The 72,089-nt window shown below is 34.3% G+C and overlaps 1 protein-coding gene and 1 long non-coding RNA gene across 2 annotated transcripts in view; both read right to left on the reverse strand.

Moving 5' to 3' along the window:
• Nucleotides 1-5,119, reverse strand: part of LOC149413266 (uncharacterized) — a 12,325-nt gene extending 7,206 nt beyond the window's left edge. The window contains exon 1 of the mRNA XM_089644857.1: nt 4,985-5,119. Within this exon, the coding sequence (XP_089500983.1) occupies nt 4,985-5,041 (57 nt within the window). The 5' untranslated portion in view covers nt 5,042-5,119. The remainder of the gene's footprint in view (nt 1-4,984) is intronic.
• Nucleotides 5,120-34,032: 28,913 nt separating this feature from the next.
• Nucleotides 34,033-44,974, reverse strand: LOC149413267 (uncharacterized). Its single transcript, XR_016304283.1, has 3 exons — nt 44,818-44,974; nt 39,874-39,972; nt 34,033-34,246 (listed from the first exon to the last, which is right to left on the reverse strand). It is a non-coding gene; the product is annotated as an uncharacterized LOC149413267 (long non-coding RNA).
• Between the last annotated feature and the right edge of the window lie 27,115 nt (nt 44,975-72,089).

Genomic DNA, 72,089 nt, shown 5'->3' on the forward strand with positions numbered 1-72,089 from the left:
AAAATTATGTTTAAAAGGTGATGGGTTAACAGTGTTCAAAGTCTTATTAAAAAACTACAAACGTAATTCAACATTATTTTTTAATTATAAACTAATGTTTATAATATAACGTTTTTTTATGCAAAGCACAAAGGATAGCAAATTATTATAAGCAATAATTAGTTACATGAAATATCCATACAAATCAAAATAAAGTTGGTTGTTTACAGGTGAAAAAAATATAATAAGCAGTATTTGTTGATTGAAGTACTGGTACATGTTGAATTATTTGGCGGGTTGGAAATAAGCCGACGTAGCTCAGTGGTCCAGAGTACCTGACCGGACATCAGAAGGTGCGGGTTCAATTCCCGTCGGCGGCATTTATTTTTACTCTGGAGATATTTTCAATTTGTTTGGATATTTCAGGCGACTAGTAATTCAACATGCAAATTAACATAATTCAATTCTTAAATTAGCTACAAACATAATTCAATCTTCAAATTAACTACAAATATAATTCAATACACACAATTTTAGAGAATTCGTTTTAAAACAATAGCCTTTTTTTAAATGCTAGATATTATAGATTGTATTAAGGGTACGATAATATGTAATTATCCAATTTCAGTGTGTTAATTTTCTTTTAAAATTGTTCATATTTCGATGTTTCTGTTCCCTTAATTCTGTTTTTAAACAAAAATATATTTGACAATTTCACACCTAAATATAAATAGTGGTGCTGAGTCGTGGTCGTTCTCAACAAAAGGTAATAATAATTACCTAATTATCGTTTTATTATCATCTGATTAGTGCAGGGTATCCTAGAATTTTAGGTCACTTCAATAGAAATCATTTATAAAACATAGCCCTTTTCCAATCCACAAAGATTTGTCAAGAATGAAAACTTTATACTTTTTTCAAACAGCGATAGACCAAAATGGCTCTATAATTATCTATATATTGGAGTGAAATGGTTTAACTACTTACCCATCAATATGAGATTGGAAAAAAATATACAATAAACACACTCTTTCAATACACAGTATTTCTAAATTAATATTCTTAATATAATATAATAAAATAAAATTAATTAATTCCCAATATAATATAATAAACATACTCTTTCTATACATAGTATTTCTAAAATTAGTATACTTGCTAATATATTTATTTATTTATACTGGGTTTTTACAGACGATCTCACTTACGTGAGAAGAATCCAGTTATAAAAACTCAGTTAACATACAAATAGGTACAACAATAACCAAAATCTACTCAGCCATAGGACACATTAATTTTCGTATACGTAAATATCTAATACCTACATTTTCAGAAACTAATATGATATAATAAACATACTCTTTCAATACATAGTATTTCTAAATTACTATACTTCCTAATATAATATAATAAACATTCTCTTTCGATACATAGTAATTTTAAATTAGTATGCTTTCTAATATAATATAATAAACATACTCTTTCAATACACAGTATTTCAAAATTATTATGCTTCCTAATATAATATAATAATTCTCAATAGTAAAATATAAATATCCCTTTTTACTCTTCTTCTTTTTTCAATACTCATTTACATTTATAATATAAGTAATAAGATCTCTTACTGAAAAGCTTCTGAAAAAGGTATGTTAAAACTTTATTTATCTATGTCTACTTTGCCTTTTTGGAAGGAGAATTTCTTCTAAAAAGGGTTTTATACGATTATTATTACGTAAAAATAATCAAATGAACCTCAAAAAACTTAAAATATATTATGTTATTTGTATCATTAAGATCAATAAAGAATAAAAATTAAACATATACATGAATTTATATTTATGTATTTATTTTGGTTCAACTTTATAATTACATCTGCATTCATTATTATTATTTGTGTAAAACGTCTAATTTAAAAAAATATATTGTTAAATAAACACACCATTTACTAATATACAGGGTGTCCTGGGGTAAAGTGCGCTAACTTCGGGAGATGGTTCTACATGATAAAAAAAGTTCAACAAGTAAAAAAGGGGAATAACTATTTTCAAAATTCCAACGTTTTAAAGTAGTTTTTAGGTAAAAAAAATTGAAATGTTAGAATGGAAAAGTTGGAATTTCGAAAAATGTTATGTTTCTTTTTTACTTCTACCATCATGTAGAATCACCCCCCTAAGTCAGCGCACTTTACCCCCGGAAACCCTGGATACGAGATCTGTCTTTAAAAATGAAATAATCATAACTAAGGAATTTTGCTCTGGCAAAAAATAATGGCATTTCTAAATACAGCAGTAAATGTTCCATACATAATAGTTTTAAAATAACTAACTTTCCAATGTACGTGATAAATAGTGCATACATAATATTAATACAAAACCAATGTCAAGGAGATTCCGAAAAAACAAGCGATTGATCCAAATCCAATGTTTAAAATAAAATGTACCAAATTGATTCGATCTGTTTGCTACTCACCCGTGGCTAATTTTTGCTTACAAATAATATAATTCGACAAGCTTTGGACGTTTGTTTTTTGTAGGTTAACTGAATGCTGTAATTGCTAGCTATGTAGTTACAGATTAGGATAATAATATCGAATATTCGGATAAATTGCTCAACGTAAAAAAAGACAGTCTGCACTAAATTGTTTTCTTTTGATTTTTTAAAATAATTATTTGACTTTGACCGTGAGATTTTATATTCAACGTATATTGAAAATAAGTTCCAAACATATAACAACGCTAATTTATTGTACACGGGAATACCAGTAAAGTCAAACAAAACATGAAGAAACGAGGAAATATCCCGTAAATATTAATACACTGACTAAATTATAAAATATCGTTAATATTTAAGGAATAAATATCAATATCCATAGTATTCTTGAAAGCTAAATATCTTCCTGACCTAGAAAAAGTGAATAAGTTGTGTACTAAAGGTTCATCCAGGAAATTTATTTAATTCGTGGAAATATAATGTTTTAAAAAATAGGAACGCAATCGAAAAAGAGTCGAATAAATGAAGCAAAAATGATGCGATTTGTTCGTGCACTAAAAGCACGTGTGATCCAATTAGGTGATCGGAACAGTAGGCATGCAATGGGTAAAGAGTAGATTGAATAAGAAGATCGAATAAAATAGTAAAATAGGCATTCAATCGGTAAAGAGTGAACTGAATAAGAAGATTGTAAAAATAGAATAGATTGTAAAAACTGCATAAGAACGTAATAATTGACATGGAATCGGTAAAGAGTGGTCTGAATAAGAAGATTTAAAAAAATGTGCATGCAATCGGAAAAGAGTAGACTGAATAAGAACGTAAAAATAGGCATGCAATCGGAAAAGAGTAGACCGAATAAGAACGTAAAAATAGGCATGCAATCGGTAAAGAGTGGACTTAATAATATGATTGTAAAAATATGCATGCAATCGGAAAAGAGTAGACTGAAAAATAACGTAAAAATAGGTATGCAATCGGTAAAGAGGGGACTGAATAAAACAATTGTAAAATATGCATGTAATCGGAAAAGAATAGACTGAATAAGAACATAAACATAGTTATGCGATCGGTAAAGAGTGGACTGAATAAAAAGATTATAAAATATGCATGCAATTGGAAAGAGTAGACTGAACTACATTAAGGACATCAAATCTTGGCTTAAGGAAATATCGGAAGAAGAAGTAGCTAATATATTTAAAACATCATCTTAGTTGCTGAAAACGTATACTAACATATATAGTCCCCCTCAGCACAGGATCTCATAGTGAGGAGGACTTCAATGATCTGTTTTAATGTTATATATATATTTTATTTCATGTGCCATACAAAAATGTACCTAATTATTTAAAAAAGTAACTAAATAAAAAAAAAATAAAAAAATAAAAATAAGAATGTCAAAATAAGCATGCAATCGCTAGAGAGTGGACATAAAATAATAGATCAGTAAAGAGTAGACTGAATTAGAACGGAAAAATAGGTATGCAATCGATAAAGAGTTGACTGAATAAGGAGGTTGGAAAATAATGCAAATACGATGTTACATGTATTATTATCGTAATGAAACAGATTAATGAAAGGAATGTTTAGTGCAAATGGAAGACAACCCAGGAAGATATGGCACGGGCAAATTAATGTAGTACCCATTATTAAAAGTTTTAAAACGACAGAAAGTTAGTTAAACCACGCATTGAATTGAATCACGAAAATGTTTGTATTTTATCTAAAACCGTATTTTTATTTGTTGATAAGTGTCATACAAGCGTGGCACGGAATCACCAGTTCATTGATAAGCAAACAAAAACCACGAGTGTCTGGTCACATGTCACGTATACCGTATATCGTGTATGGAACCAAACAAAAATGTGCGTTAAAATATGGGCCTATGGAACTATTGCTAAAATATAGGAGAAAGGTCGAATACTAATGACCAAATGTAGGAGATAGATCTAATACTAATAACCAAATAGAGGAGATAGGTCTAATACTAATGACCAAATATAGGAGATGAGTGTAGTAGGAAATAGTTCTAATAATAATGACAAGATATTGGAGACAGGCCTAATATTAGTGATAAAATGTAGGAGATAAGTACTAATACTAGTGGGGGTAATTTTATTCGATGAAAAACATATCTGAATAAGTTTTTTAGTACTTCGAAAAATTTGGTGAGGTTAGGTTAGATTTTTAAAATAATCACACAACTAAACCTAACCGTTCAATCTAACTAACCATCACGCCGTTTCTCCGCAGGGGCAGGCAGAGAGAAAATAACTCGGTCTTAGCACAGATTTCTTGCCTCATTCACATTCATACATACTCTTCTCTTATTCTCACTCTTGACATGGCCAGTCTCGAGTACTTATATGGTTCACTTGATGTGTTTCAAAATAACTTGTACAATGCAAATCACTGATAAACAACCATTGATGTAGGGTTTGTTGATCGGTTGTGTAAAATTTAAAACATGTTTATTAGTAAGAGGTATATTATTTATTATTATTATATGACTAACCTGCATACAGATGGTGGCCACAAGGGCGATTGTGAGAAAGGAAGATAGATTCGTCATAACGATAAGTATCGACTAATTGCGGCGGGTTATACAGGGAAAACAGCGTGCTGCCAACAAACTTGTTTCCAACAGAAATCTCTTGTACTGACTGTAGTGCTCATGTTATTATCTATGCTTCTCGATCGGTTATTTAGAAAGAAACTAATAGAAAGCAGAAGGATGCAACCAATAAGTAATATATATTTTAAAATAAAAGAAGTGATGAGAAGAAAAATGTACTTAATTAATGAAAGTCTCTCAAAGGACCTTTATATGTATATAACTGGTTATTTTTTTATTTCTTAAGACGACGCTACAAGCCAAAAATGTGTATATTCTTGGTATATATCGTAGGTAATAGGCATTAAAATCACTTGACAAACGGAGTCTAGAAACGTTCGATTTCAAGCAAATAACTGTTTTTTATTTATTTCGTAAATAATTTTATAAGAAAGCAAAAAAGTTTATCAAGTAAAACTGTCACAGATAATCTTAGCTAAAATACTGTATTTTTAAAAAGTTGTTTCCTTTATGCGTTCATACATTTCAATTGAAATTTTTTTTTTTTTTTGTGGTTTGTATTTTTATTTTTTATTGAGTAATTTATATATTTATTTGTATTCTACTCAAGCGAAGCGATAGGAAAATCTTCAATTTATCTAACGCATATTTTGTTGTATTTATAATGTATACCAATTCGTTATAAAGATGAATCGAAATTGTGATTTGGCACTAAGCTTCGCCTTAACATTATATCACTTAATATATTTTTATGTTCATAACGAGCATGCGAATCATGTGATTTTATGTGAATCCCAACTACTACTAACCGTCTGGAACCAGTGAGATTATGGCATTTCCAATTTGGATATGTTGTGAAGCTGAATGAAGAGGGGAGATGAAAGATGGGGAAGAGGAAGGCTAGGAAGTACCTGGCTATTCGGAACTGGTCACCAAACACTGCTAATACCATTTCAAGCAACGTTTGAAATCTGAAGGATGTTCTTTCACAGAGAATTTTCAATTTTTAGTATTATATTGAATTTTTTTTCATGTTCTTCCCTTTGTCCTTTTCGGATAGGAGATCAGTCGCACCAGTAAAGAGCCTCAAAACATTGAAGAGAATTAATTAATATACTTTTTTTTTATTCAACGGTGTCCGGATACTAGAGGCACAATCTACAGCACATAGAGAACCAAATATAACTTTTTTTCTGATCTGAAGAATCCGATTTTTTTATTATTTTTGAATTTTTGAAAAAACTACTACGGGTCTGCGCTTTGACGCATTTTAAAATTCAATAAACGTACGATAAGTCGTAGCGTATACACCATATATTTTGACCTTAAATATTCCAACCTCGCACTTGATTTACTCGAAAACGAAAGCTAAAATAAGAATAGTATATAGATGTCACCTGTGACAGGTAAACACACGATTTTTCAATAAACACCGCCATTTGTAGGACGTAAAAGCAACACGCTATTATTTTCTCTATCTATACAGACTGACAATCAAAGCTAGCTAGTACTAAATAAATAAATAACTTTAATGGAACTTTATTGGTCTAGAATACGAATATTGTTTATACTTAATATATTACTGTTTGTTTCCTAAACAAATATATATATTTTTTTTATTATTTTACGGAATTAAAAATTAATTATAAATAATAATTAATATCATTTGGGTTTACTGTACAGGCCAGCAATGTTTTGAATTGAATAAAGAACAAAACGTCGTCAGGGGCAGAAAGACATTTGACCTGTGCTCGCTTTGTCAGTGGTTTTGTGAGCTGATATAAGACTGATACTGATAGTATCGCCATGGCGCTCGGGTATATCCTAACCAGGGCTCAATTGGTTCATAAACAAAATAGAGTTTGAAAAGTCAAACAAATTATTCAACATCCCACACTCAAAAACTTATTACACACAACATTCATTTTTAATTTTTAAAATAATATAATATATTTTCAGACGCCGATATTTTCCATTTGTCCTTAGTTCAGTTTACTTAATATTGGAGAAAATTAAATCAAATTGTTAATTACCTACAATCTCCTCCTGCTGTGTGTAAGATATCTAAGATATCTCAGTTATTTTCATTTATTTTATGTTGTGTAAGATATCTAAGATATCTGTGTTATTTTCATTATGGTGTGTAAGATATCTAAGATATCTCAGTTATTTTCATTAAGGTGTGTAAAATATCTTAGATATCTCAGTTAATTGTTTTTAGTAAGGTTTTTAGGTAAGATATCTCAGTTATTTTCATTAGGTGTGTAAGATATCTAAGTTATTTTCATTAAGGTGTGTAAGATATTTAAGATATCTCAGTTATTTTAATTAAGGTTTGTAAAATATCTAAGATATCTCAGTTACTTTTAATAGGTGTGTAAGATATCTAAGATATCTCAGTTATTTTCGTTAAGGTGTGCAAGATATCTAAGATATCTCAGTTATTTTCGTTAAGGTGTGCAAGATATCTAAGATATCTCAGTTATTTTCGTTAAGGTGTGCAAGATATCTAAGATATCTCAGTTATTTTCGTTAAGGTGTGCAAGATATCTCAGTTATTTCCATTAGCAGGTTTTATGTGTTAAATAAGCAATAATTTTTTATTATTTTTTATTGTGAATTGGTCAGAATGTGAATTAGAATGTCAAATAAAACATATTTTAGAATGCTAGAATGGTTTGTAAGGTTAAAACTGCAATAAAAATTAAATTGATGGATTTCATTGCACACTAGGGGTAAAATCGTCCACCCATAGAGCTAAAATTAGAGGTGCTACTGCATACTAATATCTCGTCGAAACTTGTTCCACTTTTAGAACGCGATAAGCGGTGGGATTAGACAGTATTCGGTAGTTTTAGTTAGAACGTTGGGAGAGTTGGAGGTCGGTTGGAGGTCAAAAAGCTGAACCTATTTTTTCGCTTCATTTCTCAAATGGTATAAAATAAAGTCGCTATCCGCGTCTGTCTGTTTGTGCGCTTAGTTCTTCTAAACTACACAACGGATTTCGATTGGGTTTTCACTATCATTTAGAGAATTTCTCTCGAAAGGTTTATATATATAAAACATGCATATTATATTTATAGAAAGTAGATAAAAGTCGATGTTTCGTAAATCAGTCATTGTCAGTATACATTGCCAACGCTGGCTAAACCTTATGAGATTCATCAAAATAATGTACTACGGAATTGTATATCTTAAAAATACCTACAGAAAAATCCTTTACGTTATATACGAGGCGTATCCAGAAAGTAAGTGTACTGAGGCTCTCACGACCGAATGAATTTTATTTTCGATATGTTGGCTACACTTACGTGTAGCCTGACTCTTCCCCTCCGCAACGAGACCGGTTCAAGGTCAGTAAGTTGAGAAGTGTTGACGCGACAACACGTTTTGTGAAAAATGTCAATCCAATCTCCCGCCAAGTGCGAAATACGCGGCGTCATCCGTTATCTCGTTGGGAAGGGAAAACCTCCGTTTGAGGTTTATAATGAGGTGAAAACTGCACATGGTGATAAAGCTATGAATTGTACGAGTGTGTACAAGTGGTATCGCGAGTTTAAAAACGGTCGTACGTTTGTGCATGATGATCAGACGAGCGGAAGAACTATCTATCTCATGAGGATAACTCACAGCAACGCCGGGTACACATCAGCTAGTCTAAATATAGTACATCAATGTTTCCACCTCCGTAAGCTCCACTGTCGTAAACAAGCACTGCATAACGGTACTTTTACAATGTATTGTATTACAAGTATATCTGAAATGTTATAGTTTTATTCTGTGGCGTCGAGAAAAATCTAGATTAACTAATTAATAATAAACCGCTCGACCTACTTAGTACCTACTCCCGAATTATGTACCTGCAGTCGAAATCGCATCGTAAACAAAGCAGTCTACTTACTACAAGCACCTACTTGTCTACCAGGTGACAATACGTCACAGGCCGTCTTTCACATTACGAGAACTCGCCAGAAGGTTCGAGTCTATCGCCAAGGCATAATTGCCGCGCCGTCGAAACTTCGTGAAACACACAGACTGTGCGAGTGCCTAGGATTTAGTTGCCATCCATCTACCTACTGTTGCCGTCGGCCGTGTAGTATAAATATGCCCGGCGCAGCGAGTCAGTCAGTCAGTCATCAATTCAATTCAATTTTGTTTATTCATTTCAAAATAATTACAATATTGTTAATTTCAATGCGTTTTTTAAAATATTTTTGTAATAAGAATTCTTAGATTAATATTGACAGTGCGTATATCAACTATACCAGTAATAATAGAGCTTGCCTTTAAAAGGAAGCTTCATTGATGCTAAAAATGTAGATATCCGAATTGATTCTGTTCAACAGCAAGATTGCTCTCCCCACAGACATGACCATTGGCAAGTTAGTTCTGCAGGCCGGGAGATAGAACAGTCTATGTTGTCGGTGACGTAGATAACCATCGGGAACATAGAAATGAATGCTCTCCATGATGACCGAGTCTTCAAACCATCCACAAATCAGTCTAAATAAATGTGTAGCAATGAGCACATCCCTCCTGACCCGTAGATAGTTCATTCCGAGCATTCCCAAAAGAAAGTCAATGGAATAGAGCCACGGGTAGTAGCCATACTCCCTCATGTAGAGAAATCTCAAGAATTTCTTCTGAACTCTCTCCAACATGAGAGAATACTTTACCTGGTGTGGACTCCAAATCACCGACCCACTTTCAAGTCTACTACTTACTAAGGAATTAAATAAAACTATAAGCACCCGATTATCTCTAAAATTTCTTGCAGTGCGTAGAACAAAGCCCAGAATTCTAAGTGAAGTGCTACATGTCGCCTCAATATGCATGAAATGTCAGTCTACTATCAAACATTTTTTTTTATTTTTTTTTTTTTTTTTTTTTTTTTTTATTTCATATATATCCCGTTAAACTACAGTTAAGTAGTTTGTCAAACAGGATTTTTATTACAACTTTTTACAGATTACAACTTAGACCTTAATTTATACAATAACAATAAACTTACACATTAAATCGCCTAATACAAATTATTTCTACCTAGTAGCCACGTTTTCAGCAAATATCTGACTCTATTTGGAAATTCGCATTTCTTAATATTACCAGGTAGCATATTATATATTTTAGGCACATTATACTCAAGGGTTCGCTGTCCGTATTTATTATTATGTTTAGGTACAAGCATGCCTTCATTCTTTGTGAACCTAGTATTGTGCCCATGTTCAACTTTCCTCTTATACTCAGAGTCAGATATGTGCTGAATTAATATTTTATACCACAATAAGGCCTGCACCGGCAAAACTGTTAAATTTTGATACAAAAGTGAAATGTTTCGTCTTTGCGAAAAAATATTTTTTTTAACTAGTAATTTAACGATAGAATTTTGTATTGATTGTGCGTAATTTAAATTTGTTTTGCAAGAATGTCCCCAAGTGGTTATTCCATATCTTAAAGTTGATTCCGCGAGTGACATGTAAATAATTCTTAAGGTATTCACAGGAACGAAACACTTCAATTTGTATATTCTACCCACTATCGCCCGCAGCCGTTTACAAATTTTGTGTATTTGTATGTCCCATTTAAAGTAGCAATCAACAGTCACGCCCAAATAAACATATTCGTTTACTAGCTCAATCGTTTCGCATGAGCAGGGCTGCACAATATTTTGATGGATGCAGGTAAAGTTATGAGAAATTATTTCAGGCATGATGGAAACTTTTGCATGTGGAGATCTTATGTGCATGAGTTTAGTTTTTTTTGTATTTATAATTAATCCTACGTCATGACACCATTTAATCAGAGATATAAAGTCTTCTTGCATATATTTAATCGCAGTATATAATTGTTCATCCGATATGACCAGTGCCGTGTCGTCAGCATATACAAAGTGTTTAACATGTGAGAATAGTTTACTCATTATTGATACAAATATTATATAGAGGGTGGGTCCCAAAATTGACCCCTGCGGGACACCGGCGTACATTTTTTTTTTCCCACTCAGTTTTTCAAATATTTTTACACAGATATGTCTATTAGATAGATAATTTTTAAATAAATTTAGTAGATTTCCTCTGATTCCTATTGCTTCTAGAATATTTAATAATTTTTGCGGATTAATTGTGTCAAACGCCTTGGAATTATCGATAAATAATACTAAAACATGCATTTTTTTATTTAATTCATTATTTACATAATTCGAGAAATCCTGTAATAATATTTCAGTACTCTTTTTCTTTTGAAAGCCATATTGATTTTTGTATATAATGGAAAATTTCTGTAAGTATTTGTTTAATTTTAAAGAAATATATTTTTCAAAGATTTTTTCAAGTGCAGGCAAGATACTGATAGGTCGATAGTTTCCTATCTCTGAGTGTACTCCACCTTTGTAAATAGGTCTAATTATAGCACACTTTAGATCATCAGGTATTTCTGCTTGAGTAATAAGTCTATTTACTAAGTGCGTAATAATTGGGGCTAAAATATTTATATGTTTTTTTATGTCGTGCATTCTTATACTATCCATTGCAGCAGATTTTGAGTTTTTAATTTTTTTAACAATATTTGTTATCTCCGTGATAGTTGCTTTAGGTAGGTACATACTGTGAGGTAATTCTACTGTATCAATATTAGATGCTTTAAAATCACACTTGTGCAACATATGACATATAGTATCTGAAAAATAATTCACATATTGGTTAGTTACACTTTCCACTGTCTGATCTTTTATCACATATCGCGAGATGACTTCATCACAATTGCTTTTAGTTTTTCTTCCTAAAATTTTATTTATCTCATCCCACGTTTTTTTAGTATTATTGAAACATGTTTTAAATTTATCTTTAAAAAAATATGATTTTTGTTTAGTAATTAGTTTGTTAACATTATTTCGAAAGGCCTTGTATTCATTTTCGTAATTTTTATTGGTTGGTGAATTCTTCCACCTTCGAAATAGCAAATCTCTTTTTTTAATTTTCTCTAAAATATCAGTAGTTATCCAATTTTTGATCCTGTTTGGTCTTTTATTCGGTTTTTTCAGGAATGATACTGTGCATCTTTCGTATAGGTTAATAAAATTGTTTTTAATTTTTTGATACAGTGTAATACTGTCTTGTTCATCAAGTAAGGAATTCCAATTTATTTTATGTATTTGGCTGTCTATACGTTTTTGGGACAAAACAATAATCTCCTTCGCAATGTTTAAAGGTTCCTTTTGCTCGTCATATTTAATATTAACTGCGACCATGTAATGATCTGCTATAGCAATCTCGCATACGCACGCTGATAACGCGTCCACTTGTTTATGCCCGTTATTGTACCTAACATAAATGTGATCGATGCATGAGCGTGTAACGCGTCCGTCTACAATTGCTTCTCTAGTCACGCCGTCTATACACTTGATTAAGTAATTGCTAGCTAGAATATTTTCATATGAGATTACAGCAGGATCTTGGTAATTCATCAAATTTAGATTAACATCCCCAAAGAACAAAACATTATCGAGAGGATCTATGAAACTTGTCAAAACAGATGTTATTTCCCCAATAAATGATTGTTTGCTAAGATTCGGCGGTCGATATATTGCTAAAATACTAATATTTTCTTTATTTGGAAGAGTAATTACACCAAATACATTTTCAAAATAAAACGATTCTAGTTGTTTTTGTTTGAATACAATATTATTCCGAACATATAGTAGAATGCCCCCACCTGACTTGTTAGTGCGGCAATAGTTATAGCATGTGTAGCCCGGTATCTCATATAAATCAATAAGGTCAGTTTGTATGGAAGTTTCGCATAGCATTAAAATGTCTACAAACTCCCAGCAACTATTTAAGTATACATGTAATACATCCCAATATTTACATATTGATCTAATATTAACTTGGATGCAAATTAAATCTCCTATCTCACTTTTACGTTTCATTTTTACCCATTGATTCAAATTGTTTGTTCTTATAAAGTCCACTTCACAGTCATCTTCTATATAATTATTTAAAGCCATAGTCGATGGTTGCCAAGTCCCTGGATAGTGCTGCTTGATAAGCTGGGCATTCCTTGTCTCCCGTCGGGTGGTCCGCGGCCTTACCGAACCTCGTGCATGTTGCACATACCGGCTTGGCTTCAGCGCTTGGGCACGATTCACGTCCGTGTCCTTCCTTGGCGCAGTGAGCGCATCTTGGTTTTTCCTTACAAAATTTGAATGAATGTCCAGTCATCTGGCAATTAGAGCACACAGTAAGCCCTATAAAATCTCGTACACGGCACACCGTCCAATCCACGAATACCCGTTCCTGTTCTACTAACAGATGACGTAGCTTAGCCGGAACCTCATACACTCGATGACAGGTTGAGCCAGATCGAGCGCCAGCCAAATGGCTGAGTCGGCAATTCGAAATCATCTCTCCAGTGTCCATTTGCTCCATGTTTGGAATTCCAGCTAAAGCGCTATTCAGGAAGCTCTCATCGGATAACTCTCTAGGTACATTGAAAAATATTACCTTGGGATGTCTTTTTGCTGGTAGTCGTGCGCTTAAAGTACTTGAATTCGTATTAGTGAGCGCAATTAATAATTTTTGTTGGTCTTCAACACTGGCAGTATGAATCGCTACTCCCTTATTTCGTATGTTTCTCATGCCGGTTACTCGGACACCTAAAGCTGAGGGCTTTAAAGTTTTTCTTACATTTTGTTTTGTTTCCTCGCTGTCTTTAATGCTATCCAGCTTAGGAAAAACGCATATAGTAGGCTTTGTAGGTCCTACTGCTTGTCCTGTACGAGTGATCGGCAATGGAGTCGCATCTTTAGTTTTTATTTTGGTGATGTCCGCAAATGACATGGTCGCCTCAGTAGCTTCAGCGACACGTCGCATCACAGGTCCTAGGTCCGCCTCTAGCTGCTGAATTTTCTCCGCGAGGTGACGGTTGCAGTCCTCAACCGAACGTTTTTCCGCCTGGGCCACTTTCAAACCAGCCTGGGCAGTAGTCAGATCAGCTCTCAGTTTTTCTCTGTCCAATGTAAGTTGTGATACAGCACCAATTACGTAGGTTACGTTTCTGGCAATTTTTAGTTGCTGCTCCTTGCTTACCTTACATTGCTTTTCAGCTAAAGTGTCCTGCAATTCCTCCAGCGCCATCTGGACATCGCTTAGAGCTTCTTTCCCAGATCTAAAGTATTCTTCAGAATTGTCCGAATCCTCGTCCGAAATATCACCTAGTTCTAGCCTGGGACTGCTGCAGCTGGTGCCCGGGATCTCGGCGGCGGCGGTTGTGGGAGAGTGCGGGGGGGCGCCGCCTCTCTTCTTCCTTCGGCGTACGTTATCGTCCGGTTGATCCATAGATGATGGAAGGTAATTCTGGAGTGGTCTTCTCTGCGTTATTGTTCACTTTGTAAACATATAACTATTATCCTCTACTAAGCACAAGTTAATAATATTATAAACTTCACTCGGTACAGCCGCGAAAACAAACGTCAACTGTCAAAAACTACCGCAAACATAAACGTCAAAATTAACACAAAAAAAGGAATCTAAAAGTATGCTGAATTGACCGTGCCAGATTTCACTCGATGGGAAATGTTTTTTAACGTCTGGGTGGTCTCTTATTTACTAGATTAGAACTGACTTAAGTACTAAAACACTAACTTAAAGACCGGGTCCTTTGGACCGGGCCGAACTGTCACTTTCAAAAACACTAAACCATATAATTACGTTGATTTTAAGTTTTAATATTATGAAACTGATAAATTGGCGGAAAGCCCTTGACTTTCTACGTCGATTGAGCACTTATTTTCTTAATGAAAAACGCTATTTTGAATTTTAGAGTTGAGAATTGCACGGAGCAAGTGTTATTGTGGCCGGTTTTCGGTTAGAAATTGATTCCAAGATCCTTCATTGTCGAGACACGTTTTAAACTTCGGGCGTCCATTGTATACCGGTAATACCAGGTATGACAAAATTAAACATTAAACTCAATCCGATTTATTTTACTCCATTCAACAATTCTATCAATGTCAATGTCAATTATGATGTGGTTAAGAATTTTAAAAGAGTTAGATCTAATAATTATTGTTATATCTGCAAAATATATATAAATGGATTTATTTGTTTTTAGTTGATGCGAATGAACCACAAATGTTGAGATCCATCGTTTCAGCGAGAGTTTTTTTATCAAGTGATCTCTAAGGTTTTAAATTGGTTTCATTTATGAGTTTATTACACCCCTGTCAAATTTGATAAATAATTTAGTTAAAAATGAGAAGCGTGGCGTGTTTTAAGTACATGCTGATAGTGCTATCAAGAACAGAGATAGCAGACTAATGGTCAGATGATTACTGGACACTATTTTATTAATTCGTATTGACACTCGGCGAACACATGATATTTGTATGCGTCATTGTGTTATGCTGCGGGGTAGCAGGGGTTTCCAAAATAGGTTGCGCGGGGACGTTGCAAGTTTTCCGCGGAGGGGTCGCTAAGGTTACAAGTAGATGTCGCCAGGGTTCCGCGAAGATGTTTGTAGGATTTCGCTGAGGGGTCACAAGGGTTACAAGTAGATGTCGCCAGGGTTCCGAGAAGATGTTGGTAGGATTCCGCAGAGGGGTTGCAAGGGTTACAAGTAGATGTCGCCAGGGTTCCGCGAAGATGTTTGTAGGATTTCGCTGAGGGGTCACAAGGGTTACAAGTAGATGTCGCCAGGGTTCCGAGAAGATGTTGGTAGGATTCCGCAGAGGGGTTGCAAGGGTTACAAGTAGATGTCGCCAGGGTTCCGCGAAGATGTTTGTAGGATTTCGCTGAGGGGTCGCAAGGGTTACAAGTAGATGTCGCCAGGGTTCCAAGAAGATGTTGGTAGGATTCCGCAGAGGGGTTGCAAGGGTTACAAGTAGATGTCGCCAGGGTTCCGCGAAGATGTTTGTAGGATTTCGCAGAGGGGTCGCAAGGGTTACAAGTAGATGTCGCCAGGGTTCCGAGAAGATGTTGGTAGGATTCCGCAGAGGGGTTGCAAGGGTTACAAGTAGATATCGCCAGGGTTCCGAGAAGATGTAGGTAGGATTCCGCAGAGGGGTTGCAAGGGTTACAAGTAGATGTCGCCAGGGTTCCGAGAAGATGTTGGTAGGATTCCGCAGAGGGGTTGCAAGGGTTACAAGTAGATGTCGCCAGGGTTCCGCGAAGATGTTTGTAGGATTTCGCTGAGGGGTCGCAAGGGTTACAAGTAGATGTCGCCAGGGTTCCGAGAAGATGTTGGTAGGATTCCGCAGAGGGGTTGCAAGGGTTACAAGTAGATGTCGCCAGGGTTCCGCGAAGATGTTTGTAGGATTTCGCTGAGGGGTCGCAAGGGTTACAAGTAGATGTCGCCAGGGTTCCGGGAAGATGTTGGTAGGATTCCGCAGAGGGGTTGCAAGGGTTACAAGTAGATGTCGCCAGGGTTCCGCGAAGATGTTTGTAGGATTTCGCTGAGGGGTCGCAAGGGTTACAAGTAGATGTCGTCAGGGTTCCGAGAAGATGTTGGTAGGATTCCGCAGAGGGGTTGCAAGGGTTACAAGTAGATGTCGCCAGGGTTCCGAGAAGATGTTGGTAGGATTCCGCAGAGGGGTTGCAAGGGTTACAAGTAGATGTCGCCAGGGTTCCGCGAAGATGTTTGTAGGATTTCGCTGAGGTGTCGCAAGGGTTACAAGTAGATGTCGCCAGGGTTCCGAGAAGATGTTGGTAGGATTCCGCAGAGGGGTTGCAAGGGTTACAAGTAGATGTCGCCAGGGTTCCGAGAAGATGTTGGTAGGATTCCGCAGAGGGGTTGCAAGGGTTACAAGTAGATGTCGCCAGGGTTCCGCGAAGATGTTTGTAGGATTTCGCTGAGGGGTCGCAAGGGTTACAAGTAGATGTCGCCAGGGTTCCGAGAAGATGTTGGTAGGATTCCGCAGAGGGGTTGCAAGGGTTACAAGTAGATGTCGCCAGGGTTCCGAGAAGATGTTGGTAGGATTCCGCAGAGGGGTTGCAAGGGTTACAAGTAGATGTCGCCAGGGTTCCGCGAAGATGTTTGTAGGATTTCGCAGAGGGGTCGCAAGGGTTACAAGTAGATGTCGCCAGGGTTCCGAGAAGATGTTGGTAGGATTCCGCAGAGGGGTTGCAAGGGTTACAAGTAGATATCGCCAGGGTTCCGAGAAGATGTAGGTAGGATTCCGCAGAGGGGTTGCAAGGGTTACAAGTAGATGTCGCCAGGGTTCCGAGAAGATGTTGGTAGGATTCCGCAGAGGGGTTGCAAGGGTTACAAGTAGATGTCGCCAGGGTTCCGCGAAGATGTTTGTAGGACTTCGCTGAGGGGTCGCAAGGGTTACAAGTAGATGTCGCCAGGGTTCCGAGAAGATGTTGGTAGGATTCCGCAGAGGGGTTGCAAGGGTTACAAGTAGATGTCGCCAGGGTTCCGCGAAGATGTTTGTAGGATTTCGCTGAGGGGTCGCAAGGGTTACAAGTAGATGTCGCCAGGGTTCCGAGAAGATGTTGGTAGGATTCCGCAGAGGGGTTGCAAGGGTTACAAGTAGATGTCGCCAGGGTTCCGCGAAGATGTTTGTAGGATTTCGCTGAGGGGTCGCAAGGGTTACAAGTAGATGTCGTCAGGGTTCCGAGAAGATGTTGGTAGGATTCCGCAGAGGGGTTGCAAGGGTTACAAGTAGATGTCGCCAGGGTTCCGAGAAGATGTTGGTAGGATTCCCCAGAGGGGTTGCAAGGGTTACAAGTAGATGTCGCCAGGGTTCCGAGAAGATGTTTGTAGGATTTCGCTGAGGTGTCGCAAGGGTTACAAGTAGATGTCGCCAGGGTTCCGAGAAGATGTTGGTAGGATTCCGCAGAGGGGTTGCAAGGGTTACAAGTAGATGTCGCCAGGGTTCCGATAAGATGTTGGTAGGATTCCGCAGAGGGGTTGCAAGGGTTACAAGTAGATGTCGCCAGGGTTCCGCGAAGATGTTTGTAGGATTTCGCTAAGGGGTCGCAAGGGTTACAAGTAGATGTCGCCAGGGTTCCGAGAAGATGTTGGTAGGATTCCGCAGAGGGGTTGCAAGGGTTACAAGTAGATATCGCCAGGGTTCCGAGAAGATGTAGGTAGGATTCCGCAGAGGGGGTGCAAGGGTTACAAGTAGATGTCGCCAGGGTTCCGAGAAGATGTTGGTAGGATTCCGCAGAGGGGTTGCAAGGGTTACAAGTAGATGTCGCCAGGGTTCCGCGAAGATGTTTGTAGGATTTCGCTGAGGGGTCGCAAGGGTTACAAGTAGATGTCGCCAGGGTTCCGAGAAGATGTTGGTAGGATTCCGCAGAGGGGTTGCATGGGTTACAAGTAGATGTCGCCAGGGTTCCGCGAAGATGTTGAAAGAATTCCGCCGAGGGGTCGCTAAGGTTACAAGTAGATTTATTTATTTCTATACATACATTACAGTGTCTACCAAATATATACACTTGTATATAATACATAAATTTAGAATTGTTGTTAATATGGTGTTTTATTTTTTTTAAATTTTATTTTTATTTTTTTTATGCTGGGTGTGATGTAGGTTTGAGTAGGTGACACTGTGGTGGGTAGTGATATATGTTTCGCGAACACCTCACTGGGAGAACCTGTGCTGAGGTGTTTACGTGGTTATGATTAAATGGTACATGTATTTATGTGTATTGGTTAAATTTTCTTAAAGTAAGTTGGGATTTTAATTTTTTTTTTTAATGGTTATTGTACATTGTTATTTAAAGAAAAACGAAAAAATATTTATTTATTTGCACATATATACATACTCCCATGTATACACATACATACATAAATACACATATATGCATGCATACACACATATAAATAAACACATGTATACATACATACATTCACATTCAGTCATGATTATGTTTGGTTTGGTGTTATAATGTTTTGTATAAAGTGGATATCTTGTTTTTTGATCCAGGCTGTGATCAGTTTTTTGTGAATATTTGTGTTTGTATTTCCCGTTAGTAGTAGTTTCAGAGTGGTAGGCATACAATTAAAAAGTTTTGTAGCGTTATACTGGAAGTGTCTTTGTCCGTGTGTGGTGTATGTTATCGGTATGTTCAGGGTATTGTTTGTTGACGACCTTGTTTTTATTGTTGTTTGAGGTGGCATTGGAATGTGTAGTTTCTGATGGAGGAAATTTAGTAGTGCAGATTTGGCATAACGTTGTCTTATTGACATGACGTTTTATGATTTGAAAATTTCGCTTGAATTTGTGTAGAATGGTACTTGCAAGATGATTGTAATTATTGCCTTTTGAATTTTTTTTACTGTAGATGTATTGTAGATGTCGCCAGGGTTCCGCGGAGGGCTCCCAAGAGACCGCAACACGACAGGCGTGTGTTACTATCTAAAGGTATATTTCATGTAGAGATGGTCGATATTCCGATCCCAGTGTTTATTTGATTTGGGTAATTTCCACCAGACGTATTGTGAAACTTTATAGTTCCAAGATTGTATACAAAATGTCCCCAAATCAATCACCCAAGATGAACTTATACCCAGAGTTCCGCTATGATAATGCTGCTATGATCGTCAGCCGAATTTGATAATTTGAAACTGACCGATAATCGGCGCTGATCTTCAATTTGTTGGAGATGTTTGCGAAAGTATACGATTCTGCCGTGTTAAATAAAAACACACTGTATTCCTTTAGAGTCTTACGGAAGTCACTGTGTTTTTAGTTACCCCGGCAGAATTGTGATTCCGTGTTGGAGTCACAATTTTTATATTTATTAAAGAAATAAAGTAAATACCTACATATAAAATCGTATTAACATTGGGATTTTCCATATTAAGAGATTTGAATACTGCTCTTCCATGGAAGCTTTAGCTTGTGTTTGGAAGAGGAGTGGACAGTACATTATTGTAGTTATTTATAAGTAATTAATAATATGAAAGGTATTACGTGTTGTAGTAAGTACATTAAAGGGAGAAAGTAAAAATAATTACCTTCCATGTTTGGTAGATGTGATATAAGTGTAAGTAGTTAAAGTAGATAAGTAAAATACTTTATAAGGAAAATGGGTGACATAGGTTATTTTTAAGAGTAATTCACGTGAAAATAGTTTTTTTTTGATAAGTTTGTCTTTAAAATACAGGGTTTTCTAATAAGAGGTGTTATTTTTATATTCAATCGTAAAAGATCAATGGTTTCGTTGCTTGTGTGGCACGTAGCGCCGTCTTGTTGAAAGTAAACGCTGTCCAGATCAATACCATCTAATTCCGGCCATGAAAAATCATTAATCATCTCTGGATAGCGCAATCCATTCACCGTAACTGTTGCTCCAGCCTCATTTTCGAAAAAGTAAGGAAAAATGACTCCGCCGGACCATAAACCGCACCAAACAGTCACGCGTTGAAGATAGAGAGGTTTTTAACAATAACTCTTGGGTTTTCTGAGCCCCAGATGCGACAATTTTGCTTGTTGACGAAGCTACCGAGGTCGAAATGCGCCTCATCACTCAAGATGATTTGCATTTGATTCACTCAAGTGAATTTTAATAATTTCAATGCGTTGTTGAAGCGTGTATCGTTCCATTTTTATTAATGGCGTAGTTTCTACTTGTCAAATGTCAAAAAATGACAGCTTCAAAAGTAACATCTACCGAAATAGCGGGCTATTCAAAATAACACCTCTTATTGGAAAATCCTTTAGTTTTCATAGTGTTCAATGTTTGGATCTTGACATTAATGCGTCTTGTTTCGAATATAATGTCGATTTTGCCTCGATGTTGGTTTACGAGGTATGCGAGCCCTTGCAGAGTATTATGCTAACCTCAATTGCTATTATTACTGAGATATGTTATTATAGCCTTCTTGTAACTATATTCCGTGAATTTGAACACGTCTACAATTTGTGCGAAGTGTTGCCAACTGCATGCTATCTATTTTGTTACTATTTTTTGATACATTATAAGTAATTTTTTTATAAAATATAATGTGGCAATGTGAGCCCCACTGGGTGCTTTACCCGTACTGAGGCCGCATTTGACAAATGATGTATTTAAATAAAAATATAGTGTACTGAAATAATTTTAATTAAATTAAATATTAAGAATTAAAATAAAATAAAAGAAAGAAAATAAAACTAATTATACTAGTAAAAATACAATAAATAAGGCAGTTATAAAAGCTAAGCAATATGTACACAATTGTTGGTCTGGTTGTGTATAGTATGTGGGTAAATTGTTAATTATTTTAAGATAAATGTATTTTTATTTATCCAAAACTTAATTTTGTTTGTTGTTTCGCTTTTTTGGTGTAAGATTATTTAATGCTCGTATTTGTGGTGTCTTTGTCCAAAGCTTGTATTTATCGACGGAGTATTTATGTTTTGTATGTACACTGGTCTATTAATGATAGTTTGTGTTTGTTGAAATTTAGTTGTTTTTTAATAATTAACTATTTTATGTTCAGATAATTTTAAAATTGTATCCTTTGGATGAGCTATGAAGAGGACAATGAAATACCCCATAAGTTTTCTACCTTTTCTGTTATCTTTCGCGTCTAACCAAAACTAAAAACAAGAAACTTTTTAATAGATATCGTTAAGCAACTCTACTTTGCCTATGTACGAAGTCATTTGGAGTATGCATCAGTTGTTTGGTCTCCATTTTACAAAATCCATATAGACAAAATCGAAGCAATTCAAAACAAAATCCTAAAATATCTTTGTTACAAGTCGTTTGTAAGATTTAATAATTATGCAGAGGCAGCTTAATACTTTAAAATTCATTCACTGAGTGTACGGAGGCATCATAAGGATGCACTACTCCTGTATAAAGTAGTTAACAATAATATTCAATGCCCAGAGTTGCTTTCAATATTCCATTCAATGTAACTGCGCGTTCAACACGCTCTTGTGTCCTGTTCAGGGTTGATCAAAGCAAAACGAACTCTAAGCAGAATTCTTGCCTGAACAGACTTTGCAATAATTACAATAGCGTATTATCCAAGGTTGATATTTTCAGTTGCGAACTTACCAAATACAAGAGGTCCATAAAAAAATATTTCTCTGATGGTTTGTGAATAATGTTTATGTCTCTATTGTGATTTGATTTATATCTAAAACCTCTCTCCATGGCTATAAATGTATTGTTTTATATGATATTTTGTTTTGTATAATTTTTTTTAATTCATATTCCTTTCTCACAAATTTAATTTACTTATTCCATTTTATGCTGTCTCAGTAGAGGTAAAATCACAAGGAGGAAATCCATAATTGGTTTTATTTTAGCTTTACAATACTTATGTACAAACTGATTAAATGTAAACTGTCGATTTCCCGAAAATTAATAAATAAAACTCATTTACAGTTGATTACAAATTTCGTTGGATACAAAAATACGCTGTGTAAGCGTAGCAGCAATAAATGCCAGATATGCAATGTTTACATTACGTATTGAATTTAAACAAACATTTTATCAATAAAATAATCACCTTTATTGGCATTTATGTGCGCTGTAATAATTTGTTGTTGATAAACGGGAAAATAGGATATCCCAGGGGATTAATGGGAATTCCAATCAAATTGATAGTGAAATACAAAATAGACACAAAACAAATTGTCATAAAAAAGCTCCTCTTGGTGAATTCGCATCTTAAAATTAGAATAAAAATAAATATATGTAGCACTTATATGTAAATTATTAAAATTTACAAAAAATAAATTATTAAAATTTAAAACAAATAAATTATTAAAATTTACATCCGAACACGGAAAAAACTTACTGATACAAAATATTGCTAATTTATTAAGAATCTCTTAAAATTATTCGATATCCGGTTAAAAACGGGATTGCAGGCCCTTAACGAATGGATTGACAGGTTTCCTGATAAATTATTAGTAAAATACCAATGAATTGACACGATTATAGTTGCAACATTATTTTTATTTTAAATACATAAACGGCTATACTGCCTTTTATAAATAAACATATTACAGAGTACAAAGTAAAAAAAATAATATCATTTCATTATAGTAGTTTTAAACTTAAAAATAACATACAATTATGTGTATCACAACCAAAAATAACAAAAAAAGAACATGAGAAATATCATCATTTTATTTCAACATGTCCATATTGTGTATATAAAGTTACATTATGGAAAAATAATTTTTGAGTGCATGTTTATATTGCGCTAATTTTAAGAAATAAATGTCGCCGATGTTGGCATGTTCATTTCCCATAATGTGTAATCGACTGATTGGTGAGTAATAATGTGATAATGTATGTGTGTTATTATAGTAGAACGGTAGAGTCAGTCTATTGTTAGCGCGACCAGGGCAATGAAATCGTATTAGTTCTATTAAATCAGGGGTATCCAGGACCGAGTGAATTATTTTATATAATATTAATAGATCACCGATTTTTCTGCGATCTGATAAATTTACGAGATTAGTCCAGTTCAATAACAAATTATAGTCCACGGATTCTCTTGGAATACCTAATTTAAAATTAATATACCTAAGGAATCTATGCTGGACTTTTTCAATCGCTTGAATATGGATATTGTAATGTGGAGCCCAAATCGTACAGTTATATTCCAAAATGCTTCTCACTAGCGTTATGTATAAAATGCGAATAGTATCAATGTTACAAAATTGTTTGGTTATTCTAATAATAAATCCTAAAATCTTCATTGATCCATTAATAATATTAGTTATATGGCTAATAAATGTAAGTTTTGAGTTAAAAATAATACCTAGATCATTTATTGTTTCTACTGAGTTTAATATAATTTTGTCAAGATTGTATTCATAAATTGTCGGTTTCTTTATTTTATAAAATCTTATTATTTGACATTTACTAATGTTAAGTGCCAGTTTATTGCATATACACCAATTAAACAAGTTTTTTAATTTTTTTTTTGTAAAATTATGCAATCAGAAATATTTTTAATTTTTTTATATAATTTTAAATCATCAGCAAATAACAGGATATCAACATCGGAAAAAACGTCTACAATGTCATTAATAAATAAAATAAACAGTATTGGTCCTAAATGGGAGCCCTGTGGCACACCACTAGTGGCAGAAAAGGCATCCGATATTACGTCGTTTAACTTAACAAAAAGTTGCCTATTTGTTAAATAACTCTACCCATTTAAGAAAGTTCCCGGTTATACCCATACTCCTTAATTTATTTATCAATATTTTATGACAAACTTTATCAAACGCCTCGCTGAAGTCAGTATATATCGAATCTACATTTATCTGCAAAGGCATTCGCTATAAAGTTTTCATATATTAGTAGATTTGTCAGAGTTGATCTATTCTTCATGAAACCGTGTTGAAACCTTGTTATAATCCCATTTAATTTAAAACTAATTTTATCCAAAATAATTTTTTCAAATAGTTTTGGATTAGTTGACTGTATACACACAGGTCTATAGTTGCGTATATCGCATTTGTCACCTTTTTTAAATATGGATGTGATGTAACTATTTTTCCATGCAATTGGAAAATATCCCGATGACAATGACATATTAAAAATTAAATAGAGGGGATACGACAAGGCATGTATACAGTGTTTCAATAGAATTGGTGGTATTTTGTCAGGACCCGAACTTTTTTTATATCTAATTTGTTAATATGGGTTTTAATTTCATTTATATCTATGTGAATGTTAGAAATTTGTAAATTGATGTTAGATGAAAAAAAAGGAATTTCACTATTATCAATTGTGTTGTCATATACATCTTTAAAAAATGAAGCAAATAAATTAACAATATTTTCTGCCTTATTTCCATTTATGCCGTTATAATACATGCTAGCAGGTATATCTATTTCATTTCTTTTTAATGACTTTGAGTACTTCCATAAAGTGTTGATGTCGTTATTTGCAATTGAATTTTCCACATTATTTAAGTATTCTTTGTAACAATTTTTAGAAAGATCGTGACATTGGCGTCGAATGGAATTGAATTGAATATAATCTTTAATTGATTTAGAATTTTTGTACTTTTTATGTGTTTTCTTCTTCAATAGAGTCAAGTCAATTAAATCTTTATTGAACCACTGAGGGAAAACATTATTTTTACATTTAATGTAAGGCACATTTTTTTCTATGATATTGTGAATTATTTTATAGAATACGTTGATATTTTCGTTAATATTTTCTTGTTTTAAAAAAGTCCAATCATTAGCGTTTAAGCATTCATTAATATGATTAAATTCAGCTTTATTAAAATGCTGAAGTGATTTTTTGCACTGTAGATTTGGTATTTTATTTAGTGATACGCTAATATTTAATGGATGATGATAGTTATCTACAGGTAATATTATTTCACTTGATTTTACTACAGTTACTGAAGTATCACTTGAAAATACCAAGTCCAGTATTTTGTTATTACAATTTTCAATTTTATTTAATTGTGTTAGATTTATAAAATTTGACATGCTTATAACTTCTTTGTTTAAAGTTGACAAGCCAGCGTTTTCTATACCTGTCAATTCCATAAAGTTTTGATTCCAAATGATGTCCGGAAGATTAAAATCGCCAGTTATAATTATTTTTACTTTTGGATATTTTGATTGTAAAATTTCAATATCTTCAAAATGCTTACTATAAATACTAATATCCGATTTAGGCGGAATGTACACATTACCCAATAAAATTCTGTTTTTACCTGTATTAATCATAACAAATAATTGCTCTATTCCAACGTTTTTTGTATTTAACTGTCTGGAGACAATATTTTTCGCTACTGCAATCAGAACTCAACCACCTCTTCTTTTATTGTTTTTAATGTCATCGTTTGTAGATTGATTTCTATCCCGGCGGAAAACGTTGTATCTTGACATTCCTAGTTCTGCAGTGTGAATATCCGGATGTAATCAAGTTTCTGTGAAAATCAACACATCAAATATTGAAGTAGTTATTTCTAGTCTGAGAGTGTCCAGTTTAGTTCGAATTCCTCTGACGTTTTGATAATATAGGTAACAGTGATTTAGTTTACTGTGTAGTTTTTTGGTGTATGCTGTTGAACGATTTTCGGAATAGAATGAACATATTTTATGGTGAAATTTGTTTCACCGCTATTTTTCCGTTGTTCTAATTCTATTATCAGATTCTTCATGTGATTTCGTTGAGTTATTGTCAAGTCCGGTTTTATCTTTATTCCATCGGTAATTTTAAATTTATTCCGAAGAATGTATTTTACTTGGAAAGAATCATCAAATTCCACTCTAATTGGTCTGATGACTCCAGGTTTTTTAGCACCAAGTCTGTATATTTTTAGATTTTGTGTTGGTATGTCATCAATTTTTTTGATAGTGGATATTATTATTTTTGAGTCATTAGTCAAATTTTCTTCTTGAGACAACTCACTTTCCGGTACGTTTAGAAAGATTGCATTTTTCGATTTTTCCTTCCTTTCTTCCAATTCCATTATGGTTTCACAAAGGTCTGGAATTTTTTGAGTCGGTTGATTTTGAGACAAGTTTTTGTAAACGGCGAGTTCACCTTCCAACTTCGCCATTATAGCCGCCATATGAGAAATTGAAGCCATGATGTTGTTGGACTCCGGTATTATTTTAGCAATCTGCTCTTTGTTAAATTTATTATTAGGGTTCATCATGACAGTTGTTAATTTGTCAACTGCTTCCTTTGCAATTGTGACGAAATTAATGGATTCCATATTAATTTAGATATCTGAAACTTTTCGTTAATATTTTTGAACCGCACAGTGCAACACCCCTGATTTATATTGGAATAGGTAGTGCACAGGTAAGGTTTAATATAGGTACCTGCCGCAGAGTTCACACTGTATTATTGGCACATTTATGATTAATTTCGCCTTTTGCTTTAAATATTCAAGAATATAATTTTAATAGTAAAATTGATATTCCACACTGTAATAGGTAGTATGTTTACGTAATTTTAAATAGCACTTTCTTTACTGGTAACTGTTAACTGTTTTAAGCCACTGGTAACTGTTTTAAGCCACTATTATTAGTATAAACACTATTTAATAATATTATAATGAAGAGGTTAAGGGATACGTGTACTCACTTTGACAGTTGTTATTATCATTATATTATCACATTGCGTCATTATATATTATTAAGACAAGCGCTGGTGTATGAACAAGTGTTTCGATATTCTAATTAATTTTCTAAAAGTTTATCAGGAAGCGGTCTGTAGACCCGTTTTTAACCAGTATACCAATAATTTGAAGAGATCTTTAATAAATCATAATCGGAAATCGATGCCATAGTCTCACTGGCTCCTGACAGTTGGGAGCAGTTGAGACTCTTGCACAATGATGTCACCTTGCATGCCGCTTGAAGTCCCGAAAACCATTCTGGATGGGAGGTGGAACTTGAGTAGCAATCGGTGTGAATGCGGTGCGGTGTAGACCACCGTACGCGTGGACAAAGAATGCCCGCTGCATTCATTCCCCGGCGGGATCGATGAGGCCCTAAACTAGTTCACTAACCTAGATATTCCCCTCTGACCCCTACCACAAAAAAGAAGAAGAAGAACTTAGAGAGTATCTAGAACGTGCCACGTGAAATAAAATATTTTTTTTACTCAAGCCTGGATTAGAACCCGCGACCTCTGGATTCGTAGTCGATGTTCTCAAAGAGGTCGTGTGGTGTTGTAGAAACAAAATTTTCAGCTTTCATCCTTGGTGTGTAAGATTAACGGTAACAAGTCTGTACGAGACAATATACCGTCCGTACAATAACTGTAGATACGAAGGTAGCTGGGTACACTTTTCAGCGTTTTCAGTCTTGGTAGATGTTGTAGAGCTTTTGTGGTGGAGTTTAATGCCACGATCAGAGAGGAATTTATTCCAGATCTGAACTGACGAAAAGAATTTATTACTGGCAAAAACTGAATTTACTACTGAATAAAACACTTGAAAATATTTCTTGAGACTTTGGAGACTTGGAGATGGTTCTTCAGGAGAGAGGATTCTCTTTCAGAGGTAGTTGTTGAACTGACTTTGTATGGGATTCGATTCTCTATTTATAGAACGTTTTCAAATCGAGCCCTCTCGGAGGTGTTCTATCCTCTTTCGTGAGGAGTAAAATGGTTAGGTATTTTTCCTCTCTGCAATTATCTTGTTGAGAGGAAAGTTATATTTTAATATGATACCTTTAACCGAGTCAGTTCAATCTACCAAAACCATCTCCCCCAGTCCCGTTTATTTATTTTATAAATAATTATACAAACTTTCATATTGGGTTTGAAGTTAAATATCTTTGGTTTGAACATTTCCCAAAGAGTAACAAATATATTTAGATATAATTTTTCATGTTATTATATTAGTATATAATCATTTCTTGATGTTGACATTTATTTCGTAGTTATATCTTGCATCATTTTCCCGTAAATCCAGTCTGATGATATCACAATTAATCACATTTGAATCTGTTATCAGTATTTGATAAGAAATTCAAGGTGACATGCTGGGCTGTGATTGGTTGGAGACGGCGGCCATCATGGAATTCCATCCGGGGAGTAGTGGAGGGGGTCCTACGTAAATACTGAGTCGCCTTCCTAGCTGTGGTCACTTCGTGGGTTGGTGAGTCCGAGTGAGGTGGTGGATGGTTATTTTCAGATGTGTTTCAGATTCTGCTATTATATTGCTATGTAATTATCTTGATTAATCACATATAGCACATCATTTGATTTAGTAATCGCGATGTAAAGATTTCCAATTGTGTCGGCGACACGGTATCAAGCGGTTTCGGGGTTTGAGTGTTTTTGTGATTTTGGCGTAAATATGAATTCTCTTGCAAAATTCTGGAGGTCTGGATACGTATGATACAAAGTCATTTAAACTCTCCAAAATACTAGTACAAAAAAGAATACGCTATAGGTAATTGTTCATTAAATTGCTCCGAATGCCACAAAAAAATGGTTGAAAGGTAAAAGTGTATTACTTTAAAAGCACCATGGTCTAAATACTGTACTAGTTTTTTTACCATCAAGCAGCATATTGTGTGTGTCATCAAAAGCAATAGAATGTAAACAAACCATACTATCCCATTTTAAAACAACTACCATTGACTTGTATCCATTTATATACACTGTATTTGGGGTTTGCAGATCAAATTTCAATTCCCGCGGAATCCCGCGGGAATTGAAATTTAAAATTCTAAATTCTAAATTCTGTCCAGCAATCGCTGGACAGAATTTAGAAATCCCGCGGGATTTGCGGAATTATAATTAAAATTGAAATAATGCCAACATTTGTTTTGTTATTTGGTGTCAATTATCTTTGATACTAGTATATTATTATAAAAAAAGATATTGAAAGATCCTGAAAATATCAAACAAGTATGGTAGCTGAACGCTGGAGTATTGTGTACCAGTGATTTTTAATAAGTTCGAAAATAAATATGCCTCTTAGGAAAGTGATGAAAGTGAAGTTAAAGCATGAAAAATGTAAAGATGTGGCTTATGAATGAAAAATCTATATATCTGTAAAAAATAAAATAAACACAGAAGAAAAAAGAAAAGGGTGGTGATGTGTGATGAGGTTGTTAACTTGATACCAAATATGAGTACCTATGAGGTTGTAAACTTTAAGAATAATTTGACCCTTTTCTTGAATGATATCAAATATGAGTACCTATGAGGTTGTTAACTTAAAGAATAATTTGACCTTTTTCTTGAATGATACCAAATATGAGTACCTATGAGGTTTTAAACTTTAAGAATAATTTGACCTTTTTCTTGAGTGATACCAAATATGAGTACCTATGAGGTTGTAAACTTTAAGAATAATTTGACCTTTTTCTTGAATGATACCAAATATGAGTACCTATGAGGTTGTAAAGTTTAAGAATAATTTGACCTTTTTCTTGAATGATACCAAATATGAGTACCTATGAGGTTTTAAACTTTAAGAATAATTTGACCTTTTTCTTGAGTGATACCAAATATGAGTACCTATGAGGTTGTTAACTTTAAGAATAATTTGAACTTTTCTTGAATGATACCAAATATGTTATGTTTTTTTTTTATTCTTCGGGAAGGCTATTAAAATATTTTTGTACCTTTGAAAGTATGTTCATCTTTATATATAAATATAAATGGATTAATATTGAGGTAGAACCCGCAGACAAGCGGCCATGTGGCAGCTTCGCGGGACTACCTATCTATTGTCTAACTATTATATATTTTTCCAAAGTTGTTTTGTTAGAAATAAATAAATAAAACATGTTAATTCCTTGTTCTATTGTGTGCTTTTGATAAACTTTCAACTTCAAAAAACGTACAATAATTTAATATCCCGTGATTTTTCACGGATATGAGCTAATTTATAATCAAATCGACATAAATAAAAATTGTTTTAATAAGTAAATTAAATTTGAATTATTAGATTCCTGCTCAAATAAAATTTTATACGCAAAACACTTCAATTATCTCAACCAAACGTATGTTGACAAATTTTCGTCAAACAAATGGTTGAGTATTGGAGAGTTGAGCGCAGAAATAGAAGGATTTATGCTTGCCATTCAGGATAGAGTCACTAAAAATTAGAGAAGCATATAATCAAAGATACAAATCAAATTGATGATTTGTGTAGAAAATGTTTGGCTTTTCCGGAAACTATAGAACATATTATATCGGGATGTTCTATATTAGCACCGTCCGAGTATACATTTAGACACAATCAAGTTTTAAAAATAATTCACCAAAATTTGGTAATTAAACATAACTTGATTGTCTGCCGTAATATAGTACCATATTATGAATACGAACCAAATTCATATTTAGAAAACGAATTTTATAAAATATATTATGATAAAACTATACTAACAGACCGAACGATTAGTCATAATAGACCCGATATAGTTTTACATGACAAAATTAAAAAAAAAACTTATATCATTGATGTCGCTATTCCAAATTCCTGTAATATTAAAAAATCTGTTAATGAAAAAATAAGAAAATACACAGATTTAGGAAATGAAATAAAAAGAATTTGGCATTCTCAGACTATACAAATATTACCATTCGTTATTTCGGCTACTGTCATTATACCTAGCTCTCTCATTAAAAATTTAGGCGTAATTAGATCTATCAAAAAATTTATATATAAAGATGCAAAAGTCGGTCATTTTGAATACATGTAGGATAACGAAAGATTTTTTAAATATTTATGTTGAGGGATCAGTAGGATTTATAGGCCCTGTTAGAAGTTCTACCAAGCCGAACCCTCTGATATGAAAATATCTGGAGTCGGTGAAGTATTTTCCCATTTGATCTCTGGTGAGTTGACGTGTTGTTCTTGTATTGTTTTGTATTTATTTTGCTTATATAATGCACTTACATAATGTTGATTGACTAGATGATCATTTGTGGAAAAGTGTGTGGAAGGGTTTAGTTTTTCCTATGGGGAAGATTTAACCCGGACAATAAAATCGGAATTTAAAAAAAAAAGTACTCACTTCGGAGATGGTTTGCTGCTCGGATATCTTTTATTTAAAACAATATAATTTTGTTAAAATATATCTTTAATTAGCATCTTGTATCAAAATTATTAAGTATTGGTAAATCTACTTCAACGTTGCATCGCAAGATGTCACTGTTGTCAGAATGATTTGCTAGCTGAAAAACAATTAAAAATAATAATTTTCGCAAATCTGTGTAACTGTTAGAAGTAGAGACAACGTAAACATAAAAATCAGGAAATATTGGAACTGTCCCTATTAATATGGCAACCCACTGTAATTTGGGAGACGGGTTTGGGTACCGTCGCCCCACGAACCATTTATTGGATAACACATACGTCTGCCATAGGTCAACCCAAGTGGTTGGCTACATTTGGTGATATAGCAGGGGTTGCCGGGTTCATCGGGTGAGGTGTGTTCAGGATGCCCCTGCCCACTAGCTGCGTGGCGTACCGGATCGGGACAGGCTGGTTAGGGGAGACCCTTTGATCTCTCCAACTGGTCAACCGCAGCAAGAGGGATAGATCATACGTCCGTCACTCCTGGACACTCTGATCCCTAGATTCTTATCCATCCGTCATGCCTTTTTCCTTCCCTGGACTTCCTCTCCTTATTTCCTTAAAAGACTCCACGCAGCATCCTCATAGATGATGGAAACTTAACTTTTTTGAAACTCCGCTAAAATATTTTTCCATACAAAAATATTGAAGTGAAACTTCTTTAGGCGCGTAATGAATTTTCGGGGACGGAGTAAAACCGAGTCAGGATCGACACGAAAATGCGGGTACCCCCACCACCGCTCACCGTTCACTGTCCCTCTCTCACCATATGCGCTTGTTGAGGTGGGGGAGCCGCTCACGAACGTTCTCTCCCGACACGGGACAACAATCGATGCAGTTTTTGCACGATTCATTAAGGATTTAAGTGCTCATGTATATATCTCGCACTTTAGTTACCATAACCCAATTATCACGACATTAGGAAATGATATTCATGAAATTGACAATGAAAATGGCACATGATTGGTAAATTGTCATTGTAATTTCTTTGTAATTTTTAATTGTAATATTGTTATTTATGTAATATTGTATACTTGTGAATAAATTGAAAATTTTTGGAACTATACATTAATCGAACGTCATTCATCTATAAGAAAATATTAGAAAAAGCAAATCCATGCTTCGTCGTTGAATTATTTAACCTCTAATTTTCAAACTAACCTAAGAGAGAAAATAGAGATGATGAAATGAAAATAGAGAGAGAGGAATACTAGAAGTTTCACTTCTGTCTTGCGTAGGCTTGACACACCCACTTTTTTATTTTTTCCATGCTAACCATTCAACTTTTGTACCTGTAAACAAACGTTGAAACTTAAACGACAAAAAATATTATCAATCTTTTTTACTTGAACTATCACGTAGAATCAACTCCCGATGTTTGTGCACTTTACCACGACACCCTGTATAATAAACTATATTGAAATGTAAATTCTATTATTTTTTTGTGATTGAACAAGAAGATATTACAAATAAATCTTAACGAAACATGAAACAGAATAAGACAAAGTAAAATAAAAATAAAATTTAAATTGAAACAAAGTTTCTAATGAAATTGGTTTGTAACCTAGATAGTGTCTCGGATAATCATATACGATTTTTCAAGTCTAAATGAATATTCAGGAACAACTCTTTTATATTCTTTTAAGCAGGTATTGTATATATATATATACAATACCTGCTTATATATATAACAATAAAAATACTTTAATGATCATTCGTTGAAATAATATCAGTAAAACACTAATTAATTAATAGTTTTGTAATTTTCATAGACAATAAATATTCCTTCCTTGGTTGATACTTTTTAAAAATTATTTTTGTTTTCAGTTTACAGTATAAAAAATATTTTATTTATTTATTAATTTTCAGGAAATCGACAGTTAACATTTAATCAGTTTGTACATAAGTATTGTATAGCTAAAATAAAACCAATTATGGATTTCCTCCTTGTGACTTTACCTCTACTGAGACAGCATAATATGGAATGAGTAAATTAAATTTGTGAGAAAGGAATATGAATTAAAAAATTTATATAAAACTTGTATTTGGTTAGTTCGCAACTGAAAATATCAACCTTGGATAGGTATTAGCTATTGTAATTATTGCATAGTCTGTTCAGGCAAGAATTCTGCTTATATATTATATACATGGTGTGGATCGGGAGAGGTCAGGTTGAGGGGACTCTCCGGACGGACTCTCGAACCCGACCATCCATACATCATACCTTTTTACGTCCTAGAACTTCCGCTCCTTTATTCGCTTAAAAGGATTCCCCGCACAGCATCCCTAATCCCCAGTAATCCCCCAACATAAAAATCCTTTTTCTAAGCAACATCTTAATAAACTTGTTTTGCTTCACCTGGTTTAACAATGTATATGTATCTTTTTACGCTTGTATATTATAAATAATACAAATAGTCAACACAATAAAAGAAGTCATCACAAACAGTTATGGAAGTGGGTGAAGAAAAAAATAATAAAATAAAAATCAGAAAGAGGTTTGTTTAAACTAAAATCTGTAATTCACGGAGTTTAATTTATTGTTCATATGTTGGGAAGTATAAACATACAGTAAAAACATTATTAAACTTTGGATTCGGCTGGTTTGAACAATTCGTTAGCCTTGTTTTGAACAGTCTCTGCGAACTCCTGTGTACCGGTCTGTACTTTCGCTCCCAATTCCTTCAGGTTGTCAACAATCTTGTCGAACTGAAAAAAAAACAGTATTTTAAGTTACTTATTTAAACAATATTCAACGAAAATCCTAGCCATCAATCCAAGCCTAAGGTTCAAGAAAAAGACCTAGAACCACAGACATTCAATGATTTTTTATCCACACAAACAATTCAACTATTTTCACCTGAAAACTGGAATTAACTCGTAGTATCATTACCTCCAGAAGTTACTGAACTTTATCCCTGGAAACCTTTAATAAAAACCAATACTGAACAATCTTACAGTCAGTTTGTCAAAAAGTGGCATATGGCACAAACCATTAATTGGGGTTACTGGCATAATCATTGTCTAAAGAACTTATTTGCCACAATACAATACAACCATATCCGAAAAAGGGTTTGTTAGAAGGAGATTTATAGAACTGATGCTTTATTGTGTTCTGGTCTTTCAAAAATACTATATTTATTTTATGAGAAACCGCTCAACTGTTCCAACTACTCCCAACCGTCTAAAGCCAGTGAGACTATGGCATCCCAAAAGTAATGGTGAGGGGAAGAAGAGGGTAGCGAAGTACCTGGCTAATCATTTTTGGTCACCAAACACGGCCAAAGCCATTTCAAGCAACGTTTCAATTCTGAATGGTGGTCTTACATCAGGGCGATACTGAGAGATTCTTCCACTCTGAAACGTGCCACAAATATACTATATATTATTTCATATGAGGAATTTGTGAAATAACCCTAATTAATCAAATAAAATTTATTGCGCTCGTCGGTCGCACGCATTTGAACCCGCTACCTCCAGTTTACTAGTCGAGAGTATTACCTCTCGACCACGGAGGCCGTCAAATTCAAGTGCTCTATTATTTCAAAAGCTAAGATGCGTTCTACTTGCTGTTAACACAACTATTTGCATCTCTCTTCAACATATATTCCTGCATTCCTCCACCCAATTACCTGTCCATGTCTCACAGTGTGAAGTACATGGGTTTTCCGAGCCCCAGATGTGACAATTTTGCTTGTTGATGAAGCCACCGAGGTGGAAATGGGCCTCATCACTCAAGATGATTTGCATTTGATTCACTCAAGTGAATTTTAATAATTTCAATTCGTTGTTGAAGCGTGTATCGTTCCATTTTTATTAATGGTGTAGTTTCTACTTGTCAAATGTCAAAAAATGACAGCTTCCAAAGTAACATTTACCGAAATAGCGGGCTATTCAAAATAACACCTCTTATTGGAAAACCTTGTGCTTCTATGCGATCAAATTTTATACCAAAAACACACGATTTTGTAATACTTCCAATGCTTTGCATAACATTTACGTTCATCAGTACATAAACGGATTTATCATTTTCTAATATCGTGTAATTTTAACTATATTTGTTGTCGACAAACGTGATTATAATACACTATATGTTTTTATTCGATGTCGTGTTGTATGAAAATGTCAAGGAACGCAGTAAAAAACAAACAATTAGTGCACGTATTATTAGTTGTAGACTTTTTGCATGCACGTGCAGTATGTATTCATAACGCATTATTGCATATGACATACATAATTGACTATTGATCGTCAGTCTGCACTTATAAGGATAATTGCATACTTGGATAATATCGATGCGAATAGTAAAGATGTTATTACATTATATAATACACAGTTAAATTACAGTGATTTGTTGTTTATGTCATTCTGCACAAGAGACCTAACTACATGGGGCCAGTGGGGCTATGACATTGATATTTTCATTTTATATACAGGGCTTTCCAATAAGAGGTGTTATTTGGAATAGCCCGCTATTTCAGTAGATGTTACTTTTAAAGCTGTCATTTTTTGACATTTGACAAGTAGAAACTACGTCATTAATAAAAATGGAACGATACACGCTTCAACAACGCACTGAAATTATTAAAATTCACTTGAGTGAATCAAATGCAAATCATCTTGAGTGATGAGGCCCATTTCCACCTCGGTGGCTTCGTCAACAAGCAAAATTGTCGCATCTGGGACTCGGAAAACCCAAGAGTTATTGTTGAAAAGCCTCTCTATCCTTAACGTGTGACTGTTTGGTGCGGTTTATGGTCCGGCAGAGTCATTGGACCTTACTTTTACGAAAATGAGACTGGAGCAACAGCTACGGTGAATGGATTGCGCTATCGAGAGATGATTAATGATTTTTATGGCCGGAATTGGATGATATTGATCTGGACAATGTTTAATTTCAACAAGATGGCGGTACGTGCCACACAAGCAACAAAACCATTGATCTTTTACGATTTAATATCAAAATAACACCTCTTATTGGAAAACCCTGTATATATAGTAACAAATTGAGTTGTAAACAGTTTACAAGGTTTTAGAAAATATAATAGATGCTGGCTGTGTAGGGTCTTTTTTAGGAAAGGAAGGAGAGGAAATTCTGGGATGGAAAAAAGGTATGAGGGGTGGTTAGGAAGTGGGGGTCAGCGTGTCCAGGAGTGAAGGGCGTATGAATCCATCTCTCCAACTGTAGTACAAGGCGATGAGTCGAGAAAGTCCTGTTTGAGTTGTCAAAACGTCTCGCTCAACCATTCTCTCCCGATCCGGCATGGACCCGGAGAAACCTCACCCCTTTAACCTGGACACCAAGTCACCAAGCGAACAACTTGGCGTGACCTATGGCTGGAGGTTATCCAATGGTTACCTGGGTGGCGGTACCCATAGCCGCCTCCCAAATTGAATGTGTGTGTATATGCGAACGTGTATATGTACCTGTATGTCAGGATTGTGTTAAATAGTGGAGCGTTGTGATTGCGCACCGATTAAGTTACCAGTAATGTTTTTTCTAAAATGACAACAGGAAGTCAAGAAATATGTCGAGAGTTGAGCTGGAACAAATATTATTGATTTTTTGGAGAACGCGTGAATTTGGTGAGTTTGCTGCAGCGTTTGTTTGGTTTAGTGTGGCGGTCACGTTTAGATCAGTGATGGACAAACCGAAGCCTGCAAAAATATAAATAGGTTGACGACACTACTAACTGCAAAGTTAACCATGTCAAGCTGTACGTCCGTACACCCTGCGGCCCGCGAACAAAATGAAAATGAATAAATTGCTTACTCGGCTAAAAAAGTTGACCATCGCTGGTTTAATTACGTAAGTGAAGAAGCAGTGCACAATAATATGTGACGCTCGGCCATATGTATTGGCTAGACCTACGGTTGAATTTGCACCGGCAAATCTCTAAAATAAAGTTGGAATCTTTACGACATAAGTTATGAAGTCGTGTAAAATCTATAATATGCACGCGGCCCGGCGCGGCGTAACGGACGGACCTATGGTCGAATTTGCCCTAGCACGCTTATAAAATTGATCTTTTCGTGGGGTTTATTTCAACGATTTCTGATGAACGTATCACTAAAATGTCAAATATTTCTAGAAAGATCTCTCGGGAAGTTACTAATTCATCGTTTAGAAAAATAAAACTGGTGTTCACCGCTAATTTTATAGTTGCAAACCGTTTTACACAAATAATTTTAATTTTATGATACTGTTTTTATTATTTGTAAATATCAATAACTTATCATACGTAGGGATCGCTCTAAAAAATGTATTTATTTAACATTACGAATTCGTATTAATTAAATTAGTTATTAGAGTCTAATGTCGCCTGGTTAATTTGAGACATTTAATTGTTCAAGTAAAGAGGGAAAGAAGATATGAAAAATTAGATGGAAGATTTTGATCTAGTCGAACGAAAATTCCTCTATCGTATGAAATAAAAGTCAGTTTTGCAAGTTCACATTATCTAGCACAGTGGTATCATTTACAAGTCAAATACTAGTCATTTCAATACGATACTGTGTAGTTTGTTTTGTATTTATAACTAGGGTTATCGTGGGTTAAAACAGATATGTAAAAGGAACTTCCTGAAATTAATCTGGTTAAAATTTAATTTTAAGTTTTCATGGTCTTTTACAGTGGATATTTCGAAAATACATGATATTATCTCATTATTTTATGTCAAATTTAATTGTTTTTTTTTCCGAAGATTGGTTTGCTATATTAATTACCTAGGAATCTATGTTTTTAATTACAATTTCCACAACATTTCAATCGAATGACATTTGACTTCTATTTTTCTGTTATCACTAATTTCCGATAAACACGTAAGAATAAATAATATATTTATGTGATTATTTTTCCGCAATGACACAATACAAGTACATTATACTATTTACAATATATGGAGTATATAATTTTTAAATTAAAAAAATATATTATACACCCTCATATTATGTAAATCTTATTTCAAAAAAACAATGTCAAACAAAGGTCAAAATCTCAAAATTTCACATAAATATCAAACTCATACCAGATTTTTGAAAACCAGACATCACATCTCAATTGGAGATAGGTGATGTATGAATTTGAAAGCAACAGACTTGTAGTTGCTTCATAACCTTTCTCATTTCTCATGCCCTGCGTCAACACTATTAAAAACAAAATCTATTAAAACTATCGGTTTATATTTTTTAAATCAACTGCTTTCCCCCTTTTCTCTATTACTATATCATTCCATATCCTCAAAATAGAAATGGTCGAAAATGGGATATTTCATGAACAAGGACGATAGAAATTGGAATATTTCCTAATAAGTATGATTAAAAATGAGATATTCCCTAAATAGGGATGGTCGAAAATGGGATATTCCCTAAATACGAATTATTGAATGTGGTATATTCCTAAAATAGGGATGATTGAAAATGGGATATTCCGTAAAAAGGGATAATTGAAAATGAGATATCCTCTAACTAGGGACGATAGAAAATGAAAAATCCTCTAAAAAAAGGAATGTTTCAAAATGAGGTATTCTCTATATAGGAACATCCTTAACGACGATTCATGATCCAATAGGGATGATAGAAAATGTGAAATTTTTCAAAATGAGGTACTCCCTATATGGGAATGATTGAAAATGGGATATTCCCTAAATAGGGATTACTGATTCCGAAATGACACTAAAATTTTTTATTTGAAATCATGAACGTCTCTATGTATCTTTATGTATCTTTTTTATGTATCTTTTTTATGTATCTTTTTATGTATCTTCGTTTTAACATACTTATTTTAACTAGTCTTAAATCCTGTATTCGTTTAGGATAACTTGAAACTTGTAAATTTGACAATCATAAAATGTAATCAATATTATTTTATAAAAAAATAAATAAATAAATTGAAATACGTGTATTTATGAATTAGGGATGATTGAAGATGGGATATTCCCTAAATAGGCATAATTGAAAATTGTGTATTCCTAAAATAGGGAGATGTTCCATAAGTAGGAACGATTGAAAATGGTACATTCCCTAAATAGGGATGGTTAAAAAGGGATGTTCCCTATGTAGGGACGATTGAAAATGGTACATTCCCTGAATAGGGATGATTGAGAATGAGATGTTCCCTGAGTAGGGACGATTCAAAATGGTACATTCCCTAAATAGGGATGGTTGAAATGGGATTTTCCATAAATACGGATGGTTGAAAATGGGATATTCAATATAAAGGGATGACTGTTGGGATTCTTGTGTGCCCTTGGCGCCCTTGTGACAAGCGTAATACTAACAATGGTTCATCTCCCTTGTTTCTTTTATCTACGGTTTAGTCATAACTTTTAACAAACCTGAAGATTTTCCTTGAAGAATTTCTGGATGTTTTCCAGAGCGTCAGCGGACTTCTCTACTGGTGCTTCCCGGACGACCCTCGGGGAGGCAGCGACGAACTGAAATATACTATAATTAATAACACAGTTAACCACTAAAAACATATATTTTTAAAAACACTTCTTTCGCAGAAACTATGAAAAGATTAACGGTTGCCGTTAAATGTAAATGCCGCTAAATGGGCATGATGACAATGTTATAATTGAATGGATACAAAACAACAGGAAATAAATATTATTCAAAAATGCATTTCTACAATTTTCACGATTTTAATGGTAAGCTACAAGCCTCTGAAATATCCTTCGAATGTAATTGTCCTACAGTATACAGGACATCTTGTTTTTCGTGTAAAAATATTCTGAAAAACAGAGTAGATTGTTTGACTACCTACGACTTTTTACTTATTCAATCTTACCAAAATCCCGTGCGAATCACATTATATTAATTATTATACTATGATTGCCATTTATTAGTTGTTTGTCCAAGGATCGTTTCTCAGTAAAGTTCTTCAGTCTATTATTTGCTTTTACGGTCGTAAAACCACTCTCGGTCTGACAGCCATTAGAAGCGATTTGCGCGTATCCTTACATTGGTTTTATTTGTTTAAAGTGACCACCGTTACGGTGTCCATTGTATGTAGCCACAATGGGTAGGAAATAAATAATAAAATACTTAATATGTTTAAAAGTGTTCATAGTTATTATCTATGATTAGCCAAAGGTCGACAAATAGAATGTAACTTATCTAACTTACATTTCAAGTTGTTACTACTTTAAATAAAATGAAACAAAGTCGCTATCCGCGTTTGTCCGTTTATACGCTTAATTCTTCCAAACTACGCAGCGGATTTTGATAGGGTTTATATATACATATATACACTATCATTTGGAGAATTGATTTCGAAAGATTTATAGAAATAACACATTTGCGAATCTTTTGCGCGGTTTTATTTCGATTACTGTATAATAATGACTAGCCATTTAATAAATAAAGATTCGAAATTTTAAAATTGGAAATTCATATGTCATGTGGCATATATTCTGGTCTAGTAATGTGTAATTTCTATCACCTAAGAAATTCTAAAAATATAGTACTGTGGGATTCATATGTCTTATACTGATTTATAAATGTGGAAATTCTAACTATACAATTGTAAATGTTCTCCAAAATGCCATGGAAAGAATCTCAGACTTGTAATGTCCCGAAAGAAACCATTCATCTGTTCTGAATGCAATTACTAATGTTATCCAAATTGACCCTGGTAATAAATTACATATTTGCGATTCTTTCAAGGATAAAGAAACCATCCTGTCACTTCAAATGCAATCAACAATGTTCTCAAAATTTGTTTTGACAGCATCGCCATTCCATTGTAAAAATATTATGTACTAAATACACAATTTTGTTTTGTATTGTTTGTAATTTTAAATGTTATATTTATGGAAAGTAGATAAAATTCGATGGAATTTACATTGATAACGCTGGCTAAACCTTATGAGATACATCAACATAATGTACTATGGAATTGTGTATCTTGAAAATTCCTCAAAACCTAAAAAAATTACCACAAAACATTTATAAATCCCCTAGAAACTCCGGGTACACGTCAGCAAGTAATAAATAACAATTTAAAAGTATGCTTCAAATCCACAAAGATTTCTATAAGAAGTCACACCATGCCATAGTTCGCGTTGAGAGCAATAGGCAAAATACAATGGGTCGCTTATGCACTCCATTAATTCACACCAGTTTTGCACAACACTACTACACTTACACTGGAGTGATATGGTTTAATCAACTAATACCACAGCTGACGTTAGAACCTGATTATAATAAAATTAAAAATAAAATAAATTTTACTACCTTCAACAATTTAGCTAATAAGAATCACGATGACATCTCATTATATTATTTTATATATTACTATATAAAAAACAAAAATCTCTTCACTTTAAAGCGATGAAACAAAATTTGGTCGCCTAGAAATGTTTCAGAAACTTTAATTAAATACTGCAAGTAGAATACATCTTGGCCTTTGAAATAATCGAGTATTTTTTAGATAAGTCTTTTTATAAGCCCAGAAAAAAAATAATGTTTAAGGCTTATAAAAACTGCTTTAAAGTTCAAAATCTCCTACTCACAAACCCATTTTCGGTTATGATTTTATTGTATAATGTGGCAAATTAAGATATTTATAAAAAGATCGAAAAAAAATTTAATATTTATGCCTGAACATCCAAAAAATAAAATAAAAGGCACTTTTTGGCCATGTTTTTTTCTTGCATAAATCAAAACAGGTGGATGGTGTTAAGCGGGAATTAAAACCTTATCGCCATCTACGTAAGGGTTGTTATTGATAGCGGCACAATTTAAAATATTACACGACGTAGTGCATCGCCTTAATTGTAATTTGAAATTTGTTCTTATTATGTAAATTTAAATAATTAAATTGTATTTTATAAAATAAAATGTAATTTTATTTATATAAACGTTAAAAATAAAAATTAATTGAGTTCAACTTATCGCGTTCTAATAATGGAACAAGTTTCGACCAGATAGTACGATATTAGAGTACGCAGTAGCACCTCTAATTGTTGTAGCGCTATGTATATTTTGCAGGTATTATAATTTTTTTGTCGTCTCTATTATTGAGGCTTCCGCTTCGCATAAAGCTATCATGTATTGGTTTGTGAAATTTTAAGGTGTAAAAACCACTAGTATTTAGTGTATTTACTACCCGGTTTCGCCTGAGTTTCAACACTATTATTCAATTTAATCATATGATAATTTGCGTCACGTTCCAGGGTGGAAGATGATTTCGGTATTGCCCTGGTGTAATATACCACCATTAAAAATTGAAACTTTGGTTAAAATGGCTTTAGCCATGTTTGGTGACCAGATCTGAATAGCCAGGTCCCTCCCCTGTCTCCTTCCCTTTCCCGACTACCTCCAGCCTCATAACATACCCCAATTGGGGATGCCAAAGTCTCACTGTCTCCAGGCGATTCGGATCAGTTGGGACTTTTGTGCGGTATGCAGTTTAAAAAAACTATGTTCTAGATAATATATTACAGAAGAACTGAATAATATGAAACAAACAAAAGCAATTACATACGTCTTGATAGTTCAAGGAAATGACGCTGCGAGATAAAAATTAACTAAATATTAAGTTTTGTTAAAAAAAATTGCCATTTTGCCAGAGCTCATTATTAGAAAGCTTTTAGGTGGGTACTACATAATCGACATTATAAAGCTCCATAGCGCATCATGGAAATTATTTTGTTACAATCTAGATTGTCTCATTCTAAATACCAGAGAATAAAAATAAAATAAAAACTTTGTGCTAATTTCATTTTGCCACAGCTCAGTGTTTTGAGAGTTTGCAATATTGCATTTGCACAGAAGTTCAAAAACTTCAAAACGCCCTGACAAATTGGTTACATTCCCGGGCGAATTCGTAAAACGCTATGTTGTGTTTGAATTTTAATGGAAATTATATTGAAAAATAGTTGATAATAGGGATTCACCACGTCGTGTAACATTTGGAATCAGGCCGCTAACAATATCAACCCTTATGTAGATGACAACAAGGCTTAAAATCCCACCTAATAGTACTAGCTGCCGGTCAGAAAAAAACATCGCAAAAAAGTGTTTTAAATATTATTCTGCGATGTTTACGCACAAATATTTAAATGTTTTTAGATAATTGTCTAAAGAACTTAATTTGACATATTCAAAATAAAATGATAACCGAAAAGAGGTTCGTAAGTAGGAGATTTTGAACTTTAAAGCCGTTTTTATAGGACTAGTTTACTTTATTTTTTTTCTGGGATTGTAAAAAGACTTATTAAAAAAGGGCTCTAAAACATCAAAGGACGTTTATTTGTAGTCAAACTGTGGTTACTTTCCGAAAATTTCCGATAGTCGCTTTGTACGAATTTTAGCACAATATTGTATAAAATATTGTGACACTTTATGAATAACACGACAAGATAAAGGTTTAGTGTCAAATAAAATAAAAGACGCACGACCACATAAATATGCCATATTTTCATGATGAATCAATTTGCATGGAAATGCAATAAAACGATATTTATATGTCATGTACATTTCATCATATAAACAAATTAATTAATTATTTCACAACTAATTTCCGAAGTAAAAAGTCGGTTTCATTAACGGTCTATATTTTATAATTAGAAACACAAATAAAGTAGCATATAGCGTACTAGATATAAGTTACACCTTTAGGTTAGGTCAAGTATTTTGAGCTCAACTCCAAATTTAAGTTTTGAATGAAAAAGACCGCGCAGCGCTAATTTTAAAAGTTATATTATGTAGCATTATCATAACAAATAATGACCCCTAAACACAATACAACAATGGTACAACACCATTAAACATACTAAGCCATAAATTGTTCCAACAAACTCCATAAAGAAACACAATCTGAAAAAAATTATGAAAAATTTAAAATTTAGTGGTATAATATTGTACGCCATTGAAAGAATTTTAAACAGAATTTTTTTGTTTTAAGTTTTCTGTATTTTTTTATTTATTTATTTTTGCAATAATTATCTGTTATTCTGTGCATCAATTTGTATGTCTATAATTATGGTAGTTCACTGAAATTAATTAACGTATTCAACTCGAGATGATACTTCCTTCCTAAATACGAGTTATTTTTAATTAGGAAGGTATTAATTAACATCAAGAAACATGTATTATATTTACCCTTAATTAAAGAAATAAATTTTTGTTTTATGTCTTGTGAAAAGATGAACATTTCTAAAGCACAATCGTTACCAAGAAAAACGTTAGGTATGTTTTTGAAAAAATTTCCACCTTTATGGTATATAAATACTCAAGTATAACAATACATTTAGTTAATTATTTTTAGTTACCTGCAGAGCCACGAACATCGCGATGAACAGAAACACGAATTTGGATGAAGCCATTTTGCTTTGGTTTGCAGTCGTTTGACAAGTTCACAAGAGGAGGGTAGATTAGCAATTGACGGGAAATATATGACTGAACTCGAGTCGGTTTTTCTGAATGGCTCGTTTGACCGTATCGTGCCGTTATTGGCCAGGTTTATAGTCGTACCATCTGACCATACTCGTGCAGTTGGCCGGGTTTTTAGAGTGTGATTTAATTATTATTTTTTTCGCGGCCCAGCGTAGTGAACGGATTTAAGGTCGAATTCGCCCTAGCAGGCATATAAAATTGATCTTTCCGTGGGGTTTATTTTAATTATTTTGTATGAAAGTATTACTAAAATCACAGATGTTTTTAGAGGAATCCTTCGGGAAGTAGAAAAACTTTTTATAATATTATATAAAATATTTTAATGGTGTACTGTTTTTATTAATATTAAATATAAACAATGCATATCAGTTTACAAAAAAATACAAATATATAAAACTATACATATATAAATAAAAAAAATATGAAATTGTCGGAATCAATTAAAATGTGAGCCTCAAGCGAAGTCCCGTTATTAAACTCTTGTTTCGCCTTAATTACTACTGGAAACAACTATTTATTTCGGGGAGATAGAAAAACGTGCAAACAATAGTTCTTAGTTGATTAGTATTTAGTTCTATTGTTTCCTAGTATTTAGTTATTTAGTATTTAGTTTGGGTTATTAAAAGAGCCCTCGCCGAAACATAACTTCGATTGAGAAAAAAAACTTTAAAGCATCTTTTACTTTCTACCCGACATAAATACTTGTTTGTTGTAGTTATTTTTGTGTACGGAAATCGACAACAACCGGCGAGGTAAGGTAAGTAAAAGGGAATGTGTTGAATTGTAGTAGGGGTGAGGTAAGGTAAGTAAGAGGGAATATGTTGAAATGTAGTAGGGGTGAGGTAAGGTAAGTAAGAGGGAATGTGTTGAATTGTAGTAGGGGTGAGGTAAGGTAAGTAAGAGGGAATGTGTTGAAATGTAGTAGGGGTGAGGTAAGGTAAGTAAGAGGGAATGTATTAAAATGTAGTAGGGGTGAATTAAGGTAAGTTAGAGGGAATGTGTTGAATTGTAGTAGGGCTGAGGTAAGGTAAGTAAGAGGGAATGTGTTGAAATGTAGTAGGGGTGAGGTAAGGTAAGTAAGAGGGAATGTATTAAAATGTAGTAGGGGTGAGGTAAGGTAAGTAAGAGCGAATGTGTTGAATTGTAGTAGGGCTGAGGTAAGGTAAGTAAGAGGGAATGTGTTGAAATGTAGTAGGGGTGAGGTAAGGTAAGTAAGAGGGAATGTGTTGAATTGTAGTAGGGGTGAGGTAAGGTAAGTAAGAGGGAATGTGTTGAAATGTAGTAGGGGTGAGGTAAGGTAAGTAAGAGGGAATGTATTAAAATGTAGTAGGGGTGAATTAAGGTAAGTTAGAGGGAATGTGTTGAATTGTAGTAGGGCTGAGGTAAGGTAAGTAAGAGGGAATGTGTTGAAATGTAGTAGGGGTGAGGTAAGGTAAGTAAGAGGGAATGTGTTGAATTGTAGTAAGTAAGAGGAAATGTGTGGAATTATAGTAGAGGTGAGGTAAGGTAAGTAAGAGGGAATGTGTTGAAATGTAGTAGGGGTGAGGTAAGGTAAGTAAGAGGGAATGTATTGAAATGTAGTAAGGGTGAAGTAAGGTAAGTTAGAGGGAATGTGTGTTTCTTTTTAAACCCTTTCGGAGGTATTAAACCATCTCTGAGTTAGTACCTGGCAGGGAATTACTGGACGAACAGCGTTACTCGTGGTGTAATAGTTCAACTTTAATACTGTTTCTTTCTTACATATCCACGAAAAATGCACGAAACTAATCTTGTAGATAATAGTGTGTGGTATATACTTTTATTCAGATTCAATATGTAGGAGATTATTTATTTAGGAAAGAACAATTTCGATGAACTTTGACTTTGATATCTCGAATCGCCTCACTAATAATTATAATATTTTGTAAAATACTTATTTCTAATGTCGAAACGTACGTGAATACACAAATTTTGCATAATTTTTTAATAATTCCTACAAAAGCCTTATAGGAATTATTCCGATCTAATCCTTATTTGAATGAGTTAGTAGGAGGCAACTCTCCGAGTAAACTGCTGATTAGCGTTACTCGTCGAGCTGTATATAAAAAATACAGTGTGTGGCAAGCCTACGCACGACGGAAGTGAAACTTTTAGTATTCTTCTATCTCTCTTTTCATTTCATTCTCTCTTTTTTTCTGTCTATTGACATATTTATAAGTAGCATTTGATAAAAAAAAATTAAAAGTTATAAAAAAATGGGATTCGAACCTGGGTCCTGCATAACGAGTGTCGAACGCTCTGCCTCTAGACCGCGAGGAGAACCGCGTATACAACGTGTACTCTTCAATTGACTTGTCCCGCGCAAATGTTTCGTTTTCAAACACGGCAAATGAATAATATCACATAACGTTTCGTTAACGCTTTATATAGGGTCGAATCGAAGATATATCGGCAGTGTGAAGTCATATCTGTCGTTTTTAAAAATATTTCCGTATATTTGTCCGTTTTGGAAAAGATCTATCGTGTTTTAACAGTCTCATACCCGTATGGAGTCTGAATTTTAAAAACTTTTCTAAATTTTGAAAAACTCACTTACGGCTGTGTTTTTTACTAAACAAACTTGTCACGCACGTCTGCGAGGGTAATTAGTCGCGTTATCGGCCTTGATTACTAATTTTAATGATTCAAAATAAAAATAATTAATCAAAATACCGAGCGACTCTACCGGCTCGATTTGTAAGCTATATTTCGACCAAAATATCATATAGTCAAAATATCTAAAAGTCGCAGCACGAGAGCATTTTATCACTTTTCCTCGTATTAAAAAAATCACAAAAAGAAAAAAAAATAGTTAAAGCGGGGATCGAACCTCGGTTCATCACGACGGCAGTCGGGCGCTCTGCCTCTAGACCGCGAAGCTGAGTTTGGAGAGTGACCTAAACTAGGTATATAATATTAGCTAGGCTCCTATATGCGAAATGATCACGGTTTTTCGTGACGGTCATGAGTCGGTTTTACTCCGGTCCTCGAAATCGCATGACGCGCGTAAAGTAGTTTCACTTCAAAATACTATCCATTCTTCGACAGCTGACTTCTCAAATATGGTATCCAGAATTGTAGATATTTTCTCTCAGTATCGCCCTATGGAAGTCCACCCATAAGAATCGATTTTTTATCAAAAATGGCATTAGCAGTGTTTAGTGACTAAATCTGAAAGTCAGAACTCTCCAACCTTCATCTCTGCCATCTCATTCCTTTCACCACCCTTCAACCTCACAGCACTCTCTAATTAGGGATTTCATAGACCCCGGACATTTGGGAACAATTGGGACTCAATTCGTTGGCAATTCACATAAAAATAATAAGTACTACAGAAATTTTACCTTAAGCGAAATAACTTTGAAATAACAATTTTAAATCAAAATTCAAATTGTTAATCGAGTATTACATAATTTTGTCAAACTTTAGACTTTAGGACGGGTTGTTTCGGAAAATTTGAACAATTCTTCAAATTTCAAAGTAAATATTATATTATTATATCAATATAGGCTAGTTGCTTGACAGAACTGAAATAAAAACATAACTTGAAAAAAATCTTTCACAAGACTTGAAAATTTACTTTGAAATTTGAAGAATTGTTCAATTAGACTAGACACGGCATATTCATAAAATAACCCCAACACAATTTTGGTTTGGTTCACGTGCACATTTATGAAAAGGCCTACGCATTGTGTCGCAATGCGAAATGGGCACAGTGAATTGCGTTTTACCTTTTGTTGGTCTAGAGCAGAGGTCGGCAAAGTGCGGCTCCGGAGCCGCATGCGGCTCTTTAGCCTCTTAAGTGCGGCTCCCGCGCAAATGTTCACGGAAAGGCGCGCAAGACGCGCCGATGGTATCGGCGGGTGACGACTGTAAGGTGCGCGGTGCGAGGAAGACTCTTCTCGCATTTCAATAAGTCTGGTTGGCGTTGGATAGCAGTCACCTCGCCAGTCGCGTTTGTCGCGCACGTGTTACAAGGGTTTTTTTTCCATGCAGCTGCACAATCTACAGGTATTTACATCATACCTGTTAATATTTATTTGATATATTATAATCATTTATATTATAATGTTATTTATTTAGTGTTGGTGTCGGAAAAAAATAATATTATAATATGATAGTTGTTTAGTATTGGTCACGGAAAAAAAAAATTTCTGGGATTTTTTTATAGGTCCCCTATTTCACATGGCTACCAAAAAGAAGCAAAGAAAAACGGAAGATGAAAACCGTGAATTTAGAGTTGAGTGGACCGAGACTTTCGCGTTTATTCAAAACTTAGATGGCCTTCCGACATGTCTTATTTGTAAGGAAAAATTGGCGCATAACAAGAAGTGAAATTTGGAGAGACATTTAAAAATAAACACACTTCATTTAGCAATTTATCCTGTCGGTAATGCAAGGAAGAAAGCAGTTGAGGAACTCCAGAAGACTCAAGAGACATTAACTTCTGTATTCAACAACTGGATGCAATCTTTTAGTAATGTTAATATGGCAAGTTTTGTTGTTAGTCGAGAGATTGCTAAGAGAGGGAAACCGTACACAGACGGCGAATACATTAAAAGTTGTTTTGTAAAGGCATCCGAAGAACTATTTCGGGATTTTAAGAACAAGGCAAAATTTAAAAAAAAAATTAAAGAGTTACCGTTTTCTGCCAAAACAATGAAAGATAGAACACTTCAAATGTCTTCGAATATAACCATCCAGCAAATCGAAGATCTAAAATTGGTTTAGGCTTTATCAATTAGTAGTTGACGAGTCTTGTGACATAAATGATACAGCGCAAGTTTCGCTTTTTGTAAGATTTATTTCTCATACAGGTCCTAAAGAAGAACTTTTAGGATTATTGCCACTCAAAGGTCAGACGCGTAGAGAGGATATCACAAACGCTGTAATTGGATGTATGGATAAACATCAAATTTCTCTCGAAAAAATTGTGTCAATTTCAACAGAAAGGGGTTTGTTGCTCTTTTGAAAGAAAAAAATAATCACGAGATACTTGCTTACCATTGCATCATTCATCAAGAAGCGCTTTGTGTGCAGACATTTCCAAAAGAAATTTGTAAAGTAATGGAATTGGTGATTACGATTGCTAACTCCATTTTAGCTAAAGCTCTCAATCATAGCCAATTCAAAGAATTTTTAGTTGAAATGGAGAGTGAGTACGGTGATCTTCTGATTCATAACAAGGTACGTTGGTTATCAAGAGGGAACGTTTTAAAGCGTTTCGAATTGCTGTTTCCAGAAATCAAAGCATTTATCCTTGAGAAGGGTGTTAACTATCCAGAACTAACAGATTATAAGTGGATTCAAAACTTTTATTTCATGTTAGACGTTACGTCTCATCTAAATAAACTTAATCATAAACTACAAGGAATAGGTAATACATCATAATTACGTAATAGTGTAATACTTAATATTAAAATACTTAACTGATTATTATAATGTTTTTATAATTGTCTCTTATTTTTTTTTTAAATCGTTGTAATGTACATATTTGGCTCTTTGGCAAATAAGTTTGCCGACCTCTGGTCTAGAGTAAGCTATTTTGCTTCACGGGCAAGTTCATTTTTTCATCACAAACATAACCCAGTTCCAAATATTTAAATTTGAATTATGTCCATATTACAAAACCTCTGAAAACAAATTCTCCGTGGTTTCGCTTACGAGTTTGAACGCTTGTACAAGGAGTTTACACAGAGTTGGGTTGTTAAGTTCATCTCCATATCTGTGACGTACGCTACGTGGCGTTATTTTTAAAATGAATTTAACTAGACAGGGCTAATCTAGTATACTACATCAATGACAACACTCTTTCAAATGTTAATTAGAATATGGTTAAATTATCGGACAGAAGGATTTTCACTGTCGTGGTATTTTTATATAATATTCTAAATTATTCATTTGATAGTCCAACATCGCTTGCATTGATAAACTTTCAGATTCCACTACTAATACCAGAAGCCAGAAGTAGAATTTTTTTACAGTGTTGAAATTCTGGGACTAACTACCATGTGTATTCCTCATTGCCCAAAAAAATATAGAGGCAAATAATTATGCTGAGTCAGTGGAAGTCTTAATTTATGACAATGAGTAATGACATGAAACCCAAGCTCCTACCATATTTATTTTTATTTAAGTACATAAAACAGGCATGGTGCCCAAAAATTTATATACATGGATGTTTAAATACATAATAATAACAAAATGATAATATCAAAAATAGTAACAAAAGGAAAATGTAAGTAATATTAATATTAATCTATTATAATAATATGTAAGCTAAATATGCAAGTAAATAACAAATAAGAATGGGTAAATGGTAAATACAAATATGTTCATAAACGATTTGTTATTGTCACACCTGTACTGGTGAGCAGAGATGTGCTTTATTTCAAATAAATCCATTTCAAATGGAAATGCAAAACGCAAAATGGGTATTTTCCATTTTGCATTTTAAATGCTTTTCTAAAAACCATTTTGCATTTTGCATTTTAAATGCTTTTCTCAATGCATTTTCCATTTTAAATGCTTTTTTGCAACATTCTTCCTACTATCTCCACTCATCTTTTTTTCATAAGCCCCAAATATCAGTCGGTCCTCAACCTCGCTATGAGAGATAATTTACATTTGTCATGTTGCTCCCTGGTAGGAGCCCTGTCAATTGAGTTATACCATTACAAAAAATACTGATTCAAATACTGAACATGGCGCCATGTAATATTAAATGTTTGATAGCAGTTTCTATGTTGTTACGTTTGCAACATTAGTCCCGCGCGAATTTTTTGTGGTTTCATAATCTGTAGTCGTGGTGTTTTTGGATTTACCATCAAGTAATATGTTTGTTCTACATTGATGTCCATTATTAAATGACAAAATGGTTTAAAAATTCTATAATTATTTTAATTGTTTGACCTGAGAAACCATTTTGCATTTTCAATGCATTTTGAAAATAGGTATTTTGCATTTTGCATTTGAAATGCTTTTCTAAAAACCATTTTGCATTTTGCATTTTCAAATGGAAAAGTTTTGACCCATTTCCATTTTGCATTTCAAATGGTTTTGGGTACCCATTTTGCACATCTCTACTGGTGAGACACTGATTAGGTAGGTACAATGTTGCTTCTCTTTAAATAAAGGGCTTCATCACAATATAAGCTTAATATGATTAAAGGTAATACATTTTTTTGGAAGTGTTTAAATTAGTCATTAAAAATGTCTATTTCATTATTAGAGCCATGTATATATTGATTACACAGTGACAATGCGCAATGACATGAATTAGTTAACTTTTTTTTTGTTGTTACATGTAAAAATAATTAATAAAAAGTTCCATAATTTCTTTTTGATATTGCGTTTGGAACCTTTAATTTTATAAAGGTGCCCATTTTAATCTTTCTGTGGTTAACTTTTGCATTTGAATATAAAGCGTGGTGTTTTCTCTTTCTAACACCGTTTAGATCTTATTTGAACAATACAACTTTTTCTATGATACCATATGAGGTGTTCCCAAAAACGAGCAAATTAGCCTAAACGGCTAGTAATGAATTAATTGGCCATTTTACAAAATGTCTAATGAATTAAATCAGTACATATTTACAAACCGTGCCCTGATAAAGTCCTACAGACAATATAATATAATAATATGAAATGCTAGGAGTTACGTAGTAAAATGATTTTAAAACAATTAGTTTTTTAATTTGCAAAACGGTTACAACAATTGATTATCTACGCATGGTTGACTATGTTTATTTATTGTTTTATTTGGTCAAGCCATGATAAACTTGGAAGGAGTTGCGGTGATGCATACTCTGAAATAACCTTGAATGGACCTTGGGATTCTGTAGAAATGAGATCCGTGAGGCGTATGAGTGGTAAAACTATAATGACCGAATAAAAAATATGTACCTTAAGGTTAAACGCAACGTTTTGATAATCTATGTGTTCATATATGGTGATAATTTAATTATTTTTTTTAAATGGGATTTTTGCTAGTTATGCTTTAAAATATTAAGACTTTAATATAAATAGAATATACCTTTATTATATATAAGTCTTCCGGAAGAAATTCTCTAAGTGGTAGAGAAAACCTTATCAAAATCCGTTGCATAGTTTAGAAGTACTAAGCGCACAGACAGACGCGGAGGGGGACTTTGTTTTAAACTATTTAATAATAAAGATTCTAATAAAAATTAAAACTAAAATACAATAAATTAGATACCAATTTGCGTTGTGACTATATTAAGTGGTTCAATGAACTCAAAAACTTTTGCTTTGAATTTAAGTTTCATTTTCAAAATTTGTTTGTTTGGAGAATTCAGACAAGCGATAAAGTATCTACCTATAATATAACATTTTTAACGGAAAATTATTTTTATTGCCATTTTAAAAATTGGAACTGATTTGTTGAGAATTCATATTATCCTAATTGATAATATTTAGATTGAGATGAGTGAAAAAATTGGTTCCACTTTTTCACCTCTATTCCAATTTGACCTCCAACGCTCTAACACCGAACCGAATCGAATCCGGTCCCCGCGCACTGCTACTCGCGTGATGATCGTAGTTTACGTTTACGTGGTGAATAAATAATAAGATAAATGAATTAGAATATCACAGGAAGTCAATCAAATGTGGGACATTCATATTAGAATATGAACATATGTAATGCTGATAATAAAAATAAATCTGTGAGAATAATATAAAATACGTGACGTTATTGTCACGAGTGTCGGTATGTCGCCAATCATTAAAAAGGTACCCATAAAACTTTATACGTTAACAAAAACATAGATAATAATATATAATCATTAATATAAAATTTTGAGCGCTGAATCTATTCTACTTGGACAGATTTTTGGCTTGTCATCTTTACGGCGATGCCATACGTAGTAATGCAAAATAAAATTGGTCGCCTAGAAATGTTTCAGATGCTTTAATTAAATACTGCGAGTAGAATACATCTTGGCCTTTGAAATAATTAGGTATTTTTTAGATAAATCTTTTTATAAGCCCAGAAAAAAATAATGTATAAGGCCTATGAAAACTGCTTTAAAGTTCAAAATCTCCTACTAACGAACCCAGTTATGATTTTATTGTATAATGTGGCAAATTAAGTTATTTATAAAATTATCGCAAAAAATTCAAATCTTTATGCCTGAACATCCACAAAATAAAATAAAAGGCACTTTTTGGCCATGTTTCTTAAGTGCATCGCCTTAAATAGTAAAAAATAAAGTAGCTTTCTGCGTCAGTATGTTTGTGAGCTTAGTTCTTCCAAACTTCATTACATATTTTGAAAGGGTTTTCACTATCATTTGGAGAATTTCTCCGGGAAGGTTTATTTATATAATAATAATAATAATAATAATATTTTATTCCAGGATGTGGGGAGGTTAGTGCAATCCCACACGTCCCATATAGATATACATTTTTTTTTTGTACAGTAGATATAATAAATTATCAAATAAGGAAAACTATGCAGGGTGTGGTCTTGAGTGCGCTTGGGCCCAGCGCTCACTCAGGAGTGGCGCTTGGTGCTGGTAGGCTGCGGTCACCAACGTGTTGGCGGAGGCCATTAGCCGCATCTTGGCTCCAGTGACCCGGTGTCTCATCAGGCCGGCAAATCCATTCAGTCCTAGTTCCATGAACATTGTCGATGCGCTGCTGTATCTTCGGTATCCAAATATGATTCTACAGGCGTCATTATATTGAATACGGAGTCGTTCCATCGAGCAAGTTCGGTAGTTACACCATGTCTCACACGTATACAGGCCAGTACAGAATGCGTTGAACAGTATTTATAATACATGTATATTTTATTTACAGAAAATTGAAAAACTCTATGTTTTGTAATCAATTTTAGGCGCTGACATTGCTAAAGCTGGCAAAACCTATAAGAACTTCAAAATGATGTACAACGGAATTGTATATCTTATAATGCACTTGTGCAGGTAGAAATGATGATTTTTCCACAAATGCCACTTTTGTGATGTTTTGTTATTGTTTCAACTGAAAACCATAAATCTCCTTGAATTATCACAATTTCAGTCCGTTCGGCGACACAGATCCTGAGAAATCGGCTTTTAAAGTTCAAACCCAAGTCTTTCATTTATGCCGGTAGAAATGATGATTTTTCATCGAATTCCTTTTTTGAGATTTCGTTATTGTTTCAACTGTAAACCATAAATCTCCGTAAATTACCAAAATTTCAGTCCGTTCGGCGACATAGATCCAGAGAAATCGGCTTTTAAAGTTCGAACCCAAGCATTTGTGCCTTTGAGAACAATATTTTTTTTCTCAATGCCACTATTTTGGGATTTTATTATTAATTTATTATATTTTGTTAATCTACAATTACAGTTGGTTCAGTGCTTGATCGTGAGAAATCGGCTTTTAAAGTTCGAACCCAAGTCTTACATTTGTGCCCATGATTCATCTACAAACCAAAAATCTTTATACAGGTTTTCCAATAAGAGGTGTCATTTTGATATTCAATCGTAAAAAATCAATGGTTTCGTTGCTGGTGTGGCACATAGCGCCGTCTTGTTGAAAATAAACGATGTCCAGATCAATACCATCCAATTCCGGCCATAAAAAATCATTAATCATCTCTCGATAGCGCAATCCATTTACAGTAACTGTTGCTCCAGCCTCATTTTCGAAAAAGTAAGGTCCAATGACTCCGCCGGACCATAAACCGCACCAAACAGTCACACGTTGAGGATAGAGAGATTTTTCAACAATAACTCTTGGGTTTTCCGAGCCCCAGATGCGATAATTTTGCTTGTTGACGAAGCCACCGAGGTGGAAATGGGTCTCATCACTAAAGATGATTTACATTTGATTCACTTAAGTGAATTTTAATAATTTCAATGCGTTGTTGAAGCGTGTATCGTTCCATTTTTATGAATGGCGTAGTTTTTAATTGTCGAATGTCAAAAAATGACAGCTTTAAAAGTAACATCTACTGAAATAGCGGGCTATTCAAAATAACACCTTTTATTGGAAAACCCTGTATGTGTCGAAAATTGCTGACCGTTAGTTCAGTAGATCCTGAGAAAACGGCTTTCAAATTTCGATATTGTAATATGTTATTGTAATTTGTAGGGTAAAAGAGCAAATGTAAAATCATGTACAGTGTTGTACTATATTGTCCTTTGTGTGCAAAGTCGTCAACTTTGTTTAAAATAAAAGTGTGTTTATCTGAAGTGACCTGCCAGATAAGAATGTTTTTCTGTATCTGTTTTTAAATAATAAAATTATACAGAGATTAGGAATTCGTTATAAATTGTACAGCGCCCTTGGGGTGATTTTTATTAAAAAACGGCACTATTAAAGTTATCCGATTATTATTATTAGGTTTGAAAATTTTAATGCCTACAAATATTTTATATGCTTTAATTAAATAATGCAAGTAGAACACATCTTGGCCTTTGAAATAAATAAATATATTTTTGTTGTTGATAAATCTAGCCATTACCATAATAAGCCCAGAAATAGTATCAAATAGTAACAACTGCTTTAAATAATTGTAAGCAATAATTAGTTGCCTGAAGTATCAATACAAATTGAAAATATCTCCCGAGTAAAAATAAATGCCGCCAACGGGAATTGAACCCAAGCCTTCTGATGTCCGGTCAGGTGCTGTCGTTTGTCAGTTATGTCGGCTTATTTCCAACCCGCCAAATGATTCTGCTTATTATATTTTTCACTTGTAAACAACCAACTTTATTTTTGTAGGAAAGGCTTTGTTAGTGCTAAATTTCTCATTCGTCAAAAGTCTAATTCGTCGAGACATATAATATCTTCATTTGTTGGTAAAAATATTTTTGACTTGTTTATAAGACAAGGTTTTATGCATAGCATAAAAGATAACAAATAATTATAAACAATAATTAGTCACCTGAAATATCAATACAAATTAATCAAAATACTTGTTAACTTTCATTTTCACTTTTTCAATAAAAAACAATTTAAATGTTTCATTTCTTAAAAATTAAATTTGGTCATTTTAGGAGTAGACGGCGAAGAAGACTTGATGTGTAAACCAAATAAACACAAAATCAAAATAAATAATTGATTTTTAATAACATCCGTATCACTCCATTATCTAATAACAATTAAACCAACAACTAACGAAAGTAAAACAGCAAAACCTTAGCATTCCTTAAAACTAAATGCTGCCATCGAAAGAAAGGCCTTTCATTTAAGTATCTAAGTGCAGGCCAGGCCTGCAATTATATTGTTCTCCGATACATCCAATCATGAGTTAATGCACTGGTCCCCGCTCCAGATCGATCCCAATAGATTGTATTGGATTGTATCCTCAGTATATAAGGTCTGAGATCTTGTTGCAGCAACATCAGTCTTCTGTGCAGCAGAGCAAGTTACTTCTTCTTTTCCTTCAGTGAGGTTTTGTGGATCAAACGCAAGATGGCTTTCAAAATGGTGAGTTTTAAATAAATTACTTTAATACACATCTGCCATAAGTCACCCCGATTGGTTCACTACTTTGGGGTGAGGGTTGACCAGGTCGGAGCGGGTCAGATCTGAGTCAGATCTGGTCTGAGGGGTCGAACTCTCTCGACCAACCATCGCCTTAATATATTCTTGATCCTAGGCAGTAGAAGGATCGGTTCATACGTCCTTCATTCCTGGATACACATTTGACGGCCTCCTGGTCGAGCGGTAAGGCTCTTGACTAGCTGGAGGTCGCGGGTTCAAATCCCGGCGTGCGCAAGTAAATTTAATTTGATTTATTTGTATTATTTCACAAATTACTCATTAAAATGAATATGTATTATACAGGGTTTTCCAATAAGAGTTGTTATTTTGAAATTCAATCGTAAAAGATCAATGGTTTCGTTGCTTGTGTGGCACGTAGCGCCGTCTTGTTGAAAGTAAACGTTGTCCAGATTAATACCATCCAATTCCGGCCATAAAAAATCATTAATCATCTCTCGATGGCGCAATCCATTCACCGTAACTGTTGCTCAAGCCTCATTTTCGAAAAAGAAAGGTCCAATGACTCCGCCGGACCATAAACGGCACTAAACAGTCACACGTTGACGATAGAGAGGATTTTCAACAATAACTCTTGGGTTTTCCGAGCCCCAGATGCGACAATTTTGCTTATTGACGAAGCCACCGAGGTGGAAATGGGCCTCATCATTCAAGATGATTTACATTTGATTCACTCAAGTGAATTTTAATAATTTCAATTCGTTGTTGAAGCGTGTATCTTTCCATTTTTATTAATGGCGTAGTTTTTACTTGTCAAATGTCAAAAAATTACAGTTTCAAAAGTAACATCTACTGAAATAGCGGGCTATTCAAAATAACACCTCTTATTGGAAAACTCTGTATTTGCGACACGTTCCTGAGTGGAAGGTACTCTCAGTATCTCCCTGGTGTAAGACCACAATTTAGAATTGAAAAGTTTTGCTTTGGCTTTGGCCGTGATTGGTGACCAAATCTGAATAGCCAGGTACTTCCCCACCTTCTCCCTCGTCATATTCTTCCCCTCTCCACAACCTTCAGCCTCACAAAACCCCCTGATGGGGATAAGAGTCTACGTATGCCCGAAGTTAGCTCAATGTTAGTTCAAAAATAAAAAAAATATTAATTTCTCATTTCAGGCTAAAATTCTGTTATAAATAGATTACACACCATTGGTTACTCTTATGCTATGTTAGCTGATATGACTCTATTGAATTATAAAGCTATACAATTTAAACATTTTAGCAGTTTATATTTTAACGAATATTGAATGACAAGTTGTTTTTGTTTTTGTTTTGGTTTCTTTCTCATTTTTTTTTCTTAAACTTTGTACTAATGTTATTATTTTTTAGTTTGTACTATATAATTTTCTTTTCGTTTCTATATTGTACTTGCACTATCAATAACTACCACGAGTGTAAATGGCACTTGTGCCGCTAATTCTAAATAAATAAAATTGATGAAATATTTAAAAAAAAATCGTGATTCTATCTTGAACAGATAGGGGCCGTTCAAGTATTATGTAAGCACTATAGGGGGGCAGGAGGGTCTTTGCTTTGCTTATTTTAAATGACATGGGGGGGTGGGGGAGTCGAGATAGTGATTACGTCAGCACTGCTCAGCAGTAGTTTTTTTTCACACATTGGCAACCCACACATTGTCTATGTTTGAAAACCGAATATATATTCGGGGATTCCCACAAATAATTAATACGTTTAGGTACTCGCTTAAAAAACAGAATACATTAACAGAAAAATGCATATAGGTACCAATTTTTACGTAAGCATGGGAGGGGGGGGGTAAGAACTTTGCCTACTTTTGGTGACAAGGGGGAAGAGGGGGTAAATAATTGTAATAAATCTGCTTACGTAATACTTGAACGGCCCCTAATCATTTTCACTAAACCATATAAGACCTAGAAGTTTAGAAGAATCGGTATAAATCACACATAAGGTTTTTACTGCTGAAGTTATAATTATCGTTTCAACTCAATTAACGTGATACATATATGACAAGGTTTTATGCATAGCACAAAGGATAACAAATTATTATTAGCAATAATTAGTCGCCTGAAATATCAATACAAATTGAAAATATCTCCTAAATAAAAATAAATGCCGCCGATGGGAATTGAACCCGCACCTTCTGTTGTCTGGTCAGGTGCTCTGGACCACTGAGCTACGGAAGCCAACGTTCAATTTTCAATTAGTATTGATATTTCAGGCGACTAATTATTGCTTATAATAATGAATTATTTTAATGTTACCTGTGTCTTTGTAAACAGTGTACTTAATACTTGTGGTGATTTCTTGGTCCAAATAGGTGTTTGTGATCGGTTTGCTGTCCGTCGGAGTTCTGTCTAAATCTGATGAAAGCAGTATTCAGAAGAGATCTCTGGTCGCCGACCCTGCAGCCTGGGCTGCAGCTATTTCCTCCTCCCAAGGTATATACTAAATATAATTTCCTGATTTCAATGAGACATTGAAATATATCTTTTGCTCTAAGTCATAGAAATTTATAAGTCTAATTAGTATTTTTATAGGCGTAGAAAAAAATAACGTATCAGACCTATAAAAAAACACATAGGACGGGTTGTTTCAAAGAAATTGAATAATTCATCAAATTTAAAAGTTAATTTTAAAGCTTTATTCAAGTTCTTTTTTTTCAAATTTCATCAAATTTAAAAGTTAATTTTAAAGCTTTATTCAAGTTCTTTTTTTTTATTTTTAGTTATTATATATTTTTTAGTTATTTTTTTTTACTATGGCCGAATTGCTTCACAGCACTAAAATAAAAACAGAACTTGAATAGAAGTTTCACAGAACTTGAAAATTAGCTTTGATATTTGATGAATTGTTCATATTCGGTGAAACAATCCGTCCATAGAAGGGTGAAATATTCTATTCACTAATCGCTTTTCTAAATATGGTTCAAGAGAAAGCTACAAGCAAAAAATGTGTATATTCTTTTAAATATTGAAGACAATATTAGTGATTCTTAAACGCAAATCTGAAACAGAAAAATCAGAAAAGGAAACGGTCACATCTGGGACTCGAACCCAGGACCCTTGTCTTTCCGGGACAATGCTCTACCAACTGCGCTAATGGGACCCTATCCTATTCGGTCACTTTTAACTGTATCATACTTCGAATAAGAACTACCAACGTTGTCTTCATTTTTTCACCGCGAGTCCCAGATGTGACCGTTTCCTTTTCTGATTTTTCTGTTTCAGATTTGCGTTTAAGAATCACTAATATTGTCTTCAATATTTAAATATTATAATTTGAGGTTTTACTCAATAAGTTATTCCGAAAAATAATAGTGTATATTCTTGGTATACTTTATATTGTAGGTAATAGGCATTAAAATCGCTTGACAAACGGAGTCAGGAAACGTTCGATTTCAAGCACAAAACTCGTTTTTATATTTATTTTGTACATAATTTTATAAGAAAGCAAAAAAGTTGATCAAATTAAACTGTCACAGATAATCTTAGCTATAATACTGTATTTTTAAAGCTGTTTCCTTTACGCGTTCATACTTTTCTATTGAAAAAGTATTTTTTTTAGTGGTTTACATTTATATTTTTTATTGAGTATTTTTATTTTTTTATTTGTATTCCACTCAAGCGAAACGATAGGAAAACCTTAAATTTATCTAAAAAATATTTTTTGGTATTCATAATGTACACCAATTCGTTATAAAGATTAATCAAAATAGTGAATTAGCATAACTTTAAAAAGTATAATTAAAGCATAACTATTTAGCCTTAACTGTATAATATAGAAAAATAAGTTTTTTAGATAATGATTGAAAAATATTTTAATATTTGTAAATCCGCAAAAAAATTCTTCAACCACAACAACCTTTTAAATGTTAATATGAATATGCCTAAATTCTCAGATAGGAGGATAATCACTGACTTGATATTTCTATATTAAATTCTAAATGATGCTTTTGATAGTCCAAAATTACTCGCATTGATAAGCATTCGAATTCCACTACGTAATCCCTAGAAATCGGGATTTATTTCAGTGTAGACATTTTGGCAGAGGCGGATTTGCCCTTAGGCCTATGTAGGCCCGGGCCTAGGGCAGCCAGATATTAGGGGCGGCCAATCGTGACAAAAAATTCACAGATGATATGCGTATTTTTTTACATTAATTCCACACAGGAGACTTTGAGGAAAATATTTTCCCTCACGACCTATGTCATCTTAGGTGATGCTGTGTGGAGGGTCTTTTTAAGGAATGGAAGGATATGAAGTTCTGAAAAGGAAAATGTATGAGGGGTGGGTAGGAATCTGGGGATTAGTGTGTCCAGGAGTGACATACATATGAATACATCCCTCCAACTGCGGTGCAAGGCGATGGGTCAAGATAGTCCGGCTGGAAAGGTCAAAAGGCCTCCCTCACCCAGTCTCTCTCGATCCGGCCCGCCACGCAGCAGGTAGGCAGACGTATCCGCCGCCAAGACCTGGACAAATCTCACCCCATGAACCATGAATGATAATGGCAGGAAAATTAAAACGGTTTTGACCCTAGGAACTTACTGAAAAGTTTGGATACTCCTGGTCAATATGGTGGGTACTGAGAAAGGGGCGGCTACATGGTCTGGGGCCTAGGGCGGCCAAGACTGCAAATCCGCCTCTGCATTTTGGGATTAACAACCATACGTAGTCCTCATTGCCCAGAATAAGTGTTCTGGGCAATATCGTCATTGATCCGAAAGTTGCGCACAGAAGTGGATTAGAGGATGGAGAGCCTTCAATTGATCAACAGAAACCTCTTCTTCATAATTAGAATTTCAAAGTACCCCTCACTCAATTCACCCCTCGCTCTTATCCATCCGAAGTCAGAATTTCAATGTGGTTAAGTAGATACCAGTAATACTAGTATCTATATAAAACATACAAACACAATCCTCAGATTCCGGATGGTCTTCTGGTTGGGTCCCATCTGCACCATCTACCGCCTGGCCCGCTCCATCCGGTCCCTGGCCCGCTCCATCCTGGCCCGCGCCCGCTCCATCCGGCCCCTGGCCCGCTTCATCCTGGCCCGCGCCCTGGTCCGCCCCCGCTCCGTGGGCCGCCCCGCCCTCGTGGGCCGCCCACCCCGACGCTGGGGCGGCCGTTGCAGCCGCCCAGGCCGCAGCGGAGGGCGTGAGGCGGGCACAGCTCGAGGCTGAAGCGGCCAGAAGGGCGGCACTGCAGCAGCAGAAGGTAGCAGCTGGTAAGGAGAGCGCGGCAGCTTTGGCCATAAAGAGCAAGTAAGTGACACAGAATAGTTGTTGTAATCTGCACTGCACTGCTGTATTTCTTCATCGGGTCACGTCTGCTCCAGTGGCGCACGGAGAAAAATGAGTATTTCTGATTCATTAAAATCCTAATAATAATGCTAATATCATGATCTATTCGTCCCCAGTGAAGAGGCCACCTTCCGTCTCCGCTCTGAGGCCAGAGCTGCATCGGGTGAGGCCCTCCACGCCCAGGAGAACGCTGCCGCCGCTGGAGCCAGGGTGGCTGCCGCCCAGAGAGAGGCCGCCCGCCGAGAGCAGCAAGCCGCCTCCGCACTCAGGGCGGCAGCTCAGCACGCAGCCGCCCACATTCAGAGGGCGGGTAAGACGAAATACATTTTATGTTTTTGAGTGAATTAAAAACCAAACGTTCGAAAATCTCCAGTGTTAATAATTTTGACATTTCTGTTGCAGTAAATAAATCACGTAATCTGGTACAAATTACGAAGTTTTATTGTCTGTGTTAAAATTAACACCCATCCTCTGTTGGTTTATTTCTGAAGTTATCGATTGCAAGGTAACTTGACTAAGTTTGTGTACATTGGTTAGTCTAAAAATCAATAGATGTCGCTAGTCTGCTCCAATTTTTGTCATTTCCTGTTATTATGTTAAAATATGCAGTCCATTTTTTCACTTAGAAAAAATGTTCATCGACTACCAGAGAGACGTCGTTTTTAGTGATATTAAAATCATTATGTGATTGTTCTACGTATTATAAAACTGAATTGATCGGAGTGTTTTTTTCTTACTGAAGAGACTTTTTATACTTAACGGTTTTTATTTATTATTATTACTGTAACTACTAGTACTAATACTTGAATGAATTCCAGATGTAGAATCAGCCAAACTGTCAGCCATTCAGAGGTCCGAAGCCGCGGCAGCAGCCAATAGAGCTTCCGCAGCCAGGGATGCCGCCCTCGCCCCTCTCACCACTGCCTCCCCACATCTGCCCGTCTCCCTGCCCTTCCACCTGCCAGTCCACTGGAACTAGAACTGCCCCTTCCTGCCAAACAGCCCTTGGAAAGGGATGAACCGATCCTACTTAAATATGCCATTTTGTTTGATAATCGATTAGATTCCAATAACCTTTCTCAGTTGTTAACCCACTAGGCTTAGGACTGCCTACCCACACCTACCGATTAGGCCTTTTCACTCATACTAGAACTGTTCCCGTCTTGCTAAACAGCTCTTGGAAGAGTGATGAACCGATTCTACTCGAATATGCCATTTTATATTTGACTCTCAATTTGATTGCAATAACTTTTCTTAATTGTTAACCCACTAGGCTTAGAACTGCCTACAAACACCCGCCCATTGTCAATATCTTCGCCATATCTCCAGCCACTGGAACAATAACTACCCCCTTGCTAAACAGCTCTCAGAGAGGGATGAACCGATCCTACCCTAAGATGCCATTCTGCAATTGATGATCAATTTGATTCCAAATACATTTTTTCACTAAACTTGTTGACTCCTAGGCCTATAAAAGCTTATTTACTTCTGATAGTCATACAGAATGTACAATAGATTGTTCCATGCTGCTGATGTTTTGCGCAAAGTCAACAGTTATGAATTGATTATTCTATTTCAATTGAATTTGCTTTGTATAGATTGGTACCAATAATTAAAGTTTGATAAAAATAACCCATTTAGAACAGCTTACCAACGTCTGATGTTATGCACTGTATGTTACAGTGTATAATTACATTTTTTATGTGTAAACCCTTAAAATTGCAATCATTTGAACATATTTGTTAGCAGAGAGTGCTGTATTGGTTATTCTATTTCAATTGAAGGTGCTCCAAAGTCCGGTACCAATTTACGTTTGCTGATAAATTTGATTACAATAACCCTTTTAGAACAGCTAACCTCTGATGCTCACGCACTGTATGATACAATTCCATATAATTACAATATTTTTATGACTATAAGTTTCACGAAAAAGGCTTCCTTCAAAAGTCGTTTTATATCATATCATTTATGGATTTATTTGTATACACCCAGTTCTCAAGTCACCCTGTACGTTTTAATGAAGTTTTATTTATAAATGTGGAATGTTTTGGATGCTTTCAAAATTCTTCAAAACATTTGGCCAACAAAATCAAATAACTATCATTTACAATTTATTTTACTTGAAGGATACGGTGCTTAAAAATTCCCTGTTCCTAGCAGTATTTCTCTTTATTATACGTAGGTTAAAGATAAACATGATGTCCCCTTTTTATTAAATGCTATTTTATTTAGTTTAGTACGTATTAGGTATTAATATCAGATAAGACTGAATTTGTTTTCTATAAAATTCCTTTTATAACATGTCTGATGTGTTTTCATTATTTTGGTGAAATAAACAATTATAACTACAATTTTGTTATATTCTTAACACATTCCTATATGAATCCACTATTGATTGCAAAATCAAAAAAATTCTTTATTAACAAAAAACAAATGACATACCACATTTAATATTATTATGTACAAACTGATCATCAAAAATCAAAATAGAAGCCATAGAAAAAAGCATAAAATAATTAGATAGCAATAAATTGCTGGACAGTATTCCTCCAATATTTTTCGTAACTTGTGTTAGTAGTCTGATATCTCCTCTATATAAACTCTTTAATATGTTTTTATCTGTTGGGTCGGCTAAGTGGAAAAAAGTTATTTAACACCTATTCGTAAAAAGGCGATACAAGCGATATATCAAACTACAGATCAATTTGTATAATGTCTGCTTTACCGAAACTTTTTGAGAAATCAGTGCTAGATATCACTGTAAAACCTATCAACAACATCATTGTTCCTAACCAACATGGCTCCATCACATGTCACTCTACCTTAAGAAAATTACATATCTGAATCCCTTGGGCTCAAACAACAAGTGGATAGTATATACACTGATTTTAGTAAAGCTTTTGACAAGGTTCGACATCACATACTTATATATATATATATATATATATATATATATATATATATATATAAATTCCGATTGTTGGGCATCAAAGGTAAATTATTTAGTTGGATTGTTTGTTATCTTAGCCATAGGGTGCTTAGTGTAAAGGGGTTCCTTAAGGATCCTTCCTTGGCCTAATATTTTTATTATTATTCATTAATGACATTGTTGACCAATTGAATGATGTACAAGTCCTTCTATGTGCTCACGACTTACAAATATATAAAAGAATACGAAATGTATACGATTGCCAAATTTTACATAATAACCTAGATCAACTTCGTCAATGGTGTGAACAAAATGCTTTATTTTTGATTATTCAGAAATGAAAAGTAAGATTTTCAAAAACGCATTATCATATCTTACATGAATATACATTAAATAATATTAAATTAATACCAGTGCACAATTTCCTGACTTGGGTGTAATATTCGATGAAAAGTTGACATTCATTGAACACATTGACCATATAACTAATAAGACTTTAAAGATGCTTGGCTTCCTTTACAGAACTTTAACTGGCTTTAAATCCTTAGATTGAACCAATGAAATACAGATCCCTCTATATTTCATTAGTCCGAAGTCATTGACTCTAACAATATAAAAAAGAGTTCAGCACAAAATTTCTTAGGTACGTAAATTTTAAACTCAAAATTCCAATAGAATACATTAATTATGTCAGTTTGATGAATCAATTGTACCTATCTAATAACACTGTTTGACAGGAGAATTATGAATTACCTGGTTGTGTTTCACAGAGTCATTAACAACTTTATTTACAGTCCTGCCATCGTTTCCACAATTAAATTTCATGTGCCGACTAGGAACACAAGACAAAATGTAACATTCTTCTGCAATAGATACACAACTAACTATCAGACACTCTGTTTTGTCACTGTTAGTAATGAAACCAATGTAAAATAATGATTTAAAAGAAAAACTAATTTTATTTCCTTCACTACGCGACACATTGCGTAACACAATATCTCAAAAATTAACTGAAATTTTGTGCGGTACCTACTCATTAAAAAAAGTATTAACATAATCTTATTATTTACGTGTTTCAGCAGGATAAATATTTTTGTGTTCATTTGACTCCTCGGGGTGTTTTGGTAAAATCGGGCATTTCGCATTGCCATTGAGCATTAGGTGACCCATGTCCAAAAAGTTCAAACCAATCAGTCGCAGCTTTTTCATAATCTCTCTCATCTCAATTAGTTCATTAGAGTGTCTGCGATATATATCTGCGGGACTTTCTGATGTGGCCTTAACTGTTTGGTTTGTACCAAGTACAGATATATTGAGACAAGATGTGTCATTGTTCGGTTTTGGAAAACTTGACCGTTCTTCGAACAGTTCTAAATCTTCTGCCAGGGTATCAGAATCATCCGAGAGATCAAAAGTAACATTATATAATTGTTGGTGCAATGTGGAGTTTTGTTCGATTTTGGGGTATTGAGTTTCATGCGGTGGTTTATCTAAGTTTGCTTCCGCGATTGAAATAATATTTGGATCAACTTGTCCCAGGAGGGATGCATTATAGGTGATGTTGTCGAAGTGGCACTGATCGTAACTATGAAATGTTGACTGTTCCTGATATTGATCTGTAGTATCTTCCGACTTTACTGGTTTGGGGCTAGCTGATTCTAAAGCTTCTAAAATTGGCACCAAAGACTTCTTGAATATCTCTTCTTCGGCGTTTGAAAAATCAGAAAAAGAAGAGATCCTATCACGGTTTTGGGTGACGTAAGCTGCAATATCCACTGTCGATTTAGGCGTCACAAAAAGTTTGCCTTCGGAGTCATCTTTGTTTTCAGATATACGGTTTAAATCTGTGACATTAATGATGGGGTTCTCTGTAGTGGTAAGGTTTTGATTCCACCCATCGTATTCCAGTTCATAGTCTTCCATTTCATCGCAGTAGCATACTTCACCAGATCCCTCATCAGGCTCTAGGATCCAGTCATCATTATTGAAATTGCTTGAATTGAGGAGTTGATCGACACTTATATGACCTAGTGGATTTGAACTATTATTTTCAATGTATCCAGGATTTGAAGCATTATATTCCCCAAAATTTATTCCAACTGTTCCATTATTACAATCGTCTCCCGTGCAGTTGAAGTTGATCAAATCTTCAGCGTCTAGTATATAATCTGAATCCTCAGTGAAAGATCCATAATCTTCGGTTGAGTTAACGGGAGAATACGGTTCTTCTGTGGTATAAACTGCTGCAAAAGGTGCTCCATTGACAAAATTGGGCTCAGTACAATTATTATCATCGTCTGGACAGTCTGTATAATCTAGTTTAGGGTCTGGTGTAAAAATCACTGGAAGAGTGGTAAGTGATGGAGTAGTAGAATTGATGTCTGTTCCATTGTTAACAGTTACTGGGAAAGTGGTATGTTTTGGAGTAGTGAAATCAATATCCGTTACATCGGTAAGTTTTGGAGTAGTGAAATCAATGTCCGTTCCATTGTTAACAGGTTTGACAGTTACTGGAAGAGTGTTTAGCGCTGGAAAAGTGAAATCTGAGAACCCTGTTCCAGTATTACCTGGTCTAATAGTTACAGGTGTCACTGTAATGTTTTCTGGATTCTGTTGAGTTGTTATTTCAGGAATCTCAGTGTCGTTCTTATCTGGATTTTCAACCACATTGAAAGTCAATGTTGGACTATTGAAGAACCTGATAGGAGCATCGCTGTCACTTGCATTCTGATTTGGAGACATGAAATATGTTGTGGTATTCGTGACATTTGAAACAACTGATGTAACCAATGCCGGAAAGATCACAAAATCATTACTGTTGTTTGAATGGATGGTTGGAGACACTATGCCATTTGTACTGTTGGATATGACAGTGTCCATTTGAAAGTTAGGATTGACCATGATAATCGTAGGGGTTTGGAATGACTGGTTCAAATATTGATTGAGTTTATTTTCCGAAATCCAAAATAAGATTTCATTATCAACATTGCTATAGATGGGGTAAATTTTCTCCAAGGCTGGTTGAGGTTCTGTACCTGATAAAACCTCTGTTTCTGAGGAAACTGTCGGGTCTATAGATGCTGCACCTTCTTCTTCATTTCTTAGATCTAAATCTGGAGCTCCTTTTGAGAGAGGACTATTTTCGTAATCAATATGTGGAAGTCGGTTTATTTCTTTGCGTTGAGTGTCGACCCATTGTTTCCAAAATTGCAGCCACTGGTGATAGACGAACAGATGGTTTTGATATAATTCACTTGCGAAACGATTTCTGAGAGTTCCGTTCAGTCTCAATAATTCATCAATAGCTTCTTTGGGTACTGGAGTGAGTCCTGGGAATAAATTGTTCTTCATCTCATCGACATTGGGTACTCGCTCTGAGACAGATGCTGTATAGACAAAGACCTGAAGTAAAGAAAAAACATGGTTATTCAACTTGTAAGATAGTCAATGTGTATTTTTCTGCAGATGACTTGAAAATATTAAAAAATATTAAAACCGCTGAAGATTGTATCTGCCTACAAAATAACTCAAAACTGGTTTCCGAATATAAAATCTCAAATCAAACAGATTAAATACAGTTTAAAAATTACATGCCAATCAAAAATTTGTATCAAAACCGTGGCTTCAACAATTCCCCCCTTTTCCATAAGAGAAATTTCCTCAATTTGTAAAAAATTGTCCCTTTCTAAACAAAAATCTTCTCTTCTATCAAGCCTTATCTAAAATTGCATCCCCTCCGTTCAACATGTCTTCTAAGTCTGAACTTGACTTCAATCTTACACATAATTTTGAAATTTGCCCAGTTAATGATGGCCAGGAACACGTCCTTTCAAGGGTGAAAGGCAGAAACATTTAACAACTAGATATGCTTAAAAAATAAATAAAGTAACTCACATTGTTAGAAAGAGCACAGTATAGAAACCAGATACCAAACACCCTCATCGTAAACATCCTTTACGAGCAACTACACTTCACCTTTTCACTTAGACACATCGAGACTAAATCAAATTATTCTAATTGAAAGCATCTTTTAAATACTAACTCATGCATGAAATCTTGTCAAGTTATCAGTTAGATAAAGGAAATTATATTTTTTAATCATCACGTTTTTGCTTAAGTTATTTTTGTTTTAGACACGCTCCACAATTAGTATTAGTTTAGAAATGTGCAAAATTGCTATTTTACGCAACCAATCAAGAAAACGTTGTCAGTGTTTCATGAATTTTATATCTGCGAGTATTCGTGCTATATTTTATGTTGTAAGAAGGTATGCATGCATTTCTTCTCTCTTATCGGAGGTTGACTATCTTGCTCCACAGGCTGCAGGTATGAGTAATTCTTCTTCTTTTGTATGGTGTGGGAGTCATAATGCCGCACAAGAGTTTTAACTTCAGCCAGGAGCCATTGGGATTATGGCATCTCCAACTAGTGTCTGTTGTGAGGGTAGTGGGAGGTTAAGGAGATAGGAAAGAGGAAAGAGGAAGGTGGGGGATTACCTGACTATTTAGATTTGGTCACAAAACACGGCTGAAGCCATTTTCATCAACGTTTCTATATGTTATTTTAAATAAATAAATTGTGAAATAACACAAATTTATCAATCAAAATTGACTTTTGCATGCCGGGATTCGAACCCGCGACCTTCGTCTTGCTAGTCGATAGCCTTACATCTCGACCACGGAGGTCATCTACAGCGCCGACTTCGCTGAAAATTTCAAAGTTTTGATTGCCAGGAATGTATAAGTGGTTTTAATGGTAGAAGATTTTGGGGACACCCGAGGAAGACTTAACGTATTACTTCTGCATTTGAATAAGATATCTAGTTGAATTTAAGTCGATGTAATGTAGCTTTTAATAGTAATAGTGATTATTTTTTATAATGATAAACTAATGTTTATAAGACAAGGTTTTATGCATAGCATAAAGGAAAACAAATAATTATAAGCAATAATTAGTCACCTGAAATATCAATACAAATTGAAAATATCTCCCGAGTTGAATTGAAAATATCTAACTACAAAAATATAATAAGATTGGCAATTGTTGGTTGAGGTACTAGTACATATTGAATTATTTGCCGTGTTGGAAATAAGACATAGCTCAGTGTTTCAGAGCACCTGACCGGACATCAGAAGGCACGGGTTCAATTCCCGTTGGCGGCATTTATTTTTACTTGGGAGATATTTTCAATTTGTACTGATACTTCAGGCGACTAATTATTGTTTATAATTAATTAGTAATAATGATACTACATAAAGTGAAAGGTAGAAAAAGTTGTGGACGTCCGAGGAAGACATGAATAAAATAAAATAGAATTCACAAATTTAGAACTTTACCCCAAGCAATTCCAAGAAACGCCTGGTACATGTCGGCTAGTATAAATATTTAAAAATAAAAAATAAAAAACAATTTTTAAAAAAGTCGATTTAATTTTAAATTTAACACACTATTTTGTGAGATCGTAACAACGAAAAATCAAATAAATTGTATGTATGTACTGTAAGAAAATTGAATATGATTAAATGAGGATTTTTTTTCTCGGAAGTTTCAGCAATGTTGTGAAGGTGGTAGGTAACAGGCGTCGTGAGTTGGAGGACACTCTTGCCTGTAAAAAAATACAATAAATGATTAAGGCGAAGCTTAATGCTAAATCACTATTTTGATTAATCTTTATAACGAATTGGTGCACATTATGAATACCAAAAAATATGCTTTGGATAAATTGAAGGTTTTCCTATCGTTTCGCTTGAGTAGAATACAAATAAAAAATAAATTACTCAATAAAAAATATAAAAATAAACTACAAAAAAAATATTTTTCGATAGAAATGTATGAACTTTAAAAAATACAGTATTTTAGCTAAGATTATCTGTGACAGTTTCCCCTGATTAACTTTTTTGCTTTCTTATAAAATTATTTACAAAATAAATAAAAACCAGTTTTGTGCTCGAAATCGAACGTTTCTAGACTCCGTTAGTCAAGCGATTTTAATGTCTATTACCTACTTTATAAGGTATACCAAGAATATAAACATTTTTGGCTTGTAGCTTCCTCTTAATTCGGTTAGTTGATCGAGCGGTAGAAGGCGTAGGGCTCCCACCTAAGGGTAGCGGGTTAATTTCTCTGCCTAGCCTCAATAAGCTATATTTTCTGATGGTAATGTTGGTAGTATAAATATGAATTGGTAATATCTGTTTGCGTTTTGATTTCGGTAATGCCATAATCATATTTATTTGTGACACGAAGTTCAATTTCCTACACAGGGCCGGTGCTACGCGGGCGCAATTAAATCAGTCCGCACGGGCGCCGAATTGCCAAGTCACCTAACAATCCTACAAAGCAGAATTCTGTGAGAATCAGAAAGAGCACGCAACTTTCGATCTGTGAGCTCTAGCG

The sequence above is a fragment of the Hesperophylax consimilis genome, chromosome 22 (genome assembly GCF_061612785.1).
Source record: "Hesperophylax consimilis isolate HC1 chromosome 22, BYU_Hcon_1.0, whole genome shotgun sequence".
Lineage (NCBI taxonomy): Eukaryota > Metazoa > Arthropoda > Insecta > Trichoptera > Limnephilidae > Hesperophylax > Hesperophylax consimilis.